We start from the raw sequence: 69,847 nt of genomic DNA on the forward strand, positions 1-69,847 counted from the left end.
CTGGTATATAAGCTTATTTATTTTCACGCAAATAACTAACCCGCAGTATTTTATTTTCAGCACAGAGCTTTTAAAAGAATGATAATTACTATAGTACTTTTTCTACATCGAACTACTTATTAGTACTTTAGTAGATCAAATGAAAGTACTACTATAAAATAACAAAAGACGTAAGGTGGGTGGGTGACCGGCAGGTGAGGGAGTCGCCGTTTAAGGGAGGTAGAGATTTACAGGCTGTATGTTTTCTCTTTAAAATTTTAAACTATAAATTAAAATATCCCAACAAATTAAAGTGGTAATGATCGATCTATCTTGTCGTCTTGCGACACGTAATCAACTGTCTCTTTTTGGTCCAAGTTTTTTTGCCTTTTTTATTAATACTAGGTGATAGCCGCGCGCAAAATCATAATACAAATTAATTTTACATATAGATTCATGCAATTTATTTTTCATGAGAGAAGGGTTGAAAGATTATACAAGATTCAATTTATATCCAACTTTACAAATTTGGTTAAAAAGTAATAGTAGTTTTTGTTTGTTTTATATTTGTCATATTAATACAAATATTACTTAATAAATCATATCTATTTATCTATACTACTATTTACAAAGTGATTTTTTGAAACAGATCTCTCACGTTAAAAATTAGAGTAGTTAATATCGTTCATACCTTTAATGAATAAAATATATAAATTAGATAAAAATAAAAACGAATTTAAAATTTATTTGATTAGATGAGTGATTAAAATTAATAATAAAAAGATAATCCAAAATCTCAAAAATTATATTTAAAATAAAAAGATAATTTCTATATATGTTGTGTTATTATCCAAATATATCTATACTAATATTTGAGAAGTGATTTTGCTGATTTGTCATGTTCTCCATCTTTTTTGGTAATTTTCCTTATTTATCATATTTTTATTAGGTTTTACCTAAATCATTGATTTATTATTTGTTTTAGCTGAGTCACTAATTTATTAATTGAAAAAGTACCTTTAACGAATATTATATAGATTAAAATCGAATTTTGTTTTAATAGTATTAAATTTATATGTTATATTAAAATTTAGTTAGTTTTTCTTATTTATCATATTTTTATTAGGTTTTAGACTTTTAGCTAGGTTATTGATTTACTATTAGTTTCTAACTGACTCGCTAATTCATTAATTTAAACAATACCCTTAATGAATTTCATATATAATTAAAACAAATTTTGTTATCATATAAAAATTATATGTTATATTAAATATTAAATAATTGATTCTAAAATAATATAATAAAATTATCAAAAAGCAATATTGTATTGATTCTTATATATATTGTATTGCTATCTGAAAGCAATATTTTATTATAAAAGTTAAAAAATTAAGATATAAAAATAATTCTAATTAAATATTAGTCAAGAAAAAACATTTATGTAAAGATATTTTCTAAATTATTTCAAAGAAGATACGTGGTCCGGACCGAAAAAGTTGACAAATGATCATTTTATGGAATTTTAAAAAATATTGGGACATCAATACGAAAAGGAAGTATTAGTCAGTGAGTTTTTTAAACAACATTTTGTGTTTTTTATTTAGATGTTCTAATTATGTTATGTTTGTTCATCAGTTATTCATTATAATGTTGTGTTTAGACATTATTGGTGAAGTTGTGAATGTTTGAATTTTAGAAGATCTAATTGCAAAAGGTAGATCTTTAACTATGACATGATAATTTGAAATTTTAATATGTAATGGTACCGTTTGACATGCATGCCGTGATTTGGGTATGCAACCAGGGGCGGATCTAGAAAATAATATAATCTGGGGCATAATAAATATAAAAATATAAAATTTAATTTAGTATATTAAATCAAATTATATTCTTTTAAAAGACATTCATAACTAAATTCTTTTATCTTAGTTTAAATGAATTAAAACCCAATTTTCATGTTTTTAAATGTTTGTTTTAAATTATATATTGCACATAATAATTTTATTATGAAAAATAATTCCTTTAGTTTTTATTTCAATCTGACTACTAAAAATAAACTTAGTAAAATAATTGTTACAACAAAATTTGAATAAATTATATTATTTTACTTTGGAAAATTATTTAAAGAAAGAAGGAAAACAAAGATTTATTAAAAAGAAAGAACTGTTTTAGGTAGCAAAAACAAGGAAGTTTATCATTTATGAAAAGGTGAATCAAAAGTGCGTAAGATAAAATGAAAGGACAAAACCTGACTACTAACTAAAAGACATTCATAACTAAATTCTTTTATCTTAGTTTAAATGAATTAAAACCCAATTTTCATGTTTTTAAATGTTTGTTTTAAATTATATATTGCACATAATAATTTTATTATGAAAAATAATTCCTTTAGTTTTTATTTCAATCTGACTACTAAAAATAAACTTAGTAAAATAATTGTTACAACAAAATTTGAATAAATTATATTATTTTACTTTGGAAAATTATTTAAAGAAAGAAGGAAAACAAAGATTTATTAAAAAGAAAGAACTGTTTTAGGTAGCAAAAACAAGGAAGTTTATCATTTATGAAAAGGTGAATCAAAAGTGCGTAAGATAAAATGAAAGGAGAAAACCCATATAGCTCATGGTTCGAACAATGAGTGGGTGGGGCACAAATAAGCCTTTAGAGCCAAATAAGCTACACACTTGCATCTCTATATTTCTTACACAAAGCATATATAATATCAGTATGTGGCACGTGCCACACCCATACTGTACTTGGGTCCGCTCCTGTATGCAACGCAAGTTTCATATTTCTTTAAATCGGTCTTGAAAATCACCGACGGTATGTATTACTGAATTTATCCAAATTCTCTGTATAGTTATATATGTCCAAAAATGGGTACCACTAAATTAAAAGGGCTACTTTCATATTTTTACAACGTGAGATGAGTAGGATCAAACTTCGATCAAACTTGAATCACCGAAAATAAACTGAGTTTTTAAAAAAATTTGCCATTTACCTTTTATTCAGAAACTATATAAACAAAAAAACTCTAAAACTGCTATTGTACTCGAGAAAAAATGTTAAAATTAGACAAATATCACTTCAATATTTAAGAAAACTGTTAAATTCGGATTCAATCAATTAGATAATTCAACTTCGAGATAGAAGAAACATGTATAAACAATAAGAAAAATAACTCTACGTAATAATCAATTGAGATTTGGCTAAAACCAAAAAAACACGTAGTTATTTAAATATTTATATCTAATTAAATAAATTATAATAAATATAAAAATTAATATTTAAACAAAATTATTAAGAATATCAATTAGCCTGCATAAAATGCGGGTCCACACCTAGAATCCATGTGGTCCGGACAACTATCCTTGGATGGATATCAGTTGCAGCTACGTTGATAAGGAGCCTCCTAGAATCGTTTCTGTGTATGCATTTCATTATATGCTTCTCTCTCTCTTGAGTGTTTTCTAGGGGTGATTATTTTATCCGATATCCAAATCCGTATCCGAATCCGGTCCGAAAAAATTCGAACCGAAATCCGAACTGAAATAGAAAAATATCCGGACGGGTATTGGTTTAGGAGAGACTGGATATCCGAACCCGATCAGGTAATATCCGAACCCGAATGAATATCCAAAAACAACCGAACATATGTATACTTACCCTTATATTTCTAATTTACATTTTTTATTTTATTTAAAATATTTATATTGATGTTACACATACTTTAAAATCATGTAATATATATGTAATTACATTGAAAATAATTTGATATTCAATTAAAATTCATGTCAAGTTTTTTGTTTTATGTATTAACAAAAATCACTTCCAAATTTTAAAAAACAATAGCAAATTAATATCTATTTATTTTTGAAATGGTATCTCTAAATCTATTAATCACTCAATCTATTAAAAATTGAAAAAAATCCGTTAAGTGAAATCTATACTTTTAGATATAAGAAACTTAAGAAATGAAAAAAAAATTGTCTACGAAAAAAGAATTTAATTTAATTTTTTTCAAAATCTAAATATCTGAATCCGATCTAAAATAACCAAACCCGAACTAAAAATTTCCGAATCGAACCCGAAATACAGAAATATCTGAACGGGATCTATACCGTATACCAAAATACCTGAAAATCTAAAATACTTGATCCGAACCCTAACGGATATTCGAACTCACACGCCTATTATTTTCACTTAGAATGAAACGGACATAATGCACATTTTAATTATATGATGGGCTGGAATGGTTTTCCTTTTCTACTAAAATAGGCTGAAATTGTGTACAACATAAAAACTACATATACGAACCAAATGTAAGAATCACGTCTTGGGAAAAAAGATTAAGCTTAGGTGTATATGTGTGCACACAAAATGTTTTAATTGGAGTATCAAGTTTTTTTCATTTATTGACATGTCACATTCACAATGTTTTTCTTCATCTCCCTCGGAAGCACTTATGTGTTGATTTGTTTTGTTTGAAATCGCAAAATATCCAAAAATAATAATACTAGTATATCGGCATACAGGTGGCTTACTCAGTCAAAAACCACCTAATCAAACCAAATGCTCATACCCAACCGTTAATTTCATTCTTATCTTCGTTTTTCTCTATCATTATTAAAGTATATCTAACATTCTTCAATTATTTTTGCTGAAGAATTTAATCTATGTTAAGTGCATATATATGTATATCAACTGCTATACATAATGCCATAATGGTCACTATTTGGAGGTTTAATTATCTTTGTAAAATAACCTACTCAGTCTCATACTGTATGTGTGTCGGCAAACTTAAGATATATATGTTGTCTTGCTTGAAAATAAAATAAATGCCAAGCTGCATGAAGATGGCTACATTTAAAACTTTAAATACGAATGTAGATCTCAATAGAAGATAAACGAAGATACTAACGTAGTTTAGATAGAAATTAATTATAATACATTTCCTAAGAATTAATTAACCGAACGTTTAATTAGTTAATTCATCAAAAAAAAATTGACTGAATTAGTCAAGACCGTTTAACAGTGATAAAATTTTATTTATTTATAGGCAAAAGCGGTTTTCTTTGTTTGCTAATTCCTACAAATAAATTAGTGTAAGTTAGATATTTTATGCAGTTAAAAATATTCAGAAGATTACGCATAAACTGCCAAGTTTTAACTACTTTAATATTTTCTTTTTCAGTTAATCGAAAATAAAGATTGCGGGTTGAACCGGTAACCCTTTCGCAACTCCTCCTCGTATAAATATACTCTCTTCTCACGCTCATCTTATTGAAGCCTTTAAAAACTCCTAACGACACAAGAATCAAAAAACAGAACATAACCGATAAGAAGATCCGGCAATGTCAGGTCCGACCCGAAAGAACATGGAGCGTATTAAAGGTCCGTGGAGCCCAGAAGAAGACGATCTATTACAGAAGCTGGTGGAGAAACACGGTCCGAAAAACTGGTCTCTGATCAGCAAATCTATCCCTGGACGCTCCGGCAAGTCTTGCCGCCTCCGGTGGTGTAACCAGCTATCTCCGGAGGTCGAGCACCGTGGTTTTTCGCCGGAGGAAGACGAGATGATTGTGCGAGCGCACGCTCGGTACGGTAACAAGTGGGCGACGGTCTCTCGTCTCCTCAGTGGAAGAACTGATAACGCCGTCAAGAATCATTGGAACTCGACGCTCAAGCGAAAATGCACACCTGAAGGGCATGATGGTAATTTAGGAGAAGAGCAGCCGTCGAAGCGCGCGGCGAGCGGTGGTGTGTGTACCGGGTTGTATATGAGCCCCGGGAGTCCGGCGGGATCTGACGTCAGCGCATCGGACGGTGGAGATCCTCCGACGTATCTAAGCTTGTCTCTTCCTTGGAATAACGGTTGCGATACGGAGACGGTTGGGATCAACGGGGATACGGTTATCGACGGTGGTTACACGGCGGAGCTATTCCCGGTGAGAAAGGAGGAGGAGAGAGGGATAGTCGGTGGTGAGTTCATGACGGCGGTGCAGGAGATGGTTAGGACGGAGGTGAGGAGTTATATGGCGGAGTTACAGCGAGGGAACGTCGGTGGTGGTTTGTGTATACCTCAAAGTGTAAACAGCTGTCGTGTCGGGTTTAGAGAGTTTATAGTGAACCAAATCGGGAAGATGGAGTAGTTTATATTAGTTTGAGAGAAGAAGAAAGGAGAAACTTTTATCTCTGTTTCAAGCTTTTCATGTATAGAGCCAAAGCTTGACAATGGTTAGAGAGACGGAGTAAGTCGCAAATCATATTATCATTCGTGATTCAAATTGAAAGTCAAAACATTCCTCTAACATAAATAATGTCCCAAATTTTAGCAAAAAAAAAAAAAAAAAAAAAAAAAAACATAAATAACGTGAAGGACAAAACTATATCAACGACGCAGAGAAACAAAAAATTAATGTTTAATAAGCGATCATACATACAGTTTCATGCTAAGTCGAAGAGCAAGTTAACTTACAATTAGAAAAAAAGGCATGTAAGTGAAACTTTCATATTCAGGTACTACAATTCTCACAAGATGTAACATTGCTTCACTGAAATTCTGAAAATTTTCAATAATATATCCAAGGACTCACATTCCATCTTTCTTGGTCCTGAGTTCAACCTTGTCGATTTTAGAAGACCTGAAATTCTTTACGTGTGTATATGCATGCATCACAATAGATCAGCCATCTAATGTGTTCTTAATAGGTATGTGTACAAGCTTTTGATATTTTTATCAATGTGGAGGCAAAGCAGGAAAACGAGAGAAAGTGTACTAGAATGAATAAACACGATGAGAATCAAGTACACGTCTATGTGTTATTAGCCTTGGTGTCTGCAAGATCAGAAAAAAAAATGCTTCAAAGATAGTAAAAAGTTTCAAAGCCTTTTCTACTCCTTGATTTTTGTCAAGAGCTTTCTGTTTCACAAGATTCTCCTCGGTATGTTACATCAATCTATCCGTGGTAATTTATTCATCCCAACTGTTAGCAAGACATCCATGCCATTCAGTCTACTAAGTTTGCTTACGTAAACCACAATAGACCTGAGAACAGAGAGGGAGACTCGCTTTGTTACTATGATCATGTTTATTATTACATTTAAATCATATTGACCAAAATCGAAGTTATCATCACATTTTACATCATCAACTATAGAATTAAATAACTAACAAAACGATGATCACTGATAGCAAAAAAAAAAAGATGAGACACTCAACTCTTGTTATCGACTCTTTAACAAAAATGAAACAATATTTTGGACCTAGATGGAGATAGGAATTTAAACCGGCCGGGGTTGAACTAAGATTTGAAAAATTAGTGACCCAGTCCTCTTGGGCTTGGACCGTAGTGCTTTTCAAATCGGGACGTATCACTTCCGTCCACGAAATTATGACCCTTCCCTGGACTGGGACCTGAGTCTTTGATCGAACCCAGTGATAAGCCATCGATAAAATCAGCCACGAGTTTCTTCTCTTCAGTCTTTGTTAGACCACCAATGGGACGAGTCTCAACAAAAACCGAACCGATCAACATGAAGAGCAGAATCGTACCTACAACACCTTTGCCCATCATTATAGTTTAAAGTTACCTCGTTTTGTTCGCTCTCTCGTTATCAGATTATTAAATTTGCTGTGAGTGTTTTGTGGATTTAGTATTTACTTATATAGTAATACTCGAGAAGATGCAAAGTTGAATTTTTATTCAGTTTTGAATTCAGAAGAACGTGATCATTGACATTAGGCTGCTTCTCGGGAAGATCCCAACTGGTTTATTGAGCGTTCAGATTCAAAAATAAAAAGCGATCAATGAGAGAAGGATAAGAAGTTTAAAAGAAATTAAATGTTATTGTAAATTTAACACTGTATACCGAACATAATGTTTGATTTTTTGGAGCAGACGGCAGCTACATTTTGAAGTATAATGTGTAGTTGTGGACCAAACATAGTTTGAATTTCAATGAGAAAGCACATATTGGTAAAACCGGTTTGGTTGTCGGTTTTTGTAAATCAATTGGATAGTTTATACTTAACAGTTTCAGTTTGACTTTATGTATTTTTCGTTTCGCCATAGAACGTGTGTCTCTAGCTTGTTTCTCGGTTTGTCTAATTGTTTCCTTTTTTTTCTATAGAAATAAAAAATAAATAATATAAATAAAATTTGGTTTGGATTTAGAGTAGGGTTTTCTTTTCGGTTCGGTTAAAGCAGCTGATTTGGACTCATGGGTGACCGACACTAAGCTAATTTGACGTGTTTAGATTGCTGGTTTATAATACTGTTAGATACACCAAAACCTAATAATCAATGCTTCCAAAGTTCAAACACTTTGCTGCAATTTTTTCTTCACGACCAAATATTGTTCTTATCACGTGATTCTTTTTTCAAAAACATGTAACACACTTTAATAAATTTCAACATCTAAAATTAATGATTTTGTTAGGTAGAAATCTAGCCTACAAGAAAGATAAAGCATTGGTCTTTTTGTCAACTCTTTCTGCTTACATGCATGGGGTTGAACTACAAACCTATGAGGCTATGATGTTAGTTTCTTCATTTCAAGTTCATCGAACTGAGTTCTGACTATTATTCTTTTCTAAAAGAAATTTGGTTTAGTTTTTGAAAATAAATTATCGATGACATATAATTTGTATGCAAAATAGATTTTAATATCATCTATTGTTCTTTTTATAACAAACATGTTCACCTAATTCCGCGGTGAGAGTAAGACAAACTGACAGAGAAACCAATTTGCTGACCATCCGAAACCCTTCTTTCCCTATAATATGAGGCGAAATCACTATCTTCCAAATTATTAAATAAAACTAATAAGCAAACTACTTAGAATCCGGTTCAATGTTCCTCTCTTGGAAAAAGGTGAAAGAAATTAATCAATCTTGGTTTGGCCAAAATGATATAGCTTATTAGTGGCGTGAGACCACACCAAAATATAATAAGAAATAAATGTTAACTATATATAGTTCGGACGTGGTAGTCCATTAATATTGGAATCAAATTCGGCATTTTGATAAATTCATTATCTAGATTCTAGTCTTTTCTGTTCCGTCCAATTACACAAAATAAATAGAATCCTGAAATAAATAACAAAAGGGAGTTTCAGTTAGCCTCTTGATTTACTTAAATCCATTAAAAATTAAATATAACTATATAAGGAGTCACTTAAAGTTGCTATTCAACAGCCGTTTGTTGAAAAAAAAAAGTTGTTATTCAGCTATTCATATCTCTAACACGAATATCTTGCTTGGATTTCCTCGTGTACTAGTCTTAGCTATAATTACGACCATAATCATAACAGTAAGAAAGCATGTTAAATTGATGTGTCTCGCATCTTGGTGTAGCGATAGTTGTTTAGACACGGTTCGTCAATTTTCATGTATTCATATTTAATTTGACCACTAAATCACACGATGACTACAAATTCCAAAGTTAAATTAATATATATACGTAAGTTATTCCAAGTTCCAAATCTTGATTATAAGAAAAGGGAAAAGAAAAAGGGAAAATAGATGCAAAGATGCAAGATTGATAATGAAATCAAATGAAGGGCACATGTTGGGGAAGTGACGTAACAAAAAGGAAAAGAGAAAGAAGATAGATAGATAGAGATGCTTAGTTATTATCATGACAACTATGAAGCAAAGCTAGAGTCCGTCCATACAAGTATTTTGTGTGTGTACCACCGAATTTGTCTGTTTATGTTATCGCCCTTCTTTTCTCATTCCCACGAGCCACGATCACAATTATGTTTTGCAATGCCATTGATATTGATTGACAAACTAAACAATTATAAGACTGGTGGATTTGTATGGTCAAATATATTCCGATCAAATTATTCGCATACGTGTGAGATAAAATACGTACTTTATCTCCTTTACTTCCTCCTACGTCGCATCTACGCATTCGTGCCCTACCTTCATAAATCATAAGACTCTTCCAACTGTTTAAATTCTTAATTGAGTCGATGAGCCACGACCGGAGATTTAAATAATCACAAACCACTAATCATTATTTTAATTAAGCCTTCATTTCCAATGATTATCCTATTTTTACTTCAAAATAGAAAAACTCTATAATAGATAATCGACATTTGCCGATCCAGCGAAATGGGCCAGGTCGATCAATATATGCTCCACGTATTTTTTTGTTCTGCATAATGATCAGGATCGATCGATCCGTTCGACCTTGTAATTTCGGATCGATCGATCCCGCTTGATAGAATCCATTATTTATTATATTTAAAAATTATAATTTTAAGGACATTATTGCTATTTTGAAAATAATTGGCATAATGAGACATAAAGTATATGAGATTAGTCTAAAAAGACATAGTTATATATCATTTTTTTGCTCTAAATTTTTTTTTTCCCTATTTGAATTAAGCCTTCGTTTCCAATGATTATCCTATTTGTACTTCAAAAAGAGAAGAATTCTATAATAGAGATAAATTTGGCTCCAATGTATTTAAAATAAAAAATAAAAATCTTCAAATATAAAGTAAAATATAGAAAAATACTATTTCTTCTTCTATAAATAAAAGAAAAATAGCAATTTCTATTTTAAGACAAAAAAATATAGATGAATTAAAGTAATTTTGCTTTTAAATGCTATTATAAAAGCAAATAGCGGTGAGTTGGAGATGTTCCAAAACACATTTTACTCTCAAAATTATCAATTGACTTATGTTTTATGGTATAAATTTTGTTTAATACAAAATAGCCAAACGATATAAGAAATGAAATCATGTAGTTTAGTCCTTTCATTTTGTTCGCTTTATACTTAAATTGGCTTTTGCTAAATATACATGGTGATGACTAACCTCCTTGTCGGTATAAATGTTTAGATCATGAAAACATATTATCCAAAGTAATGGTATACGATCGCTTTTCTCTTTCATCAAAACCAGAAGAAAAAGAAAAACTCCATAGCCACCGATCTCCCTCCGTTGTTGGCCGTGCTTCTCACCGTCGCTACGTGAGGGAGGATCTGCTCCTCCTCTTTAGTTTGAGCTAAATCTTGTTTAATTTCGTCTTGTGTTTTTTAAGTTCTTTTGTGAATCGGATCAGTGATTCGATTGTTTAAGTCTCCGGTGATGCGCCTTCTTCCTCGGTGGTCGTCCGGCTCTGTCTCTGGGAAGCGATGGTTCTTTCAGCATCGGTTTTGCAGGCTTTTGTCTCCGGGAGGGGATGGCTTCTCTAGCATCTCGATCGCCGGCTTTGTGTCTCCGGGAAGGGATGGCTTCTCTAGCATCTCGATCGCCGGCTTTGTGTCTTCGGGAAGGGATGGCTTCTCTAGCATCTCGATCGCCGGCTTTTTCTCAGGTAGATCTACCACCCAGAGCGCTTCAGTTGTTCTTCTTGCCTCTCTTTCTAAGTCTCAGAAGACTTTCTCCTCCACTCGGTTGTATGTGGCGTTTGAAACTATCTTGAATGATTATGAACGATTGTAGGCGGTTGTTAGCTTTGTGGGTCTCGTAGATCCTTCAGTGTGTTTGGTTCATTGGCTCGAGCTTTGAGTATAATGTTCAGGTGGAACAGAGAGTATCCGGTTAGTCTATGCCGTCGACGTTGATCCGTAGAATCGTCGTGATAGCTCCGGAGGTTTCGATTACGACACGGGTTACTGTCCCGTGTTGGTAATGAGTTTTTTGTGGGCTTTAGGTCCAAGTTTGGCTTTGCAAGTGATCGGTTTGTCTTTGTGCTTTTTATTTATGGTTGTTGTAGTCTCGGACTTGATTTTTATTTGGGCTTTCGATCCATTAATAAAATTCTAGACGACAAAAAAAAAAGTAATGGTATACAGTTTTCTTGCCTAACTCCACTAACAAAGCTAACAATATTATACTTACCAACTACTACTTGAATTTTAATTTGATTCAGAAGAGATTGACTCATTGGAATCTTGTTTATGCTAATCAGTTAACAACCCCTAACTTATTCATTATTATTGATATCGAAACAAATCCCACAAGTTAATATTCTAGCCTAATTTATTTTCACATCTTAAGGCAGTAAAATTTTACAAAAGCAAATTATAGAAGAAAAAAATCTTAAGGCAACAAAAATAAAGAACAACATAAGAAGCTATAATAGTTTATTTTGGGAACAAAATCAAGCCATGATAGTTTTTATAAAGAAAACCCAAGCTATAATAGTTTCATACCTACTAAGTTAGTAATTTGTAATTTCTTTATACATATAAAATTAGCTAGCTGGTCAATAAAAAATTAGCACTTTTCGAAAGGTTAGAGCATGACTAACCACGGTTTTTTAGTCGGGGTTCTTAACTTATGATTTGACATTTTCTTTTTTACACTTTTCAACTAAGAAACGGCTCTTATATCTCTTATTTAAGAGACAGTTCTTAACTTTTCTTAGTTAAAATCTAAGAAAAACTAAGAACCATTTTTTAGCTGAAGGTAAGAATCCTAATTAAAAAAATGGGGTTAATGATGGTCTTGGAGACCGTCCTTTTAAACTAACTCGCCTGCACCATCCCCTTATATCGGGTGTCTAATTCTACATCGTATTCCCTTTTTATATTGTCTAACCAATTACAAACAAAATGTGATAAGTATTATTTAATTTTACTATCGAAACTCGTATCTTCCTTCCTCTCCATCCTTTTTCATCTTACCTTTGAATCTATTCATACTTGTATATAAAGCTTTACTTCCTCCTCTGCTACTCCTTTTCTATCAATAACCAAAACACATTCATTGTTTTAAACTCTAAACCCTACACTCCAAACATCTGAGCTACCACCAAAAACAAAAATGAGACCCTTTGGTTTGATCTTTACGGTCATGTTCTTGGTCTCAGCCTTTTCGGAATCAAGAACCGCCGATTGCAGAGTTCTCCTTGGTGGTTCATGGGAGGATATAGGTCAATCTAAGAATCACGGAGTTGATTTGCGAAGTAAAGAATTGTTAGGGGTCGTGATACGTGGTTATAAAAGGCTACGATCGATCTCTTCAGCTGGAGAGAGGATGCACACAATGGCTTCAGGACCGAGCAGGAGAGGTGCTGGTCACTAAAAGACTGTTAACCCATGCACTTACATTATGTCTATAAATCAATATTGCTTAGCTCAGGTTATAGTAAATAGTTTTCAGTTGTTATAGGTTATTATATTTATTTAGTCGTGAAAGATCAACGTAAAGTTTAGAGAGGAAATATTCTTTGATCATACAATAGTTGGTTCCTTCTAATAAAAATCACGTGCCAATAAATTGATAATTTTGTTTTTGATTGAATTTATAGAATAGTTTGAGATCCACGTTAACCGTGTAAATTCGAGATGAATCAGTTTTTTTCCATTATGGTGCATTACAAATGAAACAACCACAACACTCATCAAAAGCGTTAACAGCAAAACTACTATCTCAAAAAGAATACAATGTTATTTCATGCTATACTACTACATAGTAGTTAGAAATTGGATTAATATCGGTCGCAACTTCCATGATTGATAAGATGCAAACATATATTTTGTGTTCGAAGCTTTGGCCTTTGGGGTATTAAAAGGGACATTTTGTTTTGTTGTCCTTCTATGGAGCCGGAAATGTAGAAGCTATAAGCTTCATATGCACTGTTCGGAATAAGGCCCAATTAGGACGATTATTACAAAGCTAGTCGAATTTATCTACGATGACAGTTTTTTCTTAAAAAAATATTTATTATTACTAAATTGCTTTGGAAAATTGACAAAAAGTTTGAATAAATAATTCTCTTTAACCAAAAATATATAGATATCAAGTTTTGTTAATTTGGAACGGTAATGAGAAAATTAATCAAAAAGCCCATTTAAAGGCCCATTCAAATTTTCTCTTTTTACACACCAGCGAGCATTTTCTACCATATGATTCATATCTCTTTTGCTGGTTTTTGTTGTAAACTTACAAGCAAAAGACAGAGAAGGCGACGATGAGTACGATGAAGCCAAGCCGGAGCGACGAAGTATCCGACCCAGATCAGCAGATCAAGAACTCTAACGAGATCAGAGCTGGTTTCGATTCCTTGGCACCTAAGCGACCCACTAAACCCACCCGGAGCGAGCCAGCACCTCTCGGATCTTTCTCTACTTCCGACCAAACCACAGACCACCCGGAGGCTGACAAGTTCCAAAATCTCCAGTCACAAACTCATGTTCGGTTTCTCTAACTCACTCTTTTTTTTTCTTCATGTAAACTTATCGTCATAATTGAGATTGTGGTTGAAAAATTCAGGGTAATATTCTGCATGGAGGAGGTTCAGCTGCTGTTCAAGATGAGTTCTTAGAGACAGAGTATTACACGAATCTCACCTCCATTGATAAGCAACATCACACGGTTCTCATTTTATCTCCCTCTCTCTCTCTTTATAATTCATAATCTCAGCTGAAGATATTTAACTTTATAGTAAAATGTGGCTTTGTTTCTCTGGAACTAGACGGGAAGTGGGTTTATCAATGTGGTGAAGGAAGATAGCGGTGAAGAGGCCGTTCCAGCCGCCGCTGCACTCGACGACGACGGAGGAGAAAAGGCGGTTTACAAAAGCAACCCGGCGACGAACGACTGGATTCCTGCCGCGGAGGAAGACCTCACTTCCGAGTTTTCATCTAAACCGAACCGAAGCGAGAGTTCTTGAATAATATCTTTAACAATGTTTCTTACCTTCTTCCAGATGTTGTGTGTTTCCTGATATTATTGTAATAAAATTTGAAATCAGAGAATTATATGTTTTGCCAGTAATTTGAAAACAATAAAATTCAATAGGGATAAGAAGAAGATCCCAACTCTCAAATTAATATCCATGATGAGATAAACTTTCTGTGGACTGTATTAGATATAGAGCAAACGCATACATCAAACGACATCATCTTGCTACAATAATGTCCACACTGGTCTCTCCGGCCTTAACGACGTAGGATGGATACACCACTTGGATTATGTATAGTCCACAAAATAACCAACACGTACGATTGTATCACGTGGAACATCGAACCCACCAATGAAACAATTAGAAGATGAGAAATGAGGAGCTATAAGTCTTAGTGTCTCGGTCACAACATTTTTTAATAAGTAGTGATGATTATGATGGTGAACGGTGATTCCATTCAAGTATCAATGTTTTATCTCGTTGAGACTAGTATTTGTGGATGATTCAATAGACTTGACATTGCCCATTCCACGGTTAAGACCAATGTATCTGTGACTCCTATTAGCATCATCTCATAATAAAATCCAATAATGAAAATGGGACCGTTGTTGTGTGACATAAACGAGAGTATGGGACTAATATTAATTTTCCCCCTCATTTCTTTTGTTTGGTTTAAATGTATTTGTCGTCGTTCCCTGGTTTCTAGTTATTTCCAGCTGGGGTTGGAGATAACAATCAAGATTAGTGATCGGTGTTAACATCAGTATAGTAACTTACTCCCGGAAAACCTCTGTCCAGCCATCATTCTTTTATCACGTTTGAGGTGAAACCCGTTAATAACGGTCGAACTCCACCTTAATAAACGATGTTCTTGTTATGGTTTGATCACGAGTACACATTTTATTTTCTAGATTTGAATATATTGATGTAAAATGAAAGAATAAGAATCGTTATAAATTCTTCTACCTACTAAATCGGGCAATTTTATTTTAACCTAGATATCCATTAATGGTATCAACGAAATTAACTAGTACAGAGCTGAATACACAATATTTCACCCAATGCTAGAAATGTCTTAATTCCATGGCATCAATGGTTTGTACTTTTCTGCTTTATCGCTAGAATCGGTCTATTGGATATATACCACTAGATTTAATCAAGGGCTCCCTTTAATCAAATCATATCTTCTTAGAAAATCCTCAAAAAATATTTCTAAGTCTATATTTTAGAGGTTTATATCAGGAGACATAAATTTGGACTTATGTATATATAGATGTGATCTTGTACATATCACAAACCCATAAACAGAAGTCCAAATTTATATGTTTAAATTTTCAAAATTGACTAAAATTGCAAAAATGTAGCTATAACTAAAAAATGACGTCAATAAACCATATTACAACTCTCAACCAACACATATATATATACTCATCATAGACGCTTATTAAACTAAACTTGTTGAACCACACAATACTTTAATTCCAAAATTCTTAATAAACCATCAATATGGGGTTCTACACAAACAATTACATAGACTGTGTCATTTTACGGGTAACGACACGTGACTTGCACTTGGCTCGCAATGGAATAGCTTTAGGCATAGTGAGCCCTTTGTCTTCCATCATGTCCACAAGTTCTTCACCAACTCTCTCCCACTCGAAACACTGAATTAAACACCCAAGAGCCAGGCTCACTAGACGCTTCCCAAGCTCAACTCCAGGACAAGCTCGTCGTCCCATCCCAAACGGCATTAGCTTTTGAGCCTCTCCTTCTTTCTCGAACCTCTCCGGCTTGAACCTCTCTGCCTCTTCCCATACACCAGGATCTCTATGCATAGCCCACACGTTTGTTAACAACATTGTGCCACGTGGCATATCGTATCCCGCCACTTTACAATCATCCGATGAATAATGTGGGAGGAGTAGAGGAACCGGTGGGTACAAACGCAATGTTTCAGACACGATGTACTGGAGATAAGGGAGATTTTCAATGTCTGATTCGTCAATTAACCGGTCTGAACCAATTTTATCATCTATTTCTGCTCTTGCTTTCTCAAGTATCTTTGGATGGTTCAACAAATTGGACAATGCCCATTCTAGAGTTATTGAGGATGTGTCTGTCCCCGCAATTACCAGAGACTGTATATGCATATTAAATAGTTAGTAAACTCTCATTGTATACATAGTATACTATATATAAATTAGTTAATAGTCCAGTTTTATGAAGTGTCATTTTGTCATTTCACACAAATTGACAAAATAATTGAAACGAATATATATTTTTAATAACTACAATTATTTAACTAATGCTTGTGTTTAATATAAATAAAATTATTATAAAATTCAATGGATTTTGTAATTAATATTTAATTTTAATTAGAAGAAATTGTGTTGGAATTCTAAAGTAACTCTATTTGTGTAACCAAAAATGTCAAAAATGATGCTCAAAGGGACGATATACTTACGATTATGATTCCTTTGATGATGATATCAGTATAATACTCGGGTTGGGTTTCTTGGAGGGAAAGCAAGTGATCGATCAAGGTTTGACCCCTTTCTTTCTCTGCACGTTTCTCATCAACCAGTTTTTGCAAGAATCCATCGAACCGTTTACCCAAAAGTTTGGCCCGTTTTTCAACATCTGTGACCCAACGTATGATGGGAAGATAGTCAGCTAGATTTCCAGCACCAGCGCCGGCCACCGCCTCCGATATAAGTTCCCTCACAACTTTGGCCTCGTCATTGTCTTCTGTGCCACTACCGAAATATCGTTTTCCGGCTACCATCCTGATGATATTGTTGAAAGCCAAGTTGGCTAATAATGATTTCATCTCCACTTCAGCAAACCCCTGTGAGGCGTATACCGATAAAAAAAATTCAAGTTAATAAATTTTAATTGATACAAAATTATGTATATGTAGTATACTACTCGAGCTACATTATCTTCAGTTTTCAAATTTATTACATATTGTGTTCACATTTCCCTTGTTATTCAAAATTGTATTTAGTTATATGAAGTGACGACTAATAGAGAAAATATATGTTTTTTTTTGGCAACCTTAAATAATAGAGAAACCTTGATAGAACACATTAATAACTAGTCACACGGAGATGGAGTAAATAATATATATACGTATTTGTATTAATATTTTTTGAGCAATTGCATTGATGCTACTTAAACAACGGCGCAAATCGTAAGCCTTGATTTGCTATACTGCAAAGAACAAAAATAATTGATAAATATATAGAAATGTCTTACGTGTAAAGAGTTTCTCGACAGGTGTGATATGAGCCGTCGGATCTCGTCTTTACGGATAGACATGAAGGTGTTGACCCTATGAGAAGAGAATATCTCGACGGCGGCGACGCGGCGGAGGTTTCTCCAGTGGTCGCCGTAAGGAGCTGCAATCATGATGGTGGAGTCGTAGGCGACGTGTTTCCCCATGATGAGCTCGGGACGGCTCGCTAGAACGACATCGTTTCTTGTGAAGCATTCTTCCGCTACAGAATGCGAGGAGACGACGTAGACGAGGCGGTTTCCTAGGCGGAGGTGGAAGATAGGAGTATCTCCTAGTGATTGAGAGAGGGAGAGGAGTGTTCGCTGGACAGGGTGCTTGAGGAGATAGAGGTGGCCGATAAACGGTAAAGAGTAAGCAGGTGAAGGAGGAAGATTCAGTTTCCGAGTCGAGTTTTTGAACAAGAATTTGATTGAGATCAAGATAAGCAGAAAAGATAGAAGTAAGATTGGGTTGAAGTCCATCTTTTCTTTTGTTTGTTGCTTAACTGTTTTGGATCTGTCTTTGTTTGTGTGTGGGAGATTGAACCACATGTGTACTCTTTGGTCTTGAAATAGGGTCTAAATAATGGTTGAAGCAATATTATTTTTTTTGTTCTTACAACCGATCAATTGACAGCTTTAGCCGTATATAACAAAATAATACATGTGGTTGATGGAAAGTGTTCTTTTCTGAGAAAGGGATTCGTGTGGTTTTTCCGGTTATTGTTACAGACTTGAAGAGGCAAATTTGGTTATGTATTAGTGAAGGATCATATAATTAGTTGAAAGAAAGATTTTCTGATGATGATAGGCGAGACTAGGGAAAAATGCACATATATATGGGGACATAACTAATTTTTTTCTCCGTTATAATTTAAACAGTAGTATGCATTTAATGCGTGTTTCTTGGAGTGCAGATGATTAATCCGGATTTTTAGAATAAGTTTCTTAACTTCCGGTAATAACTCTACTCTAAACACTCCGAATTGATTATCGTCTTATAGTTGATTTAACTATTTTCAAATTGAGTTTATTTTGAGCCTTTGCTCACCCTTGGAGGGGAGCAAAGATAAGCTAGCAATACGTATTACATCAAAGTATGGGTCCAATTAGTCGAATTGTCAATTGTCAATCGTGACCAGTTAGTTTCTTTTGGACTTTTTGGATCTCTCTCGATGCGTATCTCCATCTGTGGCCCACTTTTGATATACAATGTACGGATGGTTTCACACCCTCTTCATTCTCAACACCCTTACTTCCCTTTTTAACATTCCACGTCGTCTTTTCTTTCTTCCACCTCGTTTATTTAACACCCATTTCATTTTAAACATCTACAATAATTTATTTTAAAATCATCAACACCCTACCCAACAACTTTTTATTCAGATTATTTTGTTTTTCTTACAATATAATAATTACATATTAATAATTAATTTAAAACTAAAATAACATAACCTTTAATAATATTTATTTTAAATTATTATATTTAGCTGTCTTTTAAATCATACAAAATAAATGTTAATAAAATAATTAAAATTAAGAACCTAATTTTATTTTTAAAAATACAAAAATTAATATTATTAAAACAATTAAAATTAAGAAACTTTAAATACACACGATACAAACACATATTATTAAGAAATTTTAAACATACATGATACAACACACACAAAATAAAAATAGATAACTTAATTAGTACAATAAACTCTTAAAGCGCAAACGATAAAACTTTTAAAACACACACATAAATTTTAAATTATTTTAACCATGAAACATTTCAAATTTTGCCCATATGTGTTTGACTAGATCTGATTGCAATTCATGATGTATATTTGAATCACGTAATTCAGATCTAGCACGCACATGCTGTCTGTTCCATATTTAATCCATCCACTAAGTATGACCAAATTTTGATCGGTCGTCCACTTAGGGCTTCTACGGCGTGCTTGAGCTGAATCATCTGCATTTGCATCTGGAATGGGTTCACTAACACCGGTCATGCTACCAAGAGCTATTTGGGTAGAAAATTCGGGAAATTCAGCTGCTCTCAGAACATTTTCTTCACCCGTTGGAGTAGAAGAAACATGAGGTGTTTGAGAAAAATATTGCATCATCGATCCATAATTTGGAGGATAATTCGGGACAGATGATGGCATGAAGAAATTTGGTGAGAAACCATAATTTGACAAATTTTGGGGTTGGTTGGAAGTTTGGTTCTGAAATTGATAATTGTTGGGATTTTGGAAATTTAAGGGAAAACTAGAAAAGTTTTGAGTGTTAAAAGGATTATTATTGGCATCCATTTAACAAAAAAGAAGGTTTAAAATACTAAAATAGTTGATTATAATGAAAAATGATGTTTTTTTTTTCTATGTCAAAATGAAGTGAGAGTGGTCTCTATCTATAGAAGAAAACAAATCTTGAATTTTGATATAATTTTTATTTTTTTCAAAAAAGTTTTATTATATAAAAATTGCGTTTGAATTATTTGGTGAAAAAAAATTAAAAGTAATCTGCACAGTCAATCAGAAGAAAGTATTTAAATCTTATACAGATTTAAAAAAAAAAGGAAATCTTAATACTCTGTGTGCGGGTACGCACATTCCAAATGTTCTAGCCAACCATTTTGTGACAAGTGGCAAAGCGGACCCCAATTTTATTTTTTTCAACTGTTGAAACTTTACAACAGATGAGTATACCACGTAGATAACAACATTCTTCAACATCCTCATTGCATCACTTTCAATAGTTGATAAAGTGTTTCAACATCCCCATTGTGGGTGGTCTTACTTGTTATTTGTTTTGCTTGATATTATATAAATATTTTTAAATTATTTGTTGTAACTAAATATTAATGTAAAATATAATATGTCAATGAAAAACGATAAATAGCAAAAATATTTCCAAGATCGTCTGAAAGTTCCTTATGAGAATATTTAAATATAATTTTCATATTCTCTAATTTTATTACTATTTTGAATATAAAAACTAATGGGGAACTATTAATAATAGTGCTTCTATGACGTTTATTTAGACCCATCCTATTTAGCCGGTACTAAGCAAGACTGTAAAGTTTAAAATATTCACATAAAAAGTTGTTATTCAAACACACATTTTTTTTTAAAAACAACAACAAAGGTGTATCTTATAAGACCAGCATTATATCAGTTTAGCAACAATGGGACGTGCTTTGCACATGGTTCTCAACGGCACTAGTTTAGGCAATGTGGCTCCTTTGTCTTCGGTCATGTCCACAAGTTCATCACCGACCCTTTCCCACTCGAAGCACTGAACCAAAGTTCCAAGAACCAGACTCACTAACCGTTGAGCAAGTCCAGCTCCAGGACAAGCTCTTCGTCCCATCCCAAATGGCAATAGCTTATCTGCCTCTCCTGCTTTGTCAAATCTTTCTGGCTTGAACATCTCCGCATCTTCCCATAAAGTTGGATTTCTTTGCATAGCCCACACGTTAGTCAACACCATCGTACCACGTGAGACATCATATCCCGCCACTTTACAATCATTCGACGACAAATGAGGTAGTAGTAGCGGAACCGCAGGATACAAACGTAATGTTTCCGACACAATGTTTTGGAGATAAGGAAGGTTCACAATGTCCGGCTCGTCTACTAACCGGTCAAAACCGATTTTGTCATCAATTTCATTTCTGGCCTTTCTAAGTACTTCTGGATAGTTCAACAGATTTGACATAGCCCATTCTAGTGTCACCGCTGTGGTATCTGTCCCTCCAATTGTTAGACTCTGCGTATATTGATTATTATCAAACATTATGTATACATTGTGTCTATATATATAGTTTGCCTATTGATTAATAGTAAACTTACGAGTATGAGTCCTTTGATGATGTCATCCGTATAGTAATCAGGTTGGGTTTCTTGGAGAGAAAGCAAGCGATCGATCATAGTTTGACCTTTTTCTTTATCTGCACGTTTCTCGTCGACAATTCTTTGTAAAAACGTATCAAACCTATTCCCCAAATCCTTGATTCGCTTTTCATAATTGGTGAACCAACGTACAACCGAAAGATAATCAGCTGGGTTCCCTGCACCGGAGCTGATCACCACCTCGGCCACAAGTTGCCTCACAAACTTAGCTTCGTCGTTTTCTTCACCGTAGTATCGCTTCCCGGCCAGCATTCTGATGATGTTGTTGGATGCCAAATTTCCTAATAATGATTTCATCTCCACCTCCACAAATCCCTATGAATACCATTAAAACGTTAATCGGAAACTTAAAAGATAAACATTGTGTTATACTATGTTATTCTTTTATGCTTGCGTTAACATGTTTGAAACGATTTAACAAAACAAATAGTGGTTATGTTTTATTTATACCGTGAACTATACTATATAGGTGATGCACTGTATAAATATACTATAATACGTATATAGTAATGAGACTTTCGAAAATAAATAGCTAAGTATTATTTGATCATGAAAAAAGGTAAGTATTATATATACACGCAACGCAAGACTTGGAAAAACTTTTATTTATTTTAGAAAAAAACTTGAAGATAAACATTGTATTAATTTCAGAAAAAAACTTGAAGATAAACATTGTATTAATTTCAGAAAAAAACTTGAAGATAAACATTGTATTATACTAAACTATTCTTTGATGCTTGCTTTTTAACATGTTTGAAACGATTTAACAAAAAAATAGTGGTTATGATTTATTTATACCGTGAACTATATACTATATAGGTGATGCACTGTATAAATATACTATAATATGTATATAGTGATGAGACTTTCGAAAATAAATAGCTAAGTATTATTTGATCATAAGAAAAAGCTAAGTATTATATATACACGCAACGCAATACTTGAAAAAACTTTTATTTATTTTAGAAAAAGGAACTAGTCACTTGGATAAAATAAATAATTTTGGTTGAAATTCATGGATTTAAATATACGTATTACGTGTTGACAAAAATAAAATATATGTATTATGTTATCACTTATCTAGGCCTGGGACGGATCGGGTATCCGAACAATTTTAAGATATTCGGATCCGGATCCTTATCCGGCGGATCCGTAATTTTACTATCTTTATCCGGATCTGGAGCACGCGGATATCCGGGTGTCGGATATCCTTCTAAAAATTATAATATCCGGCGGATATCCGGATCCGAATTTGAATCCTTAAAATAAATAATAAATAATATTAATATATATAAAATATTAACAATAATTTAAAAATAAAAAAGATATATAATGTTTTTAATTATTTCTATGTATAATATTACAAAATTTACATAAAATTTATATATAGTATAAAAATGAAAATTTATTAAATAAAATTAGTTTATATATATAGATATTACTATTTTTGAAATAATTATTAATAAAATTTACGTATGCGAATATCCAAACTAAAAAATCAAGATATCCGGATCCGGATCCGGCTTTGACGAATCTAACATTTTACTATCCGGATTCGACATCTCCATCCGGATCAGATCTCAGATCGAATCCGTATCTCGGATCGAATCCAGATCTCGGATAAAATTCTCGGGCCTACTCATCACTAAAGGTTGTCTCAGGAGAAATAAAAATATTATCACTAATCAGTAAAGTATAAAAATTAATATAGAAAGAGGAAGTCGTACGTGGAAGGAGTCTCGAGAAAGACGTGAGATGAGCCGTCGGATCTCGTCCTTACGGATATACAAAAACGAATTAAGTCTCTGAGTCGAGAGTAGCTCTACGGCGGCGATGCGGCGGAGATTCCTCCAGTGATCACCGTAAGGTGCCGAGAGTAAATGAGTGGCGTCGTAGCCGACGTGTTTGCTGACGATGAACTTGGGACGGTTCGCGAGAACAACGTCGTTCTCGGTGAAACATTCTTCGGCTATGGAACGTGAGGTGACGACATAAACAAGACGGTTTCCGAGGCGTAGGTGGAAGATCGGAGCATTTCCTATGGATTTGGAGAGAGTAAGGAACCATCGGTGGAGTGGGGTCTTGAAGAGGTGGAGGTGGCCAAGCACCGGTAAGGATATTGCCGGAGACGGTGGAAGTTTTAGTTTTCGGTTGGATCTTGTGAGCAAGAATCTGGTGGAGATAAGGAGAAAGAGAGAAGAGAGAATTAAAATTTGGAAGAGGTCCATTTTTGTTTGTTTGTTGGTTTGTTCTTCTTTTCTCAAGACTTTCTTTTGTATTTGGTGTCTTGATTCTTGAACATGACAAACGTGGTGTGGTCATCTGTTCACGTCAACCAAGAAAAACCATATAATATGAAATTACTAGTGGTTTTCCGGGGCGGGTTTGTATGTTTTATTTTTAATGATTTTAAAATTAATTTATGGTCTTAATAAATAAATTATTTTTAAATATGTGAAGATGAAAATATGTTGAAATAGAATGGTATTTTTTTTGATTCATTTGATAGTGGTTAGTAATAGTAGTGTATTATTTTGTTTTGAACTTTCTTTGGTCAAAGAGGAATAACATAAGTAGTTTTAATTTTTTGTATTTGTTTTATATTATTAAATTTCATTATATTAAAATATCGCTATTTTAATTTTGGTTATATTTAAAATGTATTATTTATATTATTTAAATATATTTAATCAGATATTAACAAAACGAAAAATGTAGAAATTTCTGTAATATTTTAAAATGTGCTAGCTGAAGTGGTGCATTGCGAAGAAATTATTAGATTTTATTAGTATAAACATTTATCCTCTCATGTCTCTAAATAAAATCAATTAATATTTTAAATCAACCAACCTCTACTTATATAATGAAAGAAGATTTTCTCATTAAGTATATTTTAATTAAATAGGCAACCAAAATTATAAACTTTAGAACGAAATTTTGAATAAATATTAATTGTTAAATATGAATGAAAGTAAAGTTTAGTTGTTTCAAATAAGTTATGGTTGGACATTCCAATTTCCAAAATAGTTGTATACTTGTTTTTTTTTCTTTTCTTGACACTGATGGTTGTATATTGGGACAACCATTCAAGTTTGTTATTTATCATGAAGAGAGGTAATAGTGATTTCAGCAGACGAGGTTGCAAGAGTTTTATTGAACACCACTTTGCCTTTAAAGAAAACTAATTGCAGATAAAAAATGGAAACTAATTAAATATACATTATATTTAAGTGTTCTTTTAACACCAAGATTTTTTTTAAGTGCTAACAACCAGGAAAGCTGAAGTAATAGTCAAAAAAAAAATTTGGCCACAACTTTATTTAATAACCAACCAGCAAAAGGTGGAGAACATAACGCTTTTATGTGGAACTATCGTTACGTGCCTTCTTAGGAGCATTTCATTTGTTGTGAGCCGTTGCTTGTCATGTGTGAGACCATCCACATTAGGGTCATTAGATTGGCTGCTAGGTTGTAAAACAGTAAGATGCTTCCCCAGTGCAGTAGCCATAAAAGCTGATGGCTACTTGGCAGTCTTGGTGTCAACCTTAGTGTGTGATGAAGAAACGGAGATAGCTCCATACCTATTGTCATCAGGCCAATAATCACCTCCCTTAGAAGAAAGAAGAAAACATGGAGATTACACTTTAAAGCTACAAATATTGTTTAAACCAAGGAGAGAAACTTGCATCGACAACTAAATCAGGAATTGGGACATGTTGACGTTCATTAAAGATTCTGGAAATGGTGAAGGTCTGATGATTAGATGTAAGATTAAATGAAGACAGCTTTACCTGGAAAGTGTATATATTCCCAACAATTTCATTGATGAAAGGTGGTGGATCATTTTATTGCTGGTTATCAAAAACTGCACGCTATAAGTCCAGCACCGGGTTGACAAAAATTAACAACGGAGAAGATGACAGAGTGATACGCAGACCTTGAGATGTCCAACTTCAGCAGTGTGTACGTTCTTCAGTTTGGTCGACGAACACAACTTCGTCGGTTTAATCAAAGATGGATAACTACCTGCACACAGCAACGTAAAACATGCCATAGCAAAGGTTAAAGGTATATTGAGTAGGTAAATGTAAAGTTTGATGACATTGTGTGAAGGTGAATGTTTTCTACCTGACGACACCAACCACATTTGAATCATCACATGTGACGCATGTGAAAGAAGATTCCTCTCCGTTGGAGCTTGAGAGATGTAATACCAGCCGTTAGCAGTTTTGATTCTCGTAACTTTACCGATACAGAGGAAGTTAATTGTCTGGGATTGATGGGAAAATAGTGGAAGATTATTAAAGCCCTAACAGGTTAAAAATTTGATAGAGTTGCATGGTACCTGAAGTTGCGATGTCATGACATATTCATTCAACTCTGCAACGGTGAAAGTCTATTTTCTGTCACGCAGAGACTGGCCATGTTGTGTAGTCAGTTGAACCTTCCCGGACCAATCTATATTAATGGTTTACATCTTCAGATTGTACTGTTGAGAACAAATACAATCTCATGGAACAGCAAAGTAATGTACTGTTAAGATGATTTTGTGTCCAGTCCAAAGAATAAACCTGTGAATCCACACATGTTAACGTTAAAAAGTTGGGATCTTTACCAAATCCTTCAAAAATAAAAACTATTCAAATCCTAAAGAAAGTTCAGACTTAAACTCAAGACTTAAACTCCTCCACGAATAAAGCTTTAAAATTGGCTAGACTAAACACTTAATCACAAGCTACAAAACTCCATAAAGATGCATACTTGGATGAATAAAAAGATATACCTCGCAGTGGAGGAATAAAAAGATATATTTGCAGAATATATGTAATCAATGAGATGAAACTTCTCACTCACCTTTCTGGCAATAGTTTGAAACCAACAACCGTCACTCGGTGGCAATAGTTCACATCCTGTAGTCCGTCTGTAAAAGCAGCTGCGTGGTGGGAGACAGCCATCAACATTGCGTCCCGAACAGCTCCCACATCTGTGTCTGAACTCTGAAGCTGTCTCCAGCTTCTACGCTGCCATTAACGTCCACGGCTTGGCCCCTGTGTCAGACCTCATCCCTCAAAACTGCTTCTACAAAGATCTCGTCCTCTCATCACTCTAGAATATAGATAAACATAGAATGTATATATTAAAACAGGTTTACAAAATATTTGAACCGGTTTATACCATTAAACAAAATTTTTTTAAAAAAAAATACAACACTAAACCTAATCTAGAGGCCGCCATCTTCTTGTTGAACTCTCCACCGCTGGCAAACTTGAGTGTCATGCCTCCTCCTCCGCCTTTTCATCCCGCCTCTTCCGCTGTCTGTTCATCCAGCTTCCTCCACCTCGTGAATTCTCTGTCCTCCTCCATCAAGCTTCTCTGCCTCCTCCAACTTTCTTTACCAAGACAAAAACAAATGGAAATCAAAACTCACAGAGAGAGAGAGAGAGAGAGAGATGTAACTGTGACAAGAGAGAGAGAGAGAGAGATCCGGCATGGCAGAGAGGAGAGAGGAGACCGGTGGCGGCTCTCGCCTTCTCTAGAGCGAGGCACGGGAGAGAGAGAGAGAGAGCGATCCGGCATGGCAGCGAGGAGAGAGGAGACCGGTGGTGGCTCTCGCCTTCTCTAGAGCGAGGCACGGGAGAGAGAGAGAGAGAGAGAGAGAGAGAGCGATCCGGCATGGCAGAGAGGAGAGAGGAGACCAGTGAAATCGGAGGCGTTATAGAGATACCGAATAAGGAAAAGGAAAAAAAAAGGGTAACCAATTAAGTGCCGACACATGGCGACATATGCCCACCCCTAAAGAAGGACGTGCTGCAGGAGGTGGGAGAAAACTCTCCTTTATTATTATAGATAATATTGTATTATTTACTGGTGGGTACACGTAGAGATAGCGATAACTAACCCCATTTAAAATACCCATTTAAAATAGGGTGTGGCGTGGGAGATAGATTACATCCTTCCACAAGGCCTATCGAATAACATGACCTAGTTTAGCAAGCTGGCCTAATTCATCCGGCTCGGCGAGTAGAGTCATCAACTCAGCTCTAGAGTGTTTTTAGCCGTTGGGAAAGCCGACCAAAAACACCCGGTTAGGAGGAATTTCACCCAAGCCCGTATACTCGGCTTCCCGAACTAAGGCCCAGGAAGACCGAAATTAGGGCATCAAGGAGAGGAAGCCTATAAAAGAGGAGACGGAAACATAAAGAAAGGGGACTTGACACACATATATTGAGCGGTTAGATCTAGGGTTTTTAATCTCTATTCATTCCTAATCGCTCTGTATCTCTCCCGGTTTGCTCCTCGAAGCTCCGGCTTGTTTCCTTGATCTCCTGTCATCCTTGTAACCCATTTAATCGGTCTAATAAAACGTCTTTGGTCATCCTATTTCGAATTCTTTCAACCAAGTCGACTGAATACCGTACAAACATATACTATGCTTACTACCACCTGGTGAGTAGATTGTTATGATTTCCATATCTATGTGACTTATGATTTTATAAATTTTGTAATTAATTAATCTTTGTATGGTATATTATGGCGTTAGCTAGGCTTAGGTTGGCGGGTCAACCCGATCCGCTAAGCCACGGCGGGTCGACACTTTTTTCAAAAACTCAAGCTGGCTAGTGGAAGATTTTACCTTCAAAGAAACGTTGAGGCAAACCTATCCGGCTTGAAAGTCGCGGGATCATTCCACAGCTGAGGAAATCTGTGTAGCCCACAGCTTCACCAATAGCATAGTGCCTCATGGCATGTTTTAATTTTGCGTCTTCCTTCCTCTAGGATTTGAGATTACAACAGAAGAAGAAGATGTGGCTCAAATTCAGTATCTTCTTCATTGATAAAGAATACTTAGATAGTCTTAGACGTGGGGTTTAAAAAACATCACAAACTCAATCTTGGATTGAACAGACCGACACATTCTAACATTGTCGGAAATTTACAGTAGATTTATTTATATGTTCATAAACATATAACTAATTTCAAAACTTCACAAACTCAGTCTTAAATTGAACAGACCGTAACACGTTAACAACCATCAACATTGTCGGAAATTTACAGTCGAGTTATTTATTGTTTTTACTACGGGATCCTTACAGAAAGTCATAAAATCAAGCTCCCTCGTGGAAGATTTTACCAACAGAGGCACGTGCTCTGCACATGGCTTCCAGAGGCTTGGCTTTAGGCATTGTACCACCTTTGCCTTCACTCATATCCACTTTCTCTTCTCCAATCCTCTCCCATTCCAAACACTGAATCAATGACCCAAGAGTCAGGTTTATTAGCCGATGAGCCAGTCCTGAACCAGGACACGCTCTTCTTCCTAACCCAAACGGCATTAGCTTCTGAGATTCTCCTTCTTTCTCGAACCTCTCTGGCTTAAAACTCGTGGGGTCCTCCCATAGCTGTGGATCTCTGTGTATAGCCCATGCGCTGGTCAATAGTATCGTCCCACTAGGCATGTCGTATGCCCCTACTTTACAATCTTCCGAGGCCACGTGAGGAAGCAGCATGGGGACGGAAGGATACAGGCGTAACGTCTCAGACACAATGTTCTGAAGATACGGCAGATTGGAGATGTCTGACTCGTCTATAAGCCTGTCTAAACCCACCTTACAATCAATCTCATCTCTCGCCTTTTTCAATACATCCGGATGGTTCAACAAGTTCGACAAAGCCCATTCTAATGTCACCGCTGATGTATCAGTCCCCGCTAGTATCAAGGACTAAAATCTGAAATGGACCAAAAGGCCAAAAACAAGTCTCACACATCCAAAAAAAATCTGTATGGACCAAGTGATTGTAAACTACTATTTTACCCTTAATGAATGAATAATATGAACCATTGGATTCTATAATCTTTCTATAAATCACAACCGTCGGATTAAGAGAAGAAAAGAGGAATGTTATATTTACAAAAATGCCATTAATGAAACTCCAACCAGAGCCATTGATCATATTTTCTATGTTTTAATCTTGGCCACACGCTTTCACAGATCTCTCATTCTCTATCCTCTCCCCCTCTTTAATCTGATGCATAAATAACTCAGAGCCACACGATTTTCATTATTTCATTCTCTCATTCGACTAGGTACAACTAGTATAACTCATACAACTATACATGTTAAAAAATAATATAATTGGTACAACTAGTATATAAATGTTATAATTTATGTACAATTTGCAGCTACTTAACTCAACTATTAAATCATTTTTTACATATGATGATAAATTTCATCTATTTTTTCTGAGGTTCTTCAATTATTGTTAAATTATTAAATCACACTACCAATTTTATATAAGATATCTTATACTTTTAAGGTTTGTTAATTAGATTGACCATATTATTATGAAAAATAAACATCAAAATATATTTACAAAGTTATAATGTGAAAAAATTGGTACAACTCCTAAAACTAAACATATAAAAAATTTGGTATATTTTTTTATTATATATTAGTTTACATGATCTACCTTATACTTTTAAGGTTTATTAACTTGTTTGTCTACATAATTTATGGAAAACATACATGAAATGTATTTTAACAGTTATGAAATGTATTTACCGGACTAGTAATACTGATATAACTAGTACAACTACTCAGGTTTTGAAATTTAAATATTCCTTCGAGTATGTCATATGAAAAAAATCAATAAAGTGGCTAAATTGTAAAGTATTTATAAAGGTTCCTTATGATATTTCATGGGGGGTTTTTTTTTTTTGCAAATCTAACACAATCACATAAGTTTGCATAATCTACCTTATACTTTTAAGGTTTGTTAACTTCTTTGTCCACATAATTTTTGGAAAACATACATGAAATGTATTTTAACAAAATTTATGATTTCATTTTATTGGGGCACAGACATGTACACATAATGAAGTGGTACAACTGTGTTATTTCATTTTATATTGTGCATTACATTTTAAACGTGTATCATGTCTTAAACATTATGGTTGAATATTAAATCAAGTTGTTGTACTAATAGTACTATTCCTAGATATTTTTGTGTAGTTTAACCTGTTATCTATTTCTTTTGGTTGAAATACATTAAATCAAAGTCGATAAAATTAAGAGAAAAATTTGTTAGGTACGTAAATACAACACGTAAAACTAAATAATATTTATAAAAAAAATAGATATTAAAAAAACTGATGGTATTGGGATTATAAATTTTATAATTTTTTAAAAACTTCATAAATTTTTGAAGATTTATTTTTTTGTAGGAAAAAATTTAAATTATAAAATAGAATTAAATAATAAACTGAGTGAAATGTACGAATTTGCAAACATAAGAATCAAAAACTATTTGAAATCAAATTTGTAGATACAACAAACATATGTATATCATATTTTATATCAAAATATGCAAGTTTCACCATGTTCTTTTTGTGTATGTGATTACAATTGCTCTATTTCTTGTAATATTTTCATGTCCATATCAAGAAAATGAACTTTGAGGCGATAAACCTACTAACCAACACTAGAAAAACACAAATCAAGTGTTGCCACAATTAAACTAGTAATAGTACTACTGTAGTTAAACCGGTTAAACTATTATTGTTGTAGTCCAAATACCAAATATTAATGTTTATGTATTTTTTTCAAACTCGTGATGGCTTATGCATTAATTATATTTTGGACTATACTCTTCCAGATCTTAAACTGCAATCTTTTCTCACTTGGCAGTTGTCTTATTTGGCTTCGGGAGCAAAAACGTGAAGATAATTTTCTTCCATATATAATACAACTAGTACAAATGGTAAAATAAATCATTATCAAAACAAATATTATATAAACAAACTATTAACATATTTTGACACATCCATGAAAATTAAACCAATATTTTCATTGGTGATACATCATCCCTTTCTAAAATATCATTCATACGTTGAAAACAAAAATTAAATATAATCATATTAATTGTAAAATTGTAGTAAATATACATGGTACAACTAGTTTTTTCGATTTCAATGCCAAAGTATAACTATGTACAAACTGGTACAACAATATACAAACCAATACAATTCAATTACTAGTACAACTATGTTATTTCATCTTGTATTGTGCATCATTTTTTAAACGTGTATCATATTTTAAACATTATGGTTGAACTACATGTGAAGATAATTTTTTCCGTAAATAGTATAACTAGTACAACTGGTACAATTGGTGAACAATAACTATCCAAATAAATATTATAAAATAACTTTAAACATATTTCGACAAATCCATATAGTGGAAGATTATACCAACTTTTTCATTGGTTCTACATCATCCTCTTCTATAACATCATTCGCATGCTGAAAACAAAAAGCTAATATACCATATTAATGGTAAAGTTATACTAGTTATACACGTTCTAATTATATTAGTCATACTAGCTAAATTTGTTGTAGTTGTATTAGTTATTCACGTTCTAGTTGTACCAGTTATATTAGTTTCAGTTGTACTAGTTGTACTAGTAATACTCTGTGTTTTTCATTGTCGGAAATTTTGTACATTGAACACGAGATTCAATTTTATATAAGAGAAAATGGATTGAGAAAGATGGAGAATTGATCGATTTGGGATAAGAATGAAATTTCATAAAGTTTGAAGAATTTTTCGATTTTGATTTGGATAATGAGATGAAACAATTTTGATATGAAATAAAAAAAAATTAAAATCTGGGTTCTTAACATTATGAATCATGATTGATTATGGAATAGATAAAATTGAGTAACACAAGAGGAATCAGGTGGATGTTACATGATTTTAGTTTGATTTTGAAAAAATAGTAATGAAAGATGAAGGTGAAAATCGTGAGAGGGAGGATGTTTGAGAAACAAAGATTTGGAGATTTAGGGATCAATTGAGTAGGATCGGGTTAGTGGGTTAGGATAGTGTGTGGTTGGGTTAGTAAATAAGTAGAACTTTCTAGGCTTCATGGTCTTTTCCTCCTATTTTTGATTTAATTTTAATTCATTTTTAAAATAAAAAGGCAAGAGGTCCATATGAGATTATTTTGATCCCTTGTGGTCCATTACAGCATTTGTTCCTAGTATCAAGGCCTGCATGCAAATTACACACATACACAAGACTAAACTTACGAGTTCCATACCAAAACAAAATGTGACAAAATTATTTAACGAGCTGAGTCAACAAACTCATTTTTATGTTTTACCAACACAAAAAAAAAAACTTAAAACATATAATATAAGTTGTGTTAAAAAACTTATAGCCTAAATCTAAAATATATAACAGATAAATAAATAATTTGTTACTGACTAGCCTGATTAATCCGAACGGTTTTATACATGCTCCTAGTTATCGTCTATAACTAATCTCGAAAATTACTTTTCGCATATGTACTAATAATTTTCTACAAAATCCCTAGTTACAGTAGCAAGTTTTGGGATACTTACAACCATGTTTCCTTTGATGATGCGATCAGTGAAGTAATCAGGCTGCGTTTCTTGCAGAGAAAGCAAGTGATCGACCATCGTGTTGCCCTTCTCCTTAGCGTCTCGTTTCTCATCGACCAACCCTTGCAAGAACTCGTCCAATCTACTCGCCAGCTTCATGGCACGTTTCTCGTAATCTGAAACCCAACGCAAGAACGGTAAGTAATCAACAGCGTTTCCAGCGCCAGCTAGAGCCACCACATCCGCAATAAGCTGCCTGACTCTTTTAGCCTCTGGATCCTCCTCAACACCGTCGCCGTAGTAACGTTTTCCAGCCACCATTCTGATGATATTGTTGAATGTCAAGTCAGATAACATTGACTTCATCTCCACCTTCGCATATTCCTACATAATAAAATTTATTATATATCTTTATGTTAAATCGATAACACAGCCCAATAACGCAATGATGAAACTAGATTCAGAGCTCACACCTAACTGAAAATTATGTTTCTTAATATTTTAATATTAACAAAATTAGAGTGGCCAATCCAAATAGTTCTATTTGAATTATATGATATAACGTAATCACTCAAATTATCCAGAAATTATTTGAAAAAAAAACTAAACAGAACCAAACTAAACCGAATCTTTTTAAAAAAATATTAGCAAGTTTCTAATATTTTTATTAGAATCAAACCAAACACTTAAAAGAACTGATCTGAAACCAAACTAAACTCGATAATGAAGTTACACAGAGCTCACTCACTTGTGAAAAGTTTCTGGAGAGACGTAGTATCAACCGCCTGATCTCATCCTTACGGATAGACAAGAAGCTGTTGAGCCGATGATTGGAGAATATCTCGAGGGAGCCGATGCGGCGGAGGTTGCGCCAGTGGTCTCCGTACGAAGCTGCGATCACGGTTGTGTAGTCATACGCGACGTGCTTGGCGAGGATGAAGTTTGGGCGGTTCGCTAGGACGACGTCGTTCTTGGTGAAGCACTCCTCGGCGATGGAGTGTGAGGAGTTCACGAAAACGAGTCGGTTACCGAGGCGGAGGGAGAAGATGGGAGCGTCGCCTAGAGATTGAGATATGGAGAGGAAAGTTCGGTGGATCGGCGGTTTGAGGAGGCGGAGGTGACCGATCACCGGCAACGACCATGGCGGAGAGGGAGGGAGGTTAGGGTGTCGCTTGAGTTTTCCGATCAAGAATCTGAGTGTGAGAACTATGAAGAGAACTGTGAAAATTAGGGCTTTGGTTTCCATTGTTTGGTTCTCTTCCCCTTGAAGAGATTTTTGGTTTTGTCGAAATCTTCGTGAGGATTAATAAATAAATAGACTGGAAAAGACAGAAGCCTAATTTGATTTTAGTTTGACTTTTTGACTCCTTGACCAAACTCTTTTTTCTTGCATTGTCACATTATTGTTAACACATGTCGTATTATGAACGAGGGAAGATTTCGATTTGGATTCAATCTTGTACTAGTCACACTCGTAGTCTTCACGAAACTTGGAAAATTCTTGTAGAAGTGTATGTTCCAATGTGATCCCCTCTAGGACAGAGGATCGTGAAGTTGGCGTTAGGATCGTTGGTTCAGTAAGTGCTTCGGTTGGAAAAGTCAATGGCGTCGGCGAGAAGATAGACGTGACGTCAGCTCAGAATGACAAGAATGACGTCAAGCTCCTTTAGTGGAACGGTTTCTGAACGTGGGAGTTAAGAAAAACAGCTTTTAGTGATCAAGAAGCTGATTCCATGACTTGTACTGAGTGATAGAGTCACTGCGTTTTTATTCTTCGTATTAAAAAACATCATCAAATCTACTCTAACTCATGATGTTGTTTATGTATTTCTGACTAAAAACTAAAAACCCATGTTAAGAATGCTTAGTAAATATATTACTTCAAATAAATTCTCCTTGAGAGTTTAGCAGAGACAATGGCCATAATCGTGACCGTAGGGACGAACATCAGGTATGAGTTTGATTAATTTTAACTGAGGAATATTCTCTCCTGCTCTCTTAGCTGCCATAGCCGCCGGCGGAGATACTACTATTCCGGTGATCATAGTGACGTCATCAAATTTACTTGGCTTTATTTTCTTTAAAATCAACTCTATGAACACTTTTTTTCTTCTCTTCCTCGTCTTTAGCTTCCTTCCACCGTGTGAAACAAGCCTAGTTATAAGCTACTTTGCGTGATTTTGATCGAGAAAATAACTTCTTGCCTTTAATTCGTCCGGGGTCAGAAAATCGAAGTGTCGGCCTGGTAAGGCCGAGTTGAAGTTGCTACACTTACGATAGATCAACATAGTTATGTAAAAGATGTACATAAAAAAAAGACTAATTCCAGAGTTTGTGACCAATTATTATACGTACCAACTGTTCATACGGAACTAGTATTATTTGATTAGGACTTAGAAGGACAATTCTTACTTAAAGATGTCTAAAACAGCAACGTGAAAGTCGTCGAAGTTGTTGATAGCTTTTTCGGTGAATTGTTTGTAGAGTGCATCACCATATTCATCATCTGCGTCGGTGGTACCCCTACGTCAAATAATATTAAATATATATAAATCATTTCTTACCTAAGAAATAGAAGGAAATATATTTAAATATATATAAAGATATTAAATATAATAAAATCGTTAATTGCTAGTTAAAGAAAATTGCAAAACCTTTGCCGAGAAAGCCCATTGAACCTCCCATAATGTCTACAAGTTAGAAAAAAAATCAAATTGTATGTTTATGCATATTTGTATTGATATGGAGCCTGGAGGAATCAGATGCTTGGCTTGGTGGGTTTGAGTCTTTGCAAAGCCAAGAATATCGAAATCTCATACACTATACCTTGGTTTAAGTATAACTTGCGCTTCCTAAAAGGTTAACAATTACAATATAAGATCTTTTTAGCCTTTGATTTATACATTTTATTTTGGATTATAGATCGAGGCAATGTTGTGACTGATAATAACTAGATTATTTTCTAGTTTATATTAATTACTTATCAGATTTATATAACAGCTTAACTTAATTTGAAAATGAAACTTTTGTTCAGATTCAAAAAACCTTCCAACAGTGTAACTAATTTATCCAATGACAAACTTAATAACAAAAACAACAACAACAACAGAAATCATTTTCCTAAAAGATGTTCTCTTTAGTCGTTTGTTTATGTTTTTGAAATTATCTTTGCTTTATATTTGCGTTTGCGTACTTTCTACGAATCTAGTTCATTTCTTCAAATTAGACTTTTAATAAAAGTACCGGGGAATGACTTGTACTCCTCATCCTCCTCTCTTTTGTAAGTTAGTATTGGAAAACAAATAAAAAGTTGCAATTTTCTTTTATACGAAATTTTCTCCATAGCTGATATATACTATAGAACTACGTACGTTATGCGAGGACTTCAATATTTCTGTAAGATGATAGTTTTATAGAGATCCTGCAGTTTGTTTGGTTGAAAATGTTTAAATGAGCTTCTTAGCATAGTGAAATGTACATGAGGATTGCACATTTCGCATATTACTTTATAATTTAATTTGAAATACTCTGATTAAAGAAAAGCAGCTAGACTATTGCTTAGTCTTTTGTATTTAGCTAGAGACTAACAAGCCATGCTTACTATTTAAAATTTAACAAATTAATTCTTTTAGAAACAAGACAAAAATAAGAATCTAACTACTTAGATATACACAACAACAAAACAACATTGTATATTATAACAACCTGTCCAGTAATAAATGTAAGACATTCATTTATAGCAACTTGGCCACTCAAGTTAATTACTTGACAGGTATGAGGTATGGATCAAATTAATATTACCAACTATACCTTAAAGTAAAACATATGATCCAACTTAGTAGCTGACAATTTCATTTTCTCATAAATTGTACCTCCAACTGTTAATCCATTTTGAAAGTTTAAAGAGGTAAGTAATCGTAAATTTGAGATTAATTGGTTTAATAAATTGTCCATCAGAAGAAACTAACCAAAACATTAGCGTGTAAACCAAATCGTGCGTATATACGTATATGAAAACAAGAACTTGATTGAAAAAAACTTTAATGAATGGAGGCATCTTTAAATCTGATCAATTTATTAAGTTAATGGGAACAAAAAAAGGAAATTACATTTAATCTCTGCAATCATTCGAAATTTGCTTAACAAATTTACACTTATTAAAACGTTAATGGATGCAAGTGAATGAAGTCAAGAACCGACACCTTCCTTACTAGATCTGTCTCTGCGTCCACATAACTAATAGTAGCAGGCAAACTGTTTGTAACCTTGGTAAATACAATAGATTTTTAGAATCCCGTTTTCATCTACTGCATGTTACACATGCCAAAACCAATAAAATTAACAATTACTGTTTATATCACATAGTATGAGCTCTTCAACCAAAAAAAAAAAAAATAACTAGTATAAACGTTCATACTAACATTTATTGGTAGGGTTTTTTCAAAAAAAAAAACATTTATTGGTAGGGTTACTATCCAGTGGTACTGGTTCGCTTGTTTTTCATAGAGTTAACATTATTACACCATGATTAATCAAGGGTTCTTCCGGTGCAGGTTTTAGCGAAATATAAGAATTCGTTTCTTAACTATTAACTAAAAAAATTAAAAACCGGTTATTAATTAAAAATTAAGAGACGGTTTCTTATATTCCAGTAATAACTTTACTCTACAATATTCCCCTAATAACTTTACCCTAAAAATTTTCGATTGATCATGCTCTTCCGTGGACTGAGAGGGCAAGTTCACAAATCACAATTCAATATTATTAATCTTGAATCAAATTGTGTATGTGTCCTTTTCAGTGAAGAAATAGGACCCATCACTAAAGACCATTGTCTGTTAAAACAAGAACAATCATCTGTCATAACAAGTAACAGTATCATCAGATTCATCACTGACAGATCTGAGTTTTATTTTCTTCTCAGTAAATAAAAATTATTATTTTCACACAAATAAAAATAAAAACAAACGGTATAATCAATGAAATAATACTCATTACTCAAATGTGAAAAAGAAAGAGATAATCGTAGAGTTAAAAGAACAAACTAAAGAACTAAGGGAGAAAAAATAAATACAAATAACTTAAAAGACCATAACGAGAACGGCACAGGCGGTTGCAGCCGCTCCCACCGCTACATTCCGCAACATTCTTGTGCTCTCTGCTCCGCTCTGCATTAATAATTTCATACAAATAAAAAACAAATATTAGCGAAAACTGAAATAAATGTTTGAAATGTCTCTAATAAAATTGTTGAACTAAATTAAAAATAAATATACCATTGTAATTATCTAACTGTAGATTATAAACCAAAACAAGACTTTAAGTATTCTTTGTTATTATCTACATTGTATAATTTCATATTAGCGAAAAAACAATATATTAGCGAAAACTGAAATAAATGTTTGAAATGTCTCTAATAAAATTGTTGAACTAAATTAAAAATAAATATACCATTGTAATTATCTAACTGTAGATTATAAACCAAAACAAGACTTTAAGTATTCTTTGTTATTATCTACATTGTATATACTCGAACTTTGGCTCTTGAATTTAGTTTGAAGCTTAATGTACCTGATCGTCGGCGGATGTGGCTGGACCGGGAGAGCTTGCGTCGTCGGAGCTAGGGCCAGGAGCTTCTGTCGGTGGTGCAGGTGGACTGTCAAGTTCGGGAGCCGGGGCCGGTGCTTGATGCTTCTTGGACTTCTTATGCTTTTTTGGAGCCGGAGCCGGTACATCAGCGGCCGGAGCGGCTACTGGAGCCGGTGGAGTAAGTGCTTCTGGTGCTGGAGCTGGTGGAGAGCTCACCGGAGCGGAAGCCTTGGGTGAAGGAGACGGTGGAGAGCTCTCGGGAACAGGAGTCGGCGGTGGAGACGATACTACAGGAGCCGGAGACTTTGGTGCTTCCACTGGTGAGGAAGCCGGCGTTTTAGCCATGGGAGTGGAGGGAGGAGTAGCGGCCGGAGGGTTAGCAGGGGAAGTAGTTGGAGCAGAAGGAGCGGCGGGAGATCTAGTTGGAGAGGAGGCAGGAGATTGGCCACCGACGCCGGCGACTACAATGCAGAGCAATGCAACCGTTAAGAGGGAGTTACGTTCCATAGTTTTTTTTTTGGGGTTTTGATTTAAAAGAGAGAGAGAGAGAGAGATAACAAAATGAATGAGTGGAGATTTTAACCAATATTGTTGTGTTAGTGAAAGATAATTGTGTGTGTTTAATATATAGACAATGAGAAGAAATCTAGACCGTCGATTAAAAGAATAGGTCACAGACAGATGTAGCCGTTGAGAACAGAACATGATATTCTGTATCAATTAATGTAGGGTTCACTAGCTTTGTTTTATAGCTTTTCTTATTATTATTTTTACTTTATTTGTTTTGATAAATAATTTTTTTAAAACTTCTCTATTGTTTTTATCTGTTTTGTTATTGCATAAATTTATGTGCAGATGGGGTAGTCAAAATGAAGTGAATATTAATTGGACTAGGGGTGTCCGCGCTACGCGCAGAATTGTGGATAATTATTTTACTTGAAAAATGTTTTTATTTTATTTTTATGTGTACCATTTTGCCATATTAATGTCATTTTTATTAAAGGTGGTATCGTATACTATCAATAAATGCTATAATTAAGAATTCACTAAATTTGTCGTTTTGTAAAGTTGGTATTATTAGATTTAAATCATATTTAAATAATATTATTTTTTTAAATAAGTCAAATGTAAATATAATGCAAACCGAGGAATGGATTGTTAATAATATAATATGATATACCAATATGGTTTTTTAGTATTTGTTTCGTCCAAAAGCTAGCAATTATTAGTTACAATATCACAATACCTATGTTTTGTATTTTATGTCATAAGTTTACTAAATAAATTCACTCTAGAATAAAATAAATATATAATTTGTAAATAAAATAATATAAAATAGTAAAAATAATAAAATAATAAAAATTTATGTTATCATTAGTTGTGAATAAATTAAATATTTAAAATATATTTCTATTATTTTATTTATTTCTTTATTCATCTTGAATTTTAGTGTACAATAATATAGATTATCAAACTTCATATAATAATAGTTAGTGCGAAAAAGATTAGATAATCCACAATTATTTTATTTTATTGTTATTAAGAGATTGACTTTTTGGATAATGTAATTTTGTGGTCTTTTTTATTTGTTAAGATATTATTTAGTGTTTTTAGTGTGTTATGTAGTAGTAGGTGATAGGTTAATGTATTTTGTGTGTTTTTTTCCAGTAATGTATTGTTGTGTGTATAATACTTGTTAGTAGTGAATTGAGCATATAATTTAAAAGCATATTGAATTTCAATAACTTTGCATTTAGGCATTTGTCGATTTTAAGATTAATGGTTTCAATGTCAAAATTGCATTTTATTTTTTTTTTCATATTTTTGAACCTTATAACTTTTAAGATGTTTTTTTTCCTCTCCCCATATTTTGACCTTGAGCCGTCACCATCTCTGTTTTTCGTTTACCTTTCTAGTGTGCGGTGCTTCTCACCATCACCGGAAAAAGACTCACCTCCTGCTCTTGTTCTCCCTCGCCTTCTTCGTCGGTGAGATTATATGGAATTTGTTGTAAATCGACTTTATGAGTTCCCAGTTGTGTGGTTGTTTCTCACAACGTTGTACGCTTTTCCAGTTAATATTGGTTGCTCCTCTTCTTCCTTAGATTTCAGTTGATGTTAGAAACTGCATCTCTTTGGGTTAGGTCAGATTTTAGTCGTGTTTGATGTTGTCTTCCTCGTCGTTGGCTTACCGTCAATAGTCCTTGCTCGTCTTGGTTTTCAAGATCTAGTTTTTGGGGATCTGACTTCTATGCTCTCTTTCATAGCTCGAGGACAACTCCACAGTTTGTTGATTTTGTTTTGTCTCCCTTTCCCTCTCTGTTTTCTCATCTCGTTGCAGCTTTCATCGCTGCTCGCATCTCTTGTAGCTCTCCCTTTCACCATGCTTATCACTCCAGGTTTGGATAATGTTTTCGTTCGTGTGTATGCTATGTGGGCTTTGAAGGTTATTTCTGGTCTCAAGCTTATTCTCTGATTTCGCGGTGGTTGGTTTATATTATCCATTCTTCATGTTGTTTCTCTTCTTCCCATGTTTCCTTTGGTATAGGTGTGCGGAGTTAGTTTCTTGGAGCTTTGGTCCCTTCTATCCAGAGCTTTGTGTTTCTTCACTTGCATGGGCGCCTTGTCTGTTCTTGTTTAGTTTGTGAGGTGTTTTTTTTACCTTTTTGCTAGTGGTAGTACTTCTAGTACTGTAGGCATGTATCTTTCTGCTTCTTGGTGACTTTGACCTTCCGATTATTATTCTCCCTCTGATCCGTTTTCTTGGTTCTTTGCGTTGGTGCTTGATCGCACTTATTTTTGTTTTGGGGATTGCTTTGTTTTAGATTTTATCTTTCTATCTTTTTTTTATATTTTTACTTGTTCTGGCCAAGACACTTTATGGTACAATGAGGTAAGTTAGTCTTCGTTCTTGATCTTCTTTCAGCTCTTGACCTCTATTGAATTAGTGTTACTATGCCATTTTGTTTTCCCTGTGATAATGGAGGTTTTAGGTTTAAATTTTGTGTTGTGCTCTAGTTTCTTATTTTTAGTTTGGTTATTTTATAACTCTAATAGTAAAATAAATATATAATTTATAAAAGAATAATAGAAAATAGTAAAAATAATAAAATGATGAAAGTTTATGTTATTTTTTGTTGTGAATAAATTAAATATTTAAAATATATTTATATTATTTTACTTATTTTTTAATTTTAGTGACCAATAAAATAGATTCTCAAACAATAATGATACTTAATGTGAGAATGATTAGATAATGCACAATTTGAAAGTGATGAGAGAAATTGTAATAATCTAAAAGAAAAAAGATTTAAAATACAAAAAGAAAAAACATGTGGACACATGTCAACAAACCCCTCTTCCACATGTCAACAAACTCCTGTTCCACATGTCATAAGAAGAGAACAAAGTCTACTTTATATATATAGATTTGAAGTTGATGACCCAATGCTGCTCATCTAGTTTATAATTGTTTGATTTTCACTACATTTGTGTTGTAGACTGTATGATAGTATATAAATTTCCAAATATCATTTTTTTGTTTCTATAAACTATAAGTTTAGAGAACAGAAAGAAAATACATTGTAGCTGAGATTAAAATTATGGATGCATTTGATTAGTTTTGTGAAAATATCATCACATACTAGATTATAAACTACTCCTTCCGTTTTTAATATAAGTCGTTTTAGAAATAATTTATGTTTCAAATTATATCGTTTTCGGTTTTCTATGTAAAATTTATTAACACTTAATGTTATATGACCAATGATAATATAACTTTTATTTTATTATTGATTAATTTGTGGTGAGGTAAATAATTAATGATGTTTTTGTTTAGAAAATATAAAAAAATTAATATTTTTTTTAATTTATGCGCATAATTATAAAACGACTTATATTAAAAAACGGAGGGAGTAATAAATTATATTGTAGCTGAGATTGAGGGTTAGATGCATTGGATTAGTATGGTGTGGAAAGATAAGAGATTATTATAGTTCAATGAATTTTAATGTACATTTTAGTCGAGATTACAAATATTTAGGTGCATCGAATTAGTATAATGTGGAAACATCATCACATGTGGGATTATAGTTGAATGAATTATAATGTCAATAATAAAAAATATATTTAAATTCAAATGCAAAATAAAATGTTATGTAAAAGGAAAAGAATTTTTGTTTGGAAGGATACAGAATGAGAGACAACTGGTTGATTGATTGATTGAATTTGGATTGGTGCCCACACGGATACATATCTACCTTAGCTGTAATTTTGTTGATTTCCTGCGCAATTAACGAGATTTCACTAAATATAACACTTTTGTAATTGTCTTATCTTCTTATTTTTTCTGGTCTAAAATATTTTTTTTCTTGAATACTAAATTTTTTACAGCTCACTATGACTGCTATAACAACTAACACTCTCTTTCAAGAGCTTTTCAAGAAATTCTCATCATCCACCATGAGTAGTAGTACTCAATAGATCGGAGTTAGGCATGCAGTAGTGGAAATAGAATCAACCCGTCGAACTAGTGACGAAATGTATTGCTTAGAAGTTAAGATTTTGATTTATTTTTTCACTTTGTTCCATACGTGTTCCAGTGACTAATGTGGAATATTGAAAAAATACATTCACAACGTTTTCTCTACATTATTTTCCCCAGACTAGGCAAAACAAGACACGTTTCGGTCTTGCTATTCTTAAGAGTAACGTTAGGCATTATTTATTTACAAGTTTTCCAAAACGTTTAACAAAAAAACGTGTTCCAAAGTAAAAAAGAAGATAGAAACTTCGGGAGCGGCGTGTCGTGTCGGTGGTCGAGAAAACCCAACCGAGTGGTCCGTTCGTTGACTTTCTTAAAAACTTTGACAAACGTGACCAAGATTAATTTCAGAATATAAAAACCCTATCAAAGTTTTTGTATGTTTGTTTATTTTCAAATACATAGAGACATATATCACAAGCACGAATATTCTATGACTAAAACACAAGTTCTCTTGATGTGCTGGTTGTTGGATAATTCCAAACTTGTGAAAACTTAACATATTATTAGATGTTTAATATGTTAAGATAAACACAATAAGGAAACCTAGAAATAGGAAAATGAAGTTTCTATTTAGGTTAGGTTTGTGTTTTCTATATCCCACATATTAAAGGGAATTGTCTTTCATATAAATATAGGTCTAATGGAGAGGTGTTCCACATGATCTGAGAGAAACATATTGAGAGTTTTAGTTTTGAGTAGTTTCTAAAGCTAATAAGAAAAGTTGTTCTTATAACTCCTTGTGTTTCTAAGAGATCTGAATTGGTATCAGAGCCAGGTTGGGCCGTTACCATCATTAAAGAGCCTCATGTTGGAGACTCAATCTAAGCTTAAGGTGAAGCTTAGGTTTTGGCGACAGGAGGAGAGATCACGAAAGCAGATGGCCGACGTGATTATAGCTGCGCCACACATCAAAGACTTTGGATCCACATCCATCCATTGTCTGATGTTGTCATCGACAAACTACCAGGTTTGGTCGACGAGGAGGAAGGAGATGATCGTCGGAATGTCGTGTGTAACACACGAAGAAGGCGTGTGTGACACATGTCTCGCAGGGAAGCAAACGAGACACTCATTCCCGAGTGTAACACACGAAGAAGGCGTGTGTGACACATGTCTCGCAGGGAAGCAAACCAGAGACTCACTCCTGACTAAGCCATGGTTCGTACATCAAAGCCATTAAGATTATTGCTTGGAGATTTGAGTGGACAAACCGCACCACCAACGACAACAGATAATCATGAGGCATTCTATCGGTTCAAAAGATCTCACACCGATAGAGGAGGAGAGTTTGCCTCAGCTGTGTTCAACCTAGGTTGCACCGATAGAGGAGGAGAGGTTGTCTCAGCTATGTTCAATCTAGGATGCACCGATAGAGGAGGAGAGTTTGCCTCAGGCGAATTCAATATATTCTGTGAAGAGAATAGAGTTGAAGCTATGGCAGCCGATGTGGATTCTATCACAAGAAACAAGACGTGTGAGCTTGTGGATAGATCGGCTGGTGTTAAACATACGTGGGTATGTGACACAAAGATAGAAGAGTGTAACACGACTCACGTAGGAGTGTGTGACACAAAGATGGAAGCGTGTAACACAACGCACGTACCAATGGAGTCAAGGTTAAAGATCTTAAAGGCTGAAGACGAACCAGAGATAAATACATCAGATGTTGAGCAGAAGGCTGACATCCTTACCAGAGCTCACGTACGCAAGATGGCGGACGTGACCAAAGTTATCATCGTAGGGAGCTTCAACCACAAGACTCATCGCAACTTAAGTGAAGAGGTCAGGAGAAGGTTCTACAAGAACTGGGCCAATTCTAAGAAGAGGCGGTACGGAAGCGAGGAGAGCATCCGGTCTAACCTTGAGAAAGATGTGAATCCAATGAGTGGATTCGCACACCATGGTGTGGTGAAAGAAGATTACTTGAGAATTATGTTCAAGCAAATGAGGAGCGTAATTGGAGTTCAAGAAATTGATCTCCCTAATTCAAGTTGGAATTAAGGGGGTGAATGTTGGATAATTCCAAGCTTGTGAAAACTTAACATATTATTAGATGTTTAATATGTTAAGATAAACACAATAAGAAAACCTAGAAATAGGAAAAAGAAGTTTCTATTTAGATTAGGTTTGTGTTTTACATATCCCACATGTTAAAGAGAATTGTCTTTCATATAAATATAGGTCTAATGGAGAGGTGTTCCATATGATCTGAGAGAAACATATTGAGAGCTTTAGTTTTGAGTAGTTTCTAAAGCTAATAAGAAAAGTTGTTCTTATAACTCTTTGTGTTTTTAAGAGATTTGACTGGTAAGCTTTTCTTTCAACTCTTATGACAAATTGTGAGAGACAAGTTGACAAATTTTGTAACTCAATCATTGTAAGTGCTAAGCGCGGCCACAACCGACCCGGTTGTCGAAAAGGCCGAGGAAACTTCCGGGTGATCTCTCCACGAAGTGTTGATTTTCAGGGAAGGGTATAACCAAGATTTAACCGAACCAACAAAGAAACCCGGTTCAACATTAAGTAAAGCTTCCCATTCCATCTGTAGCCCTTTTGGGATACTCTCAGTGAACTCCATGTTAGCAGCTAGCAGAAGTCCTAGCAACACTATAAATCCCGTTACCGCTATCCCACGAGCTAACGGCATAAAATTGTACCTGCGTAATGTTTGCAAACTCATATAAGCCAACATGTTCTGAGTAATAGATATCCAACAAGTTATGAAGTCAGTGTCATTTACCAGTAATATGTCATTGCGTAAGATAAGCGTCTCTAACCTTGATGATGGTCTTTGCAAGATTCAAGGTTCTGCAGTAGCACCATATTAGATATCGATGATTCCATTTAATGAGACAAAACCTCATAACTGAATACACTTTCTATGTAATACTTTTACCTTTCATAATTTGGGAAATAGCGTACTACTTTAGCTTGTCCGAGTACCATCGGCGTATCAGAACCAAACCCAGAATTAAACTCCTCACTGCAAATAGCATTAAATGATCTCAACCACCCAAGTTCTAGTTAAACAGAGACTTGAAGATGCTGAGCATAGAAATGGAACATGTACCTTAGTTTGTTAACCCACACAACCGGGTCACAAGGCTCTGAAATTTGTCTCCATCTGACAGCAGACGAATAAACTTCTAGGATAGAGCGGCCAGATGATCGATCTTCTAGTGAGGCATATACAGTTGAGGTTTCACTGGAACTGCTAGTACTACAGCCAGCACCACCTCTGTTGTGGCTAAGCATGTTGATTCTCTCTTTCCTACGTGCTTTCTTCCCGTTGCCTTTTGCACCAGTACTCCTGAAAACCCACAGAAAATGAAAAGTCATTTACAGCACCTGAAAGCACTCATAGTCCTCGAATTAGTTGAGCCTATGTTTATTCCAAATTTCCAATTGGAATAAACTAATTAGAAAGAGAGCAGGCAAGTGAAAAAAAGAAACAGTCTGACATAGTAAAATATCGAGAGAGACATATAATCTTGAACATCTGATCTAGGTCGCCATCAATATCAAAGCAGGAAAACTCACTACTAGCTTTGGAAGCTGTGTACAATGCAATCTCTTTCTGTGGAATAAAAAGGGATAACATAAATATTTATAGTGAGGGACACGTTTAGCGCGGCTACAAATGAAGCATCCACCATTATTACGTGCAAAGAGGTTTTCATTGTTCAGCTCTAGTTATAGTTGAACAAAGAAGCAGAGCTATCAGATAAATAAGGCAATGCAATATTCTATCGTTACAGGTTGCTACAAACAAAAGTGTACCAAGAAAGTAATCTTGCAAATGCCATTTCAATATTCAGCTTTTAATCCAGGTAACCTCTGGGTTATCAACAAAGAAAACATCTCTAGGAACCTGATAAAATGCCAAGCATTGAAGAACAAATTTCTCCACTGCATCAAGTTCCACATCCACTGTAGCATCGTAGTCCTTCACCTGTGAGGATATACAATAATAAGACAGAGTCTCTCCTTCAATCAATGAAGCCATATCGTTGACCAACAAATATTTGATTATTTACCGCATCTCTATACTCTCCTACAGCATGATAGCAGGAACCTCGTAAATACAAGCACTCTATTGAGTTCTCAATGCTCAAGCCAATAGATAATTCTTGGATAGCCTTCCTGAAAAATAAAATCACCAAAAACAACCACAGGTGAATAATATCACTGCTTAAAGACCAGCCATGCACATATATCACAAGGTAATTATGACCACCAAACTTATCAGCTTCCTTTAGAACATCCATTTGCTAAAATGCAGATCTTTTACCACTACAAGCCCGGAGAAGAAAATCTTATAGGACATCATATTCTAGAGTAAGCATTGAGATATACATGAACATTTAAGGTAACATGCACATTAACGAAGACCTATTACCCTTTTAAACCAAACTTTCACTTTCCAGAAATCCTAGTCTACACTAATTGTACATACCTGTGTTCACCTAATCCATGGAACGCTAATCCACGCAAGTGATAGGCCTTCCAAACCCGGGTCAAGACAGGATAGTGCAACATTCGATAGTTCACCTCAAATTAGAGCTACCTGTTGTCGACTTGTAGAGCATGCTCAGTGCATTCCATAGCCTTGTGGTGGTCGGCCAACTCTTGATAGTGCTGCCAAGTAAAGCGAAGAAACAACATTAAGTACAGTGAATAAAAAAGTGTGAAGTGTATCATAGTCAATTGATTCAAGCAAATCAAGAAACTAGGATGCGCCAACTAGATTAAGGAGAAATAATTTCATTTTCAAATGGCATAACATAAATATCTTTCAGGAAAACCTTATTCGCCTCCAAAAGTTGAAATGTAAGTTCTCTTCATTTTTGGAAACTTAGACTAAAAAGCAATTGCCCAAAATCCTATTTGCATCACAGTTAAACTAAATAGATGAAAAAAAACTTAAAACGCATAATTCTAGACATACTTTACTATTTGCATCTTACCTGAGCGAGATGTAGCCATGCTTCAAGATAATTACTATCCAGCTGGATGGACTTGGAATGCGCCTCTTCGCTTTTGTATATTCACCAAGAGAAGTAAAAGCTAGTCCCTATCAACAAGTTTTGCTAATAGAAAATTTGCGGTCATGGTTACTTCGGAGACCAAGAATACCAACAGACGATATAATCTTACCAAATAACTATATGCGGACTTGTTATATTTCTCTTGCTTCAGACATGTAGCAGTGACGTCCTTAGATTTAAAATTAATAATACCTGAATGATTGAGAACGTCAGTAGTACATTAGTGGGTTTTCATCAAAGAAAACAGGTATTACCCATAAAATACAAGCATTAAACATGCTTAAAAACAGGCATCAATCATAGGCTTATCCAAATTATTGGATAATTACCAGAAAAACCTAATGATCATTTAATAAATGTGCAGCGGCGAACAGAGCCGCATATATAAGTCATAAATGTATTGTTTTAATGCTTTTAGCTGTGATTAAAGAACAGAAGCAGAGAAGACTTGGAACCACTAACCTCAGCAAATTCCCCAAGAGCAGCACGAGCCTGTCCTCTCCGCTTCCAGGCCTCACAAGCTGCTGGGTTAGATTCAATAGCCTGACCAATAGGAGCAGAATTAGTGAGCTTTTAACCCACTGTGGTAACAATTCTTGTCAAATACAAATACCTTAGTAAAATCAGTTATAGCATTTTCAAGCTCTCGTTGGAATGCATAAGCCGTCCCTCTTCCTATAAGCGCCTCAGGGTAAAGTCGGTTCTTCTCTCAGCACCTGACACACAGATAAACTAATGGTAAAAAATTGACCCATACATTTCTGCAAAAAAAAAAAACCTCTAAAAAGAAGTTTAAAACAGAACAACTAAAAGCAAAAGACACTCCCCAGAGATAGAACTCACCAAAGAGGAGTACATGAAAAAATCACCTTATCAAAAATAGATATAGCTTTCATGTAGTGTCCTTCGTTCACCTGTTGAACGAAAAAAAGAGCCCAGTGATTAAGAGTTTTCGAAGCTATACGTCAACACCAGTAAGATACAATACAGTTTCTTATATATTTTTTTTTTGCTGTATTGCTATACCTGTGCAATTCCTCTAGAAATTCGAAAATCCACACTTATAGAATGGGTCTCTGATATTCTTGCTATGGTGCACTTCTTATTTATCTTGGTTCGACCGCTAACTCCACAACGTGCCTCATCTTTCAAGCTCAACTTGGTAATCGATCCTGGCTTACTACTTAACTTGTCTCCAATAATCGACAGATCCCCTAACCGAACAGAACTTTCAGATAAATTATCATGCAAATCAGAACCATTACAAGATTCATAAGAACCATTGATTTGGCTGCTAGATTTTACATTCTCTTTTTCCTTGTACGCTGATCCATTGCCTGAGCCCCAAGTACCACCAGAGTGCTTGCTTGCCTTGGATGCATCATTTGATAACTCGTGGGTATTTTCCATTGCTGCAAGCTCCTGATTCAGAGACTTCCATGCTTAGTACTTTGCACGCGTTATCATGCTTATCAATCTTCTCCTCAGGCTTCATCTAATTCAAGTATTTTTTATATCCTCGCTCCAAAACAAGAACAGATTCTTGTTTTCTCCCCAGAGCCAAAAGAGCACTTCCTAAACGTTAAAAAAAAAAAAAAACTGAGTATACCAATTCAAAGAGAAGAGAATCCACACCATTTGAATCTTCCTAGTTTTTCAAGAATCATACTCAATCCCAAAGTGATACTAGAGAGGAACCTATAGTCTAACGCACTAATCAAAAGCGTGTGTAGTGAACTAACCTTTGAGTAGATAAGCTGAAGTGCCTTGTCACAGTCCTTAATCTATTGCTCAAAATCAAAATTGAGCTAGAGTCAGAGATCAAATGATAACGATCGGGATTGAATTGAAGATTGCGAGACCAGCCATATGTCGAGAATTGAGCACTGCTTTGCAAGTAGCGAATCGAGAACTCCCTGCGACGTCGCCGTCGCCATTTTCGCGAGCCACCAGAGTGTCTCTATGGCCCTGGTCTTATCTTCTCTTCGTGGCCGTGGGAACGAAGGGGTAAAAACGAGAACTAAGAGCATCTCCATTTTTTTTTTTTTTTTTTTCTCACTCTATTTTTTTTGTTCATCATTCTACTCCATTTTTTCCTTTGTAAATTAGGATTAGAGATCATTTTGCAAGTAAATTATGGATTAGGATTGTATATGCTCTGACCCTACAGTAAACGGCAGACTTTTGACTGAGGGTGAAACGGGGAAGAAAGTAAAATAACGGAGGAGAGAGCATATGATGGTGGCACACGTGTGGAGTTTCCCGTTACGTGACTTTGTCCAACGTTTTTATTACATGAATGGCCCAGCCCACTTACTATTGCCGTTATCAAATGGGCTAGCTCAGTGAACTATGGTAAACCAAAAAAAAAAAACGAATTAGATTGGACCAGATCTTTACGGTCCGGTTTTATATAACCTTTATTTTATTTTAAACTGGATAGGATATATATAACCTTTCTTCAAGATGAAGTATAAACTGTATAATGTTTTACAGCACTTGCATTATTTTGAAAGCATTTTTTTCAATCCTACAGTCATTAAGTATAAAGGTTGTAGGATTTTATCACAAAAGAAAAATATACAGTTATAACAACAAAAGTCACAAACTAAATTTCAAAGTACACTTACAATCTAACTAAAGTCTTGTTAGACAATATTAGCAGTGCGAAGAGATACTTTCGATATCCTGAAAAACACCATATATAGTCGGAGTAGTGGCAAGTTCATTGTAAATCCCCTAAATAGTGTAAATATTTACGGATGTTAGTGACTTAGGGGTAACATAAGAGGGTTGATTTTTTGTGCATTGGTTTTTAAACTACTTTTGATATGAATGGTTTGTTATTTTTTATATAAGAATATCTGAAATTTGATTCCAAGTCTGAGATAAATTATGTACCTAAGATCTGGAATTTATACTTTGAACAAAATAAAATCTCTAAATAATGCATGTTTTCATCAATTTATAGGTATCGAAACGTTGACATAAAATTTAAAAATTTGATAACTATCTTCGGAATTTCAACTTCTGTTCACAGTTCACACACATAATAGCTCAACAACGACACTTTAAATAATTCACCATGGATGGACCACCAATCACGAACATCGCTATTGCTACATTTATATGAGTGCAGAAAAGGTCGAGCAAAGCTGGATACAAGAGACCAAGACTTTTCGTGAAGCAAAGATAAGAAGAACAACAAACTGATCAAATACAGAATCCAAGACAAACGAAGCAGAACAAAACAACAACGAAACGATATAATAACTTACCCAGACATATCACATCATACATTTAATATCGCTAAACTTAATTAACACCATTTCATCATCAGAGAGCAATGTCGTTGCGGATGTGACGGAGGAGAACGGGAATAACAGAATCCGGCGAGCTAAGCTGAGGAAGATGACCATCTGAAGACATAACCTCGACCACGGATTCTGATCCGAGATTGTTGTGAAGATACTCGGATACGGCGACCGGTACGGCTAAATCCTTAACGCTTTGGACTATGTGACAAGGGACAGAGACAAAGGGTAAGATTTGTCTCATGTCGCTATGGAAAATGGTCTGAGCCAGGGAGAGTGCTATGTCCGGACGCATGTTGAAGAGCGTCCTGCTGAATTCTTGAACGGCTACTGAGTCTAAGTCGCCACCTACCGCTAGTGGAGCGAAACCTAAACACCACGCTTTGTAGTTGCTTCGCATCGCTTCGAAAAGCTGGTTTAGGTCTTCTTCCTCGAATCCACCTTGGTAATCAGCATCGTTCACGTATCTAAAACGCATCACAAGAATCACACCCAAAAAATCATTTAAATTAACAAATAAAAACTGTAATATTTTAATGAATTTTTTGAGAAATAGGATAATTCCGACAAGCGAAGGAACATGGATATACTTTTGTCGACGTTATGTCCGAAACAGAGATGTAATAATAAAAAATATATATATATATATGTATATACATATATATATATATATATATATATATATATATATATATATATATACCGTGGGGAAGCAGAAATCATGACGATTTTGGAGAAGAGGTCAGGTCGGTTAAGAGAAGCCAAGACACCAACCATGCCGGATAGAGAGTGACCAACAAAGATACAAGACTCGATTTGGAGATCTTCTAAAATTGCAATCAAATCAAAAGAGAAACCTTCGAGAGTCGAGTAACGATCGAAGTCGAAATATTCCGGATTGGTCGTACCGGCTCCCATGTTGTCGTAGAGCACGAGGCGGTAATCCTCGACCAGATGAGGGACCAGGTGTTTCCATACTGACTGGTCCGTACCGAACCCGTGACCTAATACGATCGTCCCTTGATTTCCTGAGCCAATCACCTTCACGTTGTGAGCTTCCTCTACTACACCCATCTCTCTCTCTCTCTCTAGACACAAGAAAATCTTCTCTACCTGCGTTTGTTACTTCTGTTTAGCACACTTTATAATATACGATGTTTATTTTTATGCGTATTAAATCAGATGCATGTATACGTTGTTAATTTTTTTGTTAAAAAATAATTTGTGCATATGCTAATTTATCAGGCGGTAGTATATGAAAATAATAATATCGATAATTAGTCAATTCTTAATTTTGGCATGTATAAAGGCTGCAATAAATATGTGACGTCTATAAGCCACATATTTTTATTTTCTACTCAACTAACTTAACATATAGATACAAAGAGCTTTATCCTTGGATAATCTGGTATATTTGGAAGGCTATGAATGATAAGCTATTCAGGGGTATCGACAGAGACCCACTAGAACTAGTCAAATATGCAGAGAGTGAATGTCAAGCTTGGTACAATGCAAAGGAAGCTATACATGTTCCTCTGCAGGCACAAACTGTTGAAGAACCACGAGCCTTAAGCTTGGGTGATATTTGTATTGTAGATGGTTCATGGACCTCCACAGTTCAATTTAGTGGAGTGGGATGGGTTTGGAAAGATAGCATGGGAAAGATTCAGCTTATAGGGACATATAACTTAAGAAGGCGTGAGACAGCATTACACTCGGACACTACAAGAAAACAGCAGTATTCTGACAGACATTCCGACGGAAAATAAAATCCTCGGAATTTCCTCGGAATATACTGACGGAATTCCGAGGAAATATCAATCCGTCAGAATATTTTGAGAAAATTCCGAGGAAAAATGTGTTCCTCGGAAAAAACCGATGAATTCCGAGGAAATATTATAGGGATTTTACAAAAATCCGAGGAAATTCCGACGAACTAGTGATCGATCGATGCGTTTTTGGACATATACCCATCGATCGATCACATTGTTACGCTTTGGTCCATCTTAGTGATCGATCGATGTGTTTTTGGACATAAATCCATCGATCGATCCGTTTATAAAAAAACATTCGAGATTTTGAAACCCCAAACACTAGTTTCTCAGAATTTCCTCGGAATATTCCGAGGAAATTCCGAGGAACACTTGATATCCTCGATCGATCGATGGGATAATCTCATCGATCGATCACATTGTTACGCTTTGGTCCATCTTAGTGATCGATCGATGCGTTTTTGGACATATATCCATCGATCGATCCGTTTAAAAAAAATTGACGTTTTGAAACCCCAAACACTAGTTCCTCGGAATTTCCTCGGAATATTTCGACGGAATTCCGAGGAAGAAAAGGGTTTCCTCGGAATTCTCTCGGAATATTCCGAGAAAATTCCGAGGAAATAGGGTTTTTAAACCGAAAACAACGTTTTGCGGTTTGAATAACACCTGTATAACCCTTATTAAGTGTCTTACGTTCATTATGAAGTCAAAACTTTGTTCCTTACCCTATAATAAACACTTTTCCGATTGTATGAACGAAATCCCCACAACATAAGAGAAACACTTATACACTTTAATGAACGGTAAAGGGAATACTTACAATTCGTTTTAAAATTTGTTATTTCATGGTTTATGCTCATCTATACAAAGAATCTTCAATGGTATGCATTACAATTGTATAAGAAATGAAATACGGCAAAAAAAATTGATGTTTTGAAACCCCAAACACTAGTTCCTCGGTATTTCCTCGGTATTTCCTCGGAATATTTCGAGGAAATTCCGAGGAACAATATAAATTAATAGAAATACACGCACAGGATATTATTTTTCCTTGAATTAATGAAAATATTCCGAGGAAATTCCGACGGATATTTAAGTGGCCGTCGGAATTTCCTCGGAATATTTTCATTTAACCGGGCAAACAAGCCGCCAAATATTTCGCGAAAATTGAAATTGAAAATACTGAGGGAATTCCGAAGGAAAATATCCGTCGGACCCAAGGTTTTATAAACTCGAAACGCATCTTCTTCCCCATTTCTCTCTTCTTCCTCTCCGGCGATCTCTCTCTCCTTCCGGTGTTCTCCACCTTCTCTCGCGACGATCTCTCCGGCGAATCCTTTCCATTCTCTTACAAATCATGTAAAACCCTATCCGACTCTCTTAGGTCCTAGTTGTTAGGTTTTTAAGTAGATTTGATGATTTTAGAAGGTTTTTGATAGATTTTTGTTAGGGTGATTGGGTAGGATTGTGATTTGTTGTGTAATAGGTTTAGAATTGTGATTTGGTTGTGTTGAATTGATTTAGAACTTTTTATATAAATTGTTCATTATTTTTTTATTTACAAAACGTTTTTTCTATATAAATTCGATTTTACAAAACGTTTTTTGTATATAAATTCGATTTTTGGATTTATAAAAGATGATTTCATATTTATAAAAATATTTATATTTATTAAAACTAATTTTGTATTTATAAAACATTTTTTTGATTTATAAACACTATTTTTTTTTTTTTTGTATTTATAAAAACTATTTTTAAATATACAAACCGTTCTTTGTATATAAATTCGTTTTTTGGATTTATAAAAGATGATTTCATATTTTGAAATTAATTTTGTATTTATAAAATATTTTTTTTGATTTATAAACACTATTTTATTATTTTTTGTATTTATAAAAACAATTTTGTATTTATAAAAAGATGATTTCATATCTATAAAAATATTTATATTTATAAAACTAATTTTGTATTTATAAAACATTTTTTGATTTATAAACACTATTTTATTATTTTTTGTATTTATAAAAACTATTTTGTATTTATAAAAAGATGATTTCATATTTATTAAAACTAATTTTGTATTTATAAAACATTTTTTTTATTTATAAAAACTATTTTATTATTTTTTGTATTTTAAATATGTTTTCTGTTTCAATTTTAATTTTATATTTTCGAATTTCAATTTAAAAAAATAAATTTATAATTTTTTTTTTAATTTTGGAAATATTCCGAGGATGTTTATCTCTCGGAATATTCCAACGACATCTTCCTCGGAATATTCCGAGGAATTTCCGACGAACTTGTGGTCCTCGGAAATTCCGAGGAAATAGGGTTTCCTCGGAATTCCGTCGGAAATTTCCGAGGGATTTTCGAGGAAAGATGAATTTTCGAGAAGTTATTTCCGAGGACTTTTTTCGTCGGTATGTCGTCGGAATAGCGTTATTCCGACGACATACCGACGATTTTTTCCCTCAGTATGCCGCGGTTTTCTTGTAGTGGGAACTGGAAGCGCTAAAATGGGCAATGAAGAGTATGATACAACATTCGACCTGCCAGAGATTTGAGACAGATTACAAGGACCTGGTTGCAATGATAACGGACCCACAAGCTTAGCCAAACTTTTCAACAGAACTGGAGGTCATTCAAACTCTTCGGTTGTGTTTTTCGGACTTTAAGATCAACTACTTTCCAGGGACGCAAAATGAGATTGCAGACTCGTTAGCTAGGAATGCACGTTTTTTTCATAGATATCTTTGTTTTACCGGTTGTTCTATTCCGCTCTAGTTACCCAGACCACCTTGAAGCTTGAGTAATAAAAGGGTTTGTTGCCAGAAAAAAAAAAACATATAGATATAAAGATCTTTGTTAACTTACTTTGGGAGTACCAAATCATTTGGTTATAAGAAGAAGTTTAAGTACCAGGTCAATCTCATAACACATTTATCATAAACATTATGCAAATCGTGTGATTATATTTTGACACGTTGGAACGTTAATTAGCACCACACACACACCTAGAATACTACTCAGGAGCCAGGTGAATATAAAACTACAGTAAAATAACCATTTAAAATCAACATATATATATTGAATTGTTTATTATACCAAATAATAATTAGGTTAAGAATCAGAAACCGCATGGGGTTCGTGTTACGTGGAAGGCCAAGGTGAGCATGCGACCACGTAATCAAATGGACTTCCTCATGTTTGCATGTGTTGATACTGTGAGAGAATACTGCCCCATCTACAGGTGTAGTTGGCTCTAGACCTCAGCTACTACGTTTCATAAGACAGTTTTTACTGTGGAAAAATATAAATAAATAAAAGTTATTAATTTTTTTTTTGAAACACAATAAAAGTTGCTCCCTCTGTTTTAGATAGAAATTTAGAATATTTTATTCGTTTCATAAATATAATTTTTTTCTGTTTTCAATGTAACTTTTAAATTTATTTACAATTTTTGTCCACATTAACTAAAACAATTAATATTAAAATAATAAAAAAAATTATTGAAAATGGGTTACTTTTGAAATTCTAGATTTATTCTTAAAATGTAAAACTTCTATTTTCATGAACGAGGGAGAATTAACTAAAGACACCAAATCCAAAAAAAGAAAGCAAACTAAAAATACATGAAGCCAAAAGAGTGAGAGACTTTTTCAGACAGCTTTAGGTTGAATCTGTTCGAAGTCAAAAACCTCAAACAGGAGCCTCCGAACATCAGGTTTGCCGTAGATAGTCTAAGCTAGGGCGTGAATGGCTTGTTGAACAGCGGTTGTTGCTGGGTTTCTAAGTCTCCGGTTATGCTCATTCCGATCATGAACATCCTCCGAGTAGATTATAAAGTTGTGATGACGTTTCTCCCTGAGATACCTACCGCAGAACTTGTTCATTAACGAACTGGTGCGTCCAGGTGCTTCATTAACAAACGCTCCGCCATTGCTATGTGTCCTGCAATATCATCTGTATCTTCTGGCCCACGTATTCTATTCTCTCGAAACAAAACCGAGGGTGTTCGAACTTGTGCTTTGAAGGATGCAAAAAGCAGAGCTGGGGGAAGTGAAAAGAACGGTCAGATAAGGAAAGTAACATAGTTGCATGAGAAAGTGAATGGCTCTTTTACCTGTAAACCGAGTCCAAGTTCGATGTTTCTAGCTTCGGTTATCTCTTGGATTATATCATTCATCGGTAAGGGTAACCTAAGGCCTGCATGACTTTAGGTTTTCTGTCGAAATCCCAAATGTTGCCTCTGAAACGGTGCATTCCAGGTGAAGTTGGAACACAAGCTCTGAACAGCCTCGGGTGTGCGAACAAAGCATCTTCGGGGGGCTGCAAAAAATGTGTTTTTACTACTCAACCAACCTAAGAAGTTCAACGGTTGTTTTGTAAGCATGATTCATTACCTTGTAAGTGGCAATATCTTGCCAGCCTAGCTTCCATGGATAAGGTACTGATTTCACGAGATCCCGTTAATAATATGGGCCTATAAAAGCCCATTAAAAGCCTAACAATACAGTGTTTTTTTTTCTTTTTTGAGCAAAACAATAGTGTGAATGAGTCATAAAAGCATCATTATTGGATAGTTCTTAAGGTAAGATTCTTAGCGAAATATAAGAACATGCATCTTAACTTTTAACTAAAAAAACTAAGAACCGGCTTTTAAATAAGAGTTTTAAGAGACGATTCTTAGTTAAAAGTTAAGAGACGGGTTGAAAATCTGCAAACAAATAAATTATAAACATTAAAAAAATAGTGGAGACTGAGAGATACAAGATGAGTGCAGAGATGTGATTATGACATTCTTACATTTCACTTTTTCAAATGGTGATTTCTTACTGGTTTGATATTTTTAAAAAGAAAATAAATTTAATTAGATAATAAAGTTACATATAAATATTGATAAAAAGAGGGAAGAGAAACTCTTATGGAACTGTTATCAATAAGGTTGCTCTAAGTCTGCTCTTTTTTTTTCTTTGGATCTTTGTTACCATGGATGCTTCATACTTTGTCCATAGCAGAGTGACATATGAAAAATGCTATATGAAAAATGCTATATCCAGTGACGGAGCCAGCGTGTAATTAAGATTGTCAAATGACATATGAAAAAAAATTACTTAGGCTGCAACTTGAATGCTAAATTATAGAATAAAATTGTTTGGAATGCATTATTCCATAGAATTTCAAAAAATATTTACCAGTTACATGGAAAACTTTTTAAAATCAATTCTACATATTCCAAAAATGGAATAAAACTTTAAAACAAATCCTTTGTAAAAACTATTCCATTTGTTCCATATTAAAAAGGCCCGTGAATGTGTGGGATGATTGGAATTCCAATTTCAGTAACAATTTTAGTTTTTTATTTCATTTTATTTATCATTCCATTTTTTTCTATTCTACATGTAATTATTCCTTTTATTCCATGTATTTCTTTAAGAATAACCAGTTACATCTTTATATATTCCTTCTAAAGTTTCATGAAATGTTAAAGAACCAAATTATTGACCCCAGTTGTTATCAAACTGACCCTAGTAAAAAAATTGTCCTGCCTCCGCCACTGGCTACATCCACATTATTCAAGTTGTCATCGTTTTGTCTGGGCTATTGTACATCTGTATTGATTTGTTTTGATGAATATTTACTTTACACTATTATGTCCCATTTCACACTCAATACCGTTCTGGACACGACTTCTATTCACAGCCAAATCTTTCAAGAATTAAAACAATCAGTCAAATATGTATGGTCTGGCTTGTTTATTCTATCCAAACTGAATACTATATTCAAGACGAATGACCTTTCCACAATTATATATAATACATAAGTCAATTCTATAAAAAAAAACTATATACAGATAGTTTTATTTGTTGCCTGTTTCTGATATGCCACTTCCTCTTGTCTGCAGTGATTACTTGTTTTTTATTAATGCATTTTTGAGGAAAAACGATACAAACTTTTGTTTTCAACGTGTACAACTCGTAGAGTCTTTTATATCAAATGACGTGAACAAGGATTTCAAATAAGGGAACTTGTGATCTTGATTCTTGATAAACCAGAAACAAGGAGAATATCTCACCATAATATATTTTATTACCATCAATTTTTCTTATTTTACTTTATTTTAAACATTAACATTTAAGACATGTATGGTGAAATTACTATCATGTGTTGTCTATTAGAAAAAAGGACATGCATGGTTTTCTTAGAAAAACTATATAACGAAATGATAAATAGTGTAGCAAGAAGCGTGATTGCCTTTACTTGCATTACATGGAAACTAAAGTTTTTGTTTCTTTCTTAAACGTCAACTAAAGTAGCTATATCAACAATCGCCTAACCATAGGTTGCTATATAAAAATAAAACCATTAGCATTTGAAATAACGTAAATAAATACATCCCTAATTAATAATATCATGTCAAGTGGTATTGTATATTTGAGGCAGTAGGTTGATTTGTATTCAGAGGCATGATTGGTTAAAAATTTGCCTCATAAGTCCGTGTAGGCCTGAGTCCGTGGTTAACTTAGTGACAAGCGATCTAAAATGAATCCGTGTTTTAACAGAAAATCTATTGGGAATACTGATGCATGAATCATGGAATTATTATTTTCAAAAAAGGTGTGCGGCATAAAATAACAAATTACTGAATGATGAAATGCTATTATGTTTTAGCTAAATGATGAAACGGCTGGAGACAATGTGCAATTTTAAAAATTTGTAGGGTTAGTTATAAAAAAAATGAGACCATGAGATTCCGTCACCATTCTGTGTTAGTAATTAATACTTGTCAAGATTAAGATTATCGTAGTTACTATATGGTTCGGAAAAGCATAACACTCGGGAGTGTAGATATTTCGCAGTGTCAAGTGAAGCATCGTTATCAATCTGGATCCCACCACTCTGTATTTCCTAATATGGATAATCTTGTGATCATCACAACATGTAGAAAGAGCAATATTATGACATCCACATCCTAACAACGATAAAAATACAAGAGGTAATTGCGTAGAAAAAGGTTTTGATTTACATCAATCAAATCTTTAGAATTAACAAAAATTATAATATTCAGTATCATTCATTCATAGAACCTTAAACGATGCCAAGACTTATAATCGTATTTAGTTTTCTTTTCTTATCAAGACAAATAATGCAAGCTGGCCGGTGCTACTAGTGCCCACCACACAAAAGCATATACATTAAGATCCTTCACTCCATTCATGTATCATAAAATAAATAGTCACACACTTGATAGCATACATATAAAGAAAGAAAGTGAGTTAAAGTAAGTTAACAACGAAATGGCTGCGAAGAATCTCTTATTGCTTCTTTTATCTCTCTTTCTCGCCCTAAACCTCGTCACCGCTCAACTCAGCCGCAACTTCTACGCCGGAAGTTGTCACAACGTCGAACAAATCGTCAGAAACGCCGTTCAACAAAAGATCCAACAAACTTTCACCACTATCCCCGCTACACTCCGCCTCTATTTCCACGATTGTTTCGTCAATGTAAAACATTTTATCTTTTTCTTGCTACCTTTATTTCTTTTAGTGTAGGTCTAATTTATGAATGACTTATATAATAGGGTTGTGATGCCTCGGTGATGATAGCGTCTACGGACAATAATAAGGCGGAGAAGGATCATCCTGATAATTTATCATTGGCCGGAGATGGATTCGACACCGTCATTAAAGCTAAACAAGCACTTGACGCCGTTGCAAATTGTCGTAACAAAGTTTCTTGCGCTGATATTCTCACGATAGCTACTCGTGATGTTGTTAATCTCGTTCGTAACTCACATTATCATATTTAATTATTACATCAGTATCTACTTATACCATTATCGTTAGTGTTAAATTGATATAAATTCGTAGGCGGGTGGACCAAGATATGAAGTGGAATTAGGAAGGCGTGATGGGTTATCGTCTACGTCGGATAGCGTCGAAGGGAGGCTGCCACATCCGACGGACGACGTCAACCAACTCACTACACTTTTTGCCAAAAACGGACTTAGCCGTAACGACATGATCGCTCTCTCCGGTAAGATATTGTTGATTGGGACCAAACTTATATCTAGTAGTGGTGAATATTTGGGTTTAGTTTGATTTGGTTTGGTTTTAAAAAGGTAGATTAAACAATTTCATTATAAAGAAGATAATTTAATTTTTTATATATATATATACTATTCATTGTTTGATCCGGTTAGTTTACTTTTTGTTGTATGCATGGGTTTGGTTTGTGGGTTTTCTTTTATTGCCTGTTTAATTCCAGCTGTATTATAAATTTTTAAGAAAAACTAAAAACATTAATACGAAGATTTTTTTTGGTACGTCGGTCCGCTTAAAAACTTCCGGTTCTGTTATAAATTTGGTTAAAAACAGGAGCACACACATTAGGATTCGCTCATTGCAAGCTAGTGTTCAACAGGATTTACAATTTCAACAGCACAACTCAAGTAGACCCTACAGTTAACAAAGATTACGTGGCAGCGTTACAAGGGTCATGTCCTAGAAATGTAGATCCAAGCGTGGCTATAAACATGGACCCAACAACACCTAGACAATTCGACAACGTTTACTACAAAAACTTGCAACAAGGAAAAGGATTGTTCACGTCAGATCAAGATTTGTTCACAGATGGTCGGTCTAAGCCAGTCGTTAACTTATGGGCCAGTAATCCAAAGCTGTTTAATCAAGCTTTTGTTCACTCCATGATCAAGCTTGGTAGGGTTGGTGTTAGAACCGGTCGTAATGGTAACATCCGTCGTGATTGTGGAGCCTTCAATTGAATTTAAATATATCTAGAATCATTTTTATGTCTATTAAGTTTGAATAAGGGTTGAGGATGGTCTCATGATGATGCTGGTCGAGCTCAAATGTCAATAAATATCGATTCTGGGTTTCAGTTTGCTAAGGTAAAATCAAACCTAAAGTTGTATGCCGTTGTATGTTAATTAGAATCTAAGTGTCTGAATAAATTTGATTTAGTATCATAGTTATGAACGGATACATCGCACATGATTAGGTCCAGTGACAATACTTCGTAAGTGAGGTTGATCGTGACTCTAAATTTTATGTGAATCATCTTTTGTTTTGTAAGTACAGGCCTGTGCAAGTACATGCAATTTTCTGTTAAGACAAAAAAAAAGTGCATTGTAATTTAGCATGTTATCAAAAAAGATTGTCAAAAAGCACTAACACACGTACAAAAAGATACAATGCACACTAATGGTTTGTTATACATAGCGAATACATGCTAGTTCAATATAGTATGGGGTCTCTAAGACATTTCCCGCTAAGATAGTGTAACGACATTCATAATTCGCGAGTTAAGCTCATTACAATGTGTTTCAGATTGACAACTTTCGTCAATGCATGCGCTCTGGCACCGATTTCTAGTAATACTGTATATATGTTTACATTACATTTGTCCAAATATCAAACTCATCACCTATATATATACTTTTCATATCAAAGTTACTAACATCAGATGTGTATTAAGATACAAATGGTGTTGTAACGACCCAAATTTTTTCGGACCAGTTTGACCTTTACTAAAAATTAAACTTCAATTCTCTTTTTTTTATTTTGTTCCACATTGGAAGTTTAGAAAACCTACCTTCTTTTCCTTCTCATATATAAGAAACTCCATAATTTATCTCTATTCTCATCAAGTCAAAGTATTTCTTTGCGCGTGATGAGTTGTTGTTGAATTATCCGACGACCAGTCAATAGTGAATTTTTCCGGTGGGATTTCCGGGTGAGCTTCCGGCGAGATTTCTGGACGAGCTTCCGGCGGATTTTTCTAGTAAGTTTGTCGCCTCCTTATTTCTAGTTATAGAAATATTTTAGGAAAGTTTATAAGTTAGGAAATAAGTTATATTTGGGAAGTTTCTATTTTAGGAAAGTTTCTATTTTTGGAAACTTTATCCCTGAGACTCTGAGCCTAAGTCGTTGACTCTCGTGTTGCAGTTGATCTCGGTTGACCATCTTACGTTGATCATTCCAGCCAGTGACTAAGGTGAGGGCTATCCCATTAAATCCCAAGCTAGTTTAGTACTACCATTATGGAAAGCTTAGTTTTGAAACATGATCTGTCTCTGTGAATTGAGTATGTTTGAGAGTCTTGTTTGTTTATTATTACTATTGATTGTTAAACCGGAAATAGGATAATAGAGGATTCAACGGTTGACTGAATTGAATTAATTAAAAACTGTTATTTATATATGTATACATAAGTCTGTTATGAGATTGTGGGGCACAAAGATGTTGTGCTAACGGTGCATTGTGTGGAGATTGCGGGACACATAGACGTTTGTGTTAGCGGCGCATTGTATGGAGATTGCGGGGCATATGGACGTTTATGCTAGCGGCGCATTGTATGGGGATTGCGGGGTACAAGGATGGACTCTTGTACTAGCGGCGCATAGAGTTATATATTTATATCCGTATAAGGAGAATGCGGGGTGTGTGATCTAGTTATGCACTATCAGCTCATTTGATGTTTTATGTGGTGTATTAGACACTGTGTTTGTTTCATGCTAGAGCTAGGCCTATATAGCCGTAGTGCTATGTACTGAGTTAGTGGTTTGTGGTTTAGCATTTCATACCTCACAGAGTAACTCCCATGTTACTCACCCTTCTTTCCCCCTTTCAGGTGAGATTGACGAGCAGGAGTGATTGCTATCGGAATGGTGCTTTGGGAGTTTTATTTCTTTCATTTTCAGACTTGCGGTTTTTATGATTTTATCGATATTTTTGGGATTTATTATATTATTTGGATTTATGGTTATTTATTGGATTTACGACTTTGGAGTTGACTTTTGAGAAGTAATAAAAGGAGATTTCAGACTTATTATTTATTTAAGTTATTTCGGAAAATACAGGTGTTACAGGTGTACTATACTAGAAATTGTTATGTTAATTAAAACCAAATTACTTTCGAATATATATATATATATATGCTTTTTTACAATACAATCAATGTATTTATCTGGATATAACAAAGTATTATGTATATCATTTTCAATAAATAAATAAATAGCCTAATCTTTTTATCAGAACAAAGAAAAAAGAGATAGCTTTTTGAGTGTATTTCTGAGAAGTGACTCTTTGCATATCCAAAAGTCGTCTTTTTTTTTTCCCCAAATTTTATTATATTAAGATTAAGATTAGGGCCAAGCCCAAGAACCCAACAACCGACAGCCACAAAACAAACATTGGGCTCCAAACGAAAAGGCCGAAGCCCAAATACATTAAACGGGCCCGAAGGCCCAAAAACCAAACACCGCAACCCGAAACCCCAAGAGAGAAAGACTGATGTCGGCCGCCTTCACGCGAACCGCACCATCATCACCATCTCCACTACCACCGGAGAATCACCCATCGATTCACCGCGCTACACCGGAGCCCATAGACTCCTCACCTTCATCACCACGACCGCCAAACCTCCCAGGACCGCCTAATCTCGGAGAGGATCAATCGTGATCGAGATCTCATCCGCCATAGTTCAATACAAGGACCAAGAAGGAGGTTTCGCTCAAGCAACAACCTTTACTCCGGATATCTTCCATCGTCCTCCGACGAGAAACTCATCCAACAAACTCGAACCATCTTGACTTAACCAGAGAACAACACAAAAAAAACTACAGAAAGTAAACCCTAGAAGGGAACTAAGGGTGCAGAAGCCGGCAGCCATGGATCTGTAAGAGCCTCCACGCTCCGGTAACTTAACCGGCGCCACAGAGCTAAAGAAGCCTCCGCAACCCGGGAGCTTTATCGGCGATGCAAGAGCTGTGTAAGCCTCTACAACCCGGATCAAAACGCCGCAGAAATGGAGATCTGACTATCCTATCTCCTCTCTCCTCGCCGCGAATCCAGAGGAAGAAGATTTGCAGAGAACCGGTCTTCCCGGAACAAAACCCTAACCCAGAGCCGCGCGCATGTCGGAGAGAGTCGACAGATCGGAATAAACTCACGAAGACTTGAGCGGAATAACAAGGAAGAGAGCCAACGGCGCCGGTACGCGCCACCGGACGCCGTGGCTGTCTTGAACGCCTTCTCTCTTTCTCTCTCTTACTTTCTCTGCCTTAAATGGTGATATCCAAAAGTCGTCTTAATAACTAATTTTCGTTGTACCATTTACTTAATAACTATCTATTAAATGTCTATTTAATATTTTACTATTCGCAACTAGGCATTGTACATTTGTACTAATATCACCTGGAAATTTGAATTCCCTGTAGACCACATATACCGATTTGCTTCTTCTACAAATCAAGTGTCCCTTCTTTATAGGATTTTATTCGTATAGAATCTTTATTTCATATGAGCTGGCTCATATAGTGAAAATTTGAAGTAAAAAGCTTCCAAGTTTTTTTGTTAAAAAACTACCAAGTTGGAGGGATATATACTAAATCGGTTAAAAAAATCGGATATCCGATTTTCTCCGCCTAAACCGCCTAGCCGTTTAGGCGGCCGCCTAATCTATTTTTTTATTTTTTTTTCTTTTTTAATAATATTTTTTTTTATTTATTTGATCTAAAATTTTATAAATATCATTTATATTCATAATTTTGATGAAAATTATACTATATTAAGTTTATATATTCTATTTGTGTGTTTTATACAATTTTAAGCATGAAAATGTATTAATGTTATACACAATTAAAGATTAACATGTTTTATAACATAGTAAACAGTCTAAAACTTCTGCCCCGCATAATTTCCGATTAATTTCCGATTTTCTCTTTAGGCGCTAGGCCCAACCCGACCGCCCGATTAGCGCCTATCGCGTTCCCGAACAGGAGATATATGTATACAAATAACAGTATTTTGTTTGAAGTATTTTATTGGTTATCTGGTTTGAAATAGCATCTCCTCATGTTATGATGTATTAGTTGAGATTATTAATTAATACACTATTTATAATCTATAGTAGAAAATTCGTTATTGTGTCTTCTTAAAACGTGTTTCCTTATTTTTCTCTCATATAATGTTGTTCTAATACTTTAAAATAAAAAAAGGAGAAAACATCAAAAATATACCCAGTCATATCAAAATGTTGTCAAATTAGTTGGTAAAAATTAAAAACCTAAGCCATTTTTCTCAAAAAAAAAAAAAATTAAAAACCTAAGAGACTAAAACATACTTATTTTAAGATGAGTGAAACCTCAAAATGAAGATTTGGGGATTGATTACTCTAATCATGGATCCTCAAAAAAAAAATTAAAATTTATTTATTTACATTATAGTCATTGATAATAACAAAAAATTACTAACGATGATAAAACTTCACAAATACATATAAAAATACTTTTAATTTATTATACAACACACAATGTTATATAATAAAACATTATAAATTACATATATAGTAAAACAACACACATACACATAAATTTTAAAAAGTTACATATAACATGCCAGTTATTCAAATATTATTTTCTTAATATATGTAATATTTAAGTGTTTATATGATTTTCTTTAATTTGTGTTAAATTTGTTTAATGTATTTTTATTTTGTGTGAGATTTATTTAATGTATTTTTCTATTGCGTAAACTTGATTTTCATGTTATATAATATTATTTTATTTTATTTTGTTTTGGTGTAATTAAGTTATTCCAAATAAATTTACTAGATATATTTGTTAAAGAAAATAATTGTAAGGAATAAAAAGAAAATAAATAGTAGTTTTGAGGTTTTAAATAGTGATACATTTTACTATTTAAAACCTCAAAATTTGAGGTTGGACTGGAGTGACAAAAACTTCAAAATTTGAGGTTGGATTGGAGATGCTTTTAGGAGGTTGGTTCACCCTATTTATGTGTAAACAAAGTAGCAAACCGCAGATTATTTATCATCTCATCTGTATCACCAAAAAGTTATCATATTTCTCTAGGTATAGAAAATCATTAATCAGCCAATAAAACCCTAAAAAGGAACCCCCAAAAACTAAGTGCGAAGAGTTTTCGCCGTCAGTTTTAAACAAAAAGGTTTAATAACTTTCTCTCTCTTTTGTTATAGCCGATGATTCCATTTTCACAACACGACGTCGTAACAGACTCCTCCGATGGACTTCCCGGACGTTCACCGTTGACCACCTTACGAAACGGCGTTGGAGGAAGTAAAGGAACCGGTACAACCGGAATGGTTAGATCTAACCCGTGGTTCAACTGGACATCCATAACCGATTCAGACCGTTCGGCCTTCGACCGTTTCCGGTTAACCGGAGGTTTTTTCATATCCGACGTAGATAGCTTGGTTCTTGAGGTCGAGAAACGGCCAATATCGTTACAGATCTCGGAAGAGTAATTGGATGAGATCAACGACGGCGATTCAAGGAGATCTGAGATCGGACGTAAAGTACCACCACGAAGAACAGTTTCAACCGCCGCTTGGCACACGTGCCAGTTTCCAGCACCTAATATACCAACCGCTCCGTTAGCCGGATTAACCGTCCTCCCACACGCTTCAAACAACAAGGACTGAAACAAAGCTGAACAAACAAACAAACCAAACTCAATATCTCAAGTTTAAAGAACCGAACCTTGAAGCATGATACAAGATCTTGTACCCTAATCAGTTTGTAATAATGATGTTGAACGTTTGTATTCTAAATTTAAATTTGTTAGTGTGAGTGGGAAAAAAATACATATAGATATATAGTACCAGGGCGGTTTAGTTCAGGTACGGCGGAGATGAAAGACATGAGACCGGCACGCCCAAAGAATTTAGCGACGAACAAGGTGGCGTGGCCTTGTGACTCGGCGGATTCGATCCATTGGAGACAAGGACGAAGGATGCATGTTTCGCTGCAACCTTTTCGAAGAACTCTACATCCATTGCAACTCATTTTTTCGGCCAAAGAAAAAAAAAAGACAATTTCAGAACTTACGAGAAGATATATCCAAAATTTTGGGAGCAAGAAAATAGGGTATGATCTGATTTGATAGAAGAAGAAGAAACGAGTTTTATGAAGTGGGGAGAGAGGCTAGGCTGGATTTATAGAGGCGAGTGAATAATTAAAAGACAGTGTGTCAACTTGCTTTCTTTTTTGTTCCTTTGTCCTTTCTTTCCCACTATTTTAATGTAAACCTTTGTGTATATGGCAAAGACAGAAGACACTAAAAAAAGTTAGGGTATTCTTAATAAAAAATTTGAAAACTCAAGTATTTACGTGGATCAAGAACAGGTGATATGATCAAAATAACCAATAGAATTGTATAACTTAGAACTCAGTTATGACATAATCTAAATATTTTTCTTACAGATAACTTTAAAAAAGTAGGTGGGGACGAAATAAGAAGAAAGGACAGCATTTGAGAGGGTCAGGATTTTGGGGAAGAGAGAGCGTTTCCGTTTCTCCGCGAACACCTGTCGCTGACTCAGACTCGTGTTACTTTCTCTGCTTTTCTTAAAATATTTCATCAAATACTCACTTCAAGATGTGCTTCTCTTGTTTTTTAATTCATTTAGTACTATAAAGAAAAGAGCCAAACCTGTACTTGATTAAGAGAAAGAAGAAATAGACACCTTTTTTCCTTGACTGAAGAAATAGAAGAAATAGACATAAACCTTGACTGAAGAAATAGGCAAATTTCTTCGTCAGGAGACGATGGGGTGCACCTGGATTTGGGAAATTATGGTGTGTATTTTCACTAGATGTTAGTTCAGAAAATGAATTTGTTCACTATAAGTTATCGTGTGTTAATTGATATGATGATTCGATTGTGTTTATGTCGTAAGTACATATTTTAGGGTTTAATTATTCGGAGAGCATTATTGATACAAAAGAAAAAAAAATGAAACTATAAGTAAATCACAAGAGGACAAAAGAAAGAAAGAACCGAAGAGAGGACAGCTTAAGTGGTGTGGTTATATATATTTGCTACAGAAAATTACTTTCATAAGAATACAGAAAAGTATCAAAAGAATATACGAAAATAAATTACAAGAATTCGATATTTTGTTCATTATGATGCTTTTTAATTGAGAAAGGGTTATGTTTATATTATACTTAGTGGGACGTTAATTATGGCATATACATAATTAGAATAAAATCACATGACGATTATAAACAAAATGTTTACGAGGTTCAAAGAAAGTCTACATACATATCCACAATATTGCTCAACACTTTTGACTTGCATCGATCTAGCTAGTTACTTTCATGTTCCTCCAATCACTTTGGAGATATATAAAAAAATAATTGATAACTAGAGAGGAGCGCGGTGTCCATGAGTCATGACCTCGTCGTCTTCCACAAACTCATGTGTGTCCATATGCATGAAAACAGAATTTACAAGTACAAGAACTATAAAAGGGCCGTTTAGTTTATTGTAAATTGATTGGTAG

General features: G+C 34.4%; 11 protein-coding genes and 3 pseudogenes across 23 annotated transcripts; 4 read left to right on the forward strand and 10 right to left on the reverse strand.

Annotated features, from left to right (window-relative positions):
• Positions 1-5,030: 5,030 nt before the first annotated feature.
• On the forward strand, positions 5,031-6,293 carry LOC106409250 (transcription factor MYB73). The gene has a single exon (XM_013849907.3). The coding sequence runs from the start codon at positions 5,337-5,339 to the stop codon at positions 6,132-6,134; it is 798 nt and encodes a 265-aa protein (XP_013705361.1). The 5' UTR covers positions 5,031-5,336; the 3' UTR covers positions 6,135-6,293.
• A 54-nt stretch (positions 6,294-6,347) lies between these two features.
• On the reverse strand, positions 6,348-7,687 carry BNAC07G46440D (PAMP-induced secreted peptide 2). The gene has a single exon (XM_013850551.3). It carries the CDS (start codon positions 7,557-7,559, stop codon positions 7,302-7,304), a length of 258 nt encoding a protein of 85 aa, XP_013706005.1. The 5' UTR covers positions 7,560-7,687; the 3' UTR covers positions 6,348-7,301.
• A 3,434-nt stretch (positions 7,688-11,121) lies between these two features.
• LOC125590189 lies at positions 11,122-13,317 on the forward strand. Its single transcript, XM_048763429.1, has one exon. The coding sequence runs from the start codon at positions 12,775-12,777 to the stop codon at positions 13,033-13,035; it is 261 nt and encodes an 86-aa protein (XP_048619386.1). The 5' UTR covers positions 11,122-12,774; the 3' UTR covers positions 13,036-13,317.
• A 409-nt stretch (positions 13,318-13,726) lies between these two features.
• On the forward strand, positions 13,727-14,730 carry BNAC07G46460D. Its single transcript, XM_013847697.3, has 3 exons — positions 13,727-14,146; positions 14,227-14,328; positions 14,429-14,730. The coding sequence occupies exons 1-3, from the start codon at positions 13,925-13,927 to the stop codon at positions 14,624-14,626; spliced, it is 522 nt and encodes a 173-aa protein (XP_013703151.1). The 5' UTR covers positions 13,727-13,924; the 3' UTR covers positions 14,627-14,730.
• A 1,246-nt stretch (positions 14,731-15,976) lies between these two features.
• LOC125590190 (cytochrome P450 81D11-like) lies at positions 15,977-18,610 on the reverse strand. Its single transcript, XM_048763430.1, has 3 exons — positions 17,897-18,610; positions 17,103-17,486; positions 15,977-16,776 (listed from the first exon to the last, which is right to left on the reverse strand). Exons 1-3 carry the CDS (start codon positions 18,464-18,466, stop codon positions 16,165-16,167), a joined length of 1,566 nt encoding a protein of 521 aa, XP_048619387.1. The 5' UTR covers positions 18,467-18,610; the 3' UTR covers positions 15,977-16,164.
• Positions 18,611-20,982: 2,372 nt separating this feature from the next.
• Positions 20,983-24,177, reverse strand: LOC106407636 (cytochrome P450 81D11-like). Its single transcript, XM_013848512.2, has 3 exons — positions 23,547-24,177; positions 21,760-22,134; positions 20,983-21,676 (listed from the first exon to the last, which is right to left on the reverse strand). Exons 1-3 carry the CDS (start codon positions 24,045-24,047, stop codon positions 21,074-21,076), a joined length of 1,479 nt encoding a protein of 492 aa, XP_013703966.1. The 5' UTR covers positions 24,048-24,177; the 3' UTR covers positions 20,983-21,073.
• An 841-nt stretch (positions 24,178-25,018) lies between these two features.
• On the reverse strand, positions 25,019-34,536 carry LOC106411363 (cytochrome P450 81D11-like). Of its 13 annotated transcripts, none has more exons than XM_048763438.1 (9): positions 33,972-34,536; positions 33,224-33,607; positions 27,036-29,540; positions 26,674-26,925; positions 26,165-26,308; positions 25,948-26,089; positions 25,757-25,845; positions 25,611-25,670; positions 25,019-25,400 (listed from the first exon to the last, which is right to left on the reverse strand). In XM_048763438.1, exons 1-3 carry the CDS (start codon positions 34,467-34,469, stop codon positions 28,926-28,928), a joined length of 1,497 nt encoding a protein of 498 aa, XP_048619395.1. In that variant the 5' UTR covers positions 34,470-34,536; the 3' UTR covers positions 25,019-25,400; positions 25,611-25,670; positions 25,757-25,845; positions 25,948-26,089; positions 26,165-26,308; positions 26,674-26,925; positions 27,036-28,925. The 13 variants fall into 13 exon arrangements, with proteins under 13 accessions (XP_048619395.1, XP_048619398.1, XP_048619391.1 ...); XM_048763441.1 differs by having other exon boundaries at positions 25,019-25,429; positions 25,948-26,061; positions 26,165-26,390; XM_048763434.1 differs by having other exon boundaries at positions 26,165-26,390.
• A 539-nt stretch (positions 34,537-35,075) lies between these two features.
• LOC106410845 lies at positions 35,076-36,825 on the reverse strand (annotated as a pseudogene).
• A 1,256-nt stretch (positions 36,826-38,081) lies between these two features.
• On the reverse strand, positions 38,082-39,804 carry LOC125590689 (annotated as a pseudogene).
• A 5,808-nt stretch (positions 39,805-45,612) lies between these two features.
• Positions 45,613-50,770, reverse strand: LOC125590191 (annotated as a pseudogene).
• A 688-nt stretch (positions 50,771-51,458) lies between these two features.
• LOC106393314 (probable esterase KAI2) lies at positions 51,459-53,006 on the reverse strand. The gene is made up of 2 exons (XM_048763444.1): positions 52,423-53,006; positions 51,459-52,186 (listed from the first exon to the last, which is right to left on the reverse strand). The coding sequence occupies exons 1-2, from the start codon at positions 52,791-52,793 to the stop codon at positions 51,742-51,744; spliced, it is 816 nt and encodes a 271-aa protein (XP_048619401.1). The 5' UTR covers positions 52,794-53,006; the 3' UTR covers positions 51,459-51,741.
• A 2,993-nt stretch (positions 53,007-55,999) lies between these two features.
• On the reverse strand, positions 56,000-58,298 carry LOC106426389 (ribonuclease III domain-containing protein RNC1, chloroplastic). Its single transcript, XM_048763445.1, is given in 1 exon segment — positions 56,000-58,298. A coding segment is annotated over 1 exon segment (234 nt). The 5' UTR covers positions 57,388-58,298; the 3' UTR covers positions 56,000-57,153.
• A 2,321-nt stretch (positions 58,299-60,619) lies between these two features.
• LOC106407007 (peroxidase 50) lies at positions 60,620-62,483 on the forward strand. Its single transcript, XM_013847780.3, has 4 exons — positions 60,620-60,999; positions 61,077-61,277; positions 61,366-61,531; positions 61,873-62,483. Exons 1-4 carry the CDS (start codon positions 60,793-60,795, stop codon positions 62,277-62,279), a joined length of 981 nt encoding a protein of 326 aa, XP_013703234.1. The 5' UTR covers positions 60,620-60,792; the 3' UTR covers positions 62,280-62,483.
• A 4,845-nt stretch (positions 62,484-67,328) lies between these two features.
• On the reverse strand, positions 67,329-68,506 carry LOC106408999 (LOB domain-containing protein 39). The gene is made up of 2 exons (XM_013849688.3): positions 68,162-68,506; positions 67,329-67,988 (listed from the first exon to the last, which is right to left on the reverse strand). Exons 1-2 carry the CDS (start codon positions 68,343-68,345, stop codon positions 67,474-67,476), a joined length of 699 nt encoding a protein of 232 aa, XP_013705142.1. The 5' UTR covers positions 68,346-68,506; the 3' UTR covers positions 67,329-67,473.
• Between the last annotated feature and the right edge of the window lie 1,341 nt (positions 68,507-69,847).

This window comes from Brassica napus, chromosome C7 (assembly GCF_020379485.1).
Source record: "Brassica napus cultivar Da-Ae chromosome C7, Da-Ae, whole genome shotgun sequence".
Lineage (NCBI taxonomy): Eukaryota > Viridiplantae > Streptophyta > Magnoliopsida > Brassicales > Brassicaceae > Brassica > Brassica napus.

Excerpts from the sequence above, each read along its gene's own strand:
- LOC106409250 (XM_013849907.3), top strand. The coding sequence starts at position 5,337 with ATGTCAGGTCCGACCCGAAAGAACATGGAGCGTATTAAAGGTCCGTGG.
- BNAC07G46440D (XM_013850551.3), bottom strand. The coding sequence starts at position 7,559 with ATGATGGGCAAAGGTGTTGTAGGTACGATTCTGCTCTTCATGTTGATC.
- LOC125590189 (XM_048763429.1), top strand. The coding sequence starts at position 12,775 with ATGAGACCCTTTGGTTTGATCTTTACGGTCATGTTCTTGGTCTCAGCC.
- BNAC07G46460D (XM_013847697.3), top strand. The coding sequence starts at position 13,925 with ATGAGTACGATGAAGCCAAGCCGGAGCGACGAAGTATCCGACCCAGAT. Across the intron at positions 14,147-14,226 it reads ATCTCCAGTCACAAACTCAT|GGTAATATTCTGCATGGAGG; the intron begins GTTCGGTTTCTC and ends TGAAAAATTCAG. Across the intron at positions 14,329-14,428 it reads TTGATAAGCAACATCACACG|ACGGGAAGTGGGTTTATCAA; the intron begins GTTCTCATTTTA and ends CTCTGGAACTAG.
- LOC125590190 (XM_048763430.1), bottom strand. The coding sequence starts at position 18,466 with ATGTGGTTCAATCTCCCACACACAAACAAAGACAGATCCAAAACAGTT. Across the intron at positions 17,487-17,896 it reads TGTCGAGAAACTCTTTACAC|GGGTTTGCTGAAGTGGAGAT; the intron begins GTAAGACATTTC and ends TACGCCTCACAG. Across the intron at positions 16,777-17,102 it reads TCATCAAAGGAATCATAATC|TCTCTGGTAATTGCGGGGAC; the intron begins GTAAGTATATCG and ends ATGCATATACAG.
- LOC106407636 (XM_013848512.2), bottom strand. The coding sequence starts at position 24,047 with ATGGACCTCTTCCAAATTTTAATTCTCTCTTCTCTCTTTCTCCTTATC. Across the intron at positions 22,135-23,546 it reads TTTCTCGAGACTCCTTCCAC|GGATTTGTGGAGGTGGAGAT; the intron begins GTACGACTTCCT and ends TGGTATTCATAG. Across the intron at positions 21,677-21,759 it reads TCATCAAAGGACTCATACTC|AGTCTAACAATTGGAGGGAC; the intron begins GTAAGTTTACTA and ends CAATATACGCAG.
- LOC106411363 (XM_048763443.1), bottom strand. The coding sequence starts at position 34,469 with ATGGAAACCAAAGCCCTAATTTTCACAGTTCTCTTCATAGTTCTCACA. Across the intron at positions 33,608-33,971 it reads TCTCCAGAAACTTTTCACAA|GAATATGCGAAGGTGGAGAT; the intron begins GTGAGTGAGCTC and ends TTTATTATGTAG. Across the intron at positions 29,541-33,223 it reads TCATCAAAGGAAACATGGTT|TCCTTGATACTAGCGGGGAC; the intron begins GTAAGTATCCCA and ends TTCAGATTTTAG.
- LOC106393314 (XM_048763444.1), bottom strand. The coding sequence starts at position 52,793 with ATGGGTGTAGTAGAGGAAGCTCACAACGTGAAGGTGATTGGCTCAGGA. Across the intron at positions 52,187-52,422 it reads ATGATTTCTGCTTCCCCACG|ATACGTGAACGATGCTGATT; the intron begins GTATATATATAT and ends GATGCGTTTTAG.
- LOC106407007 (XM_013847780.3), top strand. The coding sequence starts at position 60,793 with ATGGCTGCGAAGAATCTCTTATTGCTTCTTTTATCTCTCTTTCTCGCC. Across the intron at positions 61,278-61,365 it reads CTCGTGATGTTGTTAATCTC|GCGGGTGGACCAAGATATGA; the intron begins GTTCGTAACTCA and ends ATAAATTCGTAG. Across the intron at positions 61,532-61,872 it reads CGACATGATCGCTCTCTCCG|GAGCACACACATTAGGATTC; the intron begins GTAAGATATTGT and ends GGTTAAAAACAG.
- LOC106408999 (XM_013849688.3), bottom strand. The coding sequence starts at position 68,345 with ATGAGTTGCAATGGATGTAGAGTTCTTCGAAAAGGTTGCAGCGAAACA. Across the intron at positions 67,989-68,161 it reads ACCTGAACTAAACCGCCCTG|CTTTGTTTCAGTCCTTGTTG; the intron begins GTACTATATATC and ends TTGTTTGTTCAG.